Source organism: Humulus lupulus, chromosome 7, assembly GCF_963169125.1.
Source record: "Humulus lupulus chromosome 7, drHumLupu1.1, whole genome shotgun sequence".
In the NCBI taxonomy this organism is placed as follows: domain Eukaryota; kingdom Viridiplantae; phylum Streptophyta; class Magnoliopsida; order Rosales; family Cannabaceae; genus Humulus; species Humulus lupulus.
In genome coordinates this window covers 96,494,691-96,566,779 of record NC_084799.1, presented here as the reverse complement: position 1 = coordinate 96,566,779, position 72,089 = coordinate 96,494,691, and the positions used below count along the sequence as shown (strand labels likewise).

At 35.0% G+C, this 72,089-nt stretch overlaps 2 protein-coding genes across 2 annotated transcripts; one reads left to right on the top strand and one right to left on the bottom strand.

Moving 5' to 3' along the window:
• Window positions 1–39,115: 39,115 nt before the first annotated feature.
• Window positions 39,116–42,161, top strand: LOC133788478 (BTB/POZ domain-containing protein At5g60050). The gene is made up of 2 exons (XM_062225972.1): window positions 39,116–40,177; window positions 40,998–42,161. Exons 1-2 carry the CDS (start codon window positions 39,548–39,550, stop codon window positions 41,949–41,951), a joined length of 1,584 nt encoding a protein of 527 aa, XP_062081956.1. The 5' UTR covers window positions 39,116–39,547; the 3' UTR covers window positions 41,952–42,161.
• Window positions 42,162–42,524: 363 nt separating this feature from the next.
• On the bottom strand, window positions 42,525–66,975 carry LOC133788477 (DNA-directed RNA polymerase III subunit 1). Its single transcript, XM_062225971.1, has 27 exons — window positions 66,304–66,975; window positions 66,024–66,153; window positions 65,100–65,249; window positions 64,430–64,592; window positions 62,810–62,994; window positions 62,421–62,530; window positions 62,161–62,260; window positions 60,389–60,607; window positions 60,156–60,304; window positions 59,930–60,068; window positions 59,116–59,256; window positions 58,673–58,861; window positions 56,425–56,638; window positions 55,527–55,620; window positions 54,762–54,996; window positions 54,221–54,412; window positions 53,429–53,527; window positions 52,508–52,711; window positions 52,103–52,378; window positions 46,761–46,908; window positions 45,763–45,914; window positions 45,229–45,384; window positions 44,923–45,039; window positions 44,705–44,790; window positions 43,798–44,002; window positions 43,454–43,656; window positions 42,525–42,930 (listed from the first exon to the last, which is right to left on the bottom strand). Exons 1-27 carry the CDS (start codon window positions 66,381–66,383, stop codon window positions 42,873–42,875), a joined length of 4,194 nt encoding a protein of 1,397 aa, XP_062081955.1. The 5' UTR covers window positions 66,384–66,975; the 3' UTR covers window positions 42,525–42,872.
• Between the last annotated feature and the right edge of the window lie 5,114 nt (window positions 66,976–72,089).

The window sequence follows — 72,089 nt, the reverse complement described above, 5'->3', positions numbered from 1 at the left end:
ACTACAGATTTCTCAATATCCAGTCAAGGTTTATTGAGATATAAGGATCGGGTATGTGTGCCAAATGATCAAAGTATTAAGAAGACAATCCTAGAAGAAGCGCACAGTACCCCGTACTCAGTTCATCCAGGGTCTACCAAGATGACTCGTGGCATCAAGGCAGTCTATTGGTGGCCAGGGATGAAGAAGGACATAGCGGAGTATGTATCTAAGTGTCTCGTATGCCAGCAAGTGAAAGCGGAGCATCAGCGGCCTGCAGGATTATTGCAACCGCTTAGCATACCGGAATGGAAGTGAGATGATATAGCCACGGATTTTGTGACGGGGACTTCATGCACGGCAGACCAATATGCAGACATCTACATCCAAGAGATCGTACGATTGCATGGAATCCCCAAGACTATGGTGTCAGATAGAGGATCAGTATTTACATCAAGATTTTGGAGAAACTTACAGTGAGATATGGGTACTAAGTTAAGCCTTAGTACAGCTTTCCATCCTCAGATAGATGGGCAGTCTGAGCGTACGATTCAGATCTTAGAGGATATGCTACGCGCATGTGTACTTGATTTCGGAGGATCATGGAACAAGTACTTACCACTGATCGAGTTCTCATACAACAACAGCTACCAGTCGACGATCGGAATGGCTCCTTATGAGTTGCTATATGGAAGAAGGTGCCAATCACCGTTGCACTAGGACGAGGTAGGAGAAAGACAGCTTCTAGGGCCCGAAGCTATTAGACAAGCTCAAGAAGCAGTAACGCTTATTAGACAGCGTATTCTTGCTGCTCAAAGTCGTCAGAAAAGCTATGCGGATACCAAGCGACGCGATGTGGAGTTCCAAGTTGGAGATCAAGTCTTCCTGAAGATATCTCCTATGAAGGGTGTCAAGCGGTTCAGGAAGAAAGGCAAGCTTAGTCCCCGATTCATAGGTCCTTTTAGATATTGGACAAAGTGGGAACAGTTGCGTATAGACTAGCCCTACCGCCAGCACTAGCCGATAGTCACAACGTCTTCCACATCTCGATGTTACGCAAATATGTGTCAGATCCATCTCACGTCCTCAAGTACGATACGATAGCGCTCCAGAAAGACTTAAGTTACGAGGAACGACTGGTTAGCATCCTAGATAGAGGGATGAAGTAGTTACGGTTTAAGAGCTTTCCTATAGTCAAAGTCTTATGGAGTAATAGTTCTGAACGCGAGGCAACGTGGGAGTTGGAGGAGGACATGTAGAGCCGGTATCCGGAGTTATTTGATAAGTAAATTTCGAGGACGAAATTCTTTTTAGTAGGGGAGAATTGTAGAGTCCAAGAACTTTACTTAGCTAATTGTTTAGTAGTATTATAGTATGTTTAGTATCATCTTTGTTACTGTGGATTTTTGGTTCAGACCGGGAATTATTTGGACACTCATAGTAGTACTTATAGATTTTCTAAGTTTAATCTATAGTTTAAGAATATTAAGTATAACCTAAGGTTTGATTAATGTGACTGATATTAAGGATTATATTTATTATACTATAAGGTTTAGATATCAACCAATAGGATTTTAAGCACATGTTATGAATGGTAATTAAGGATTAAGTATTTTTTAGGATTAAATTTAATAAGGAGTAAAGTTTGAATGTTATAGGATCAGTCAGCAGCTTTGAATACGTTGAGGGCTTAGTCAAGGCTGTTTACCCCATTCAAACTTAGCTAAAATTGTGTAATTTCGTGTTTAAATATTCAGCGTATGCCGATATATCGCAGCTATAGGGGGCGATATATCGCAGCACGTAGATACGGAAAACACGAATCGATGCACGGTCGCCTCGGGAACAGTGGTCCAGGCGATATATCGCCTATAGGGGGCGATATATCGCCTCCTCCAGTATGTTTTCAAACGTTTTTGAATTCATTTCCTTTCATCCATTCAAACTCCTTCAACAGTCCAGCATCTTTTGAACGAGTCTTCAGCCTCTGCTGAACGATTATTCAAATGATTTTCACCTAAAAGGCCATTATTTTTATTCAAGTAAAATCAAGATACTTTCATTCCCAAACTCTATAAATAGGACCTAGTACCCAGCCATTATTCACCTTTTACTCTAAGTTCAGAAGCTGCAAGTGCTAGGAGAGTGTGAGAGTTAAACACCTGGGTTTGGGAAATCATAAGCTTAAACATCATAAGCTTATCAAACACTTTGGGAAGTGAGATTCTATAGTATTTCGGTTGTGGTATAGATTGGTCTTGCAAGTCTTTGAGGTAAACCCGAAACTCTAGTTCATTTGATTTATGTTATGTTTCCCTTCTCTTAGTCTTCTACTCAGTTTCCTAACCTCATTCTTATTTTGGTTAGGGAATCCAAGTTCTTAAGCACATAAGTTGTGGTAAGCATATTTCTCAATGGTTTAGTCTTCCTATTCATTTTCATTTCTTCTTCTTCATAAGACTCACTCTTTCTCATATGGTTTTAGGAGTGTTCCAAAAGTCCCAACTCAGTCCATCATATCCCGGTAACTTGGGTAAGGAAAATAGGATAGAATCTATATGTGTATTGCTTATGTTATCTTATGTGTTATGTTATGAAATATGATATGTTATGAATATGTTATGAATGTGTATGTTTGTAGGCTTGGGCTTATGCCCTATTTGACTAACAAGACCCCAAAAAGATTATGGGCATATGCCTACTTAGCTAGTAGGACCCCACTAATCTCATGGGCATAAGCTTGTTTAGTCTATGGGACCCCAAGTAATAATGGCCATTATAATATGTGTATTAAGTGTTATGATATGTCTTTATGTTTATTACGAAATTTATGTTTATGACTATGTGTTAGATTTTCCTTGCTGGGCATTAGGCTCATTCCTTTCTGTTTTATGTGCAGGAAAATAGCTTTAGAGGCGGTAAGATTTGTGACGCTTAGAGGATGTGTATCGATGGTGAATGGAGTCAAGGGGCCGAGCGTTATTCGATTCGAGGATGTAGTCTCATTTTACTTTTTTATGGTTTTATATGTAATTTCCGCATTTCTTATGTAATGTCTTTTTATTTTAAATCATGTTTTGTTTTTAAAGGCAATGGGATCCCATATCCTTCTTAGTATTCTATTTTGTAAGAAACTCTTATTTTTGACAAGTTACTCAATAAAATTATGGTATTTCCACAAAAATGTAAGTTTTATGTATAGTTTCGTTAATGGTCCAAATAGTCTAGATTAGTGGGTCATTACATGGCGGCTTTAGCGGGATCTTCCTTTGGCCCCTTGTCTTTCGCAGGCGACTTCCCTTCGTTGGCAATTGCATCTTCGAGCTTTATGTACCAGTCCGCTCAATCAAGGAATTCCTGGGTACTTTTTACCCTATTCTTCCTTAAATTGTTCCAGAGGGGAGAATGGTGCCTCACCCCAGCAGTAAGGGCCATCATTTTCCCTTCATCACCAACTATTTTAGCTCCAACTGTGACTCGCATAAAACACTAGACATACTCCTTTAAGGACTCTCCCTCCTTCTGGCGTATCTTGACCAGCTGGTTGGCTTCAGTCGGGTGAACACGACCAGCATAGAATTGCCCGTAGAATTCCTTCACGAACATTTCCCATGATACTATGCTAGTAGGAGGGAATTTAAAAAACCACTCCTGAGCGGTGTCAGATAGGGTGGCCGGAAATATCCTACAACGAGCATCATCCGAAACCTTCTGGATGTCCATCTGTATCTCGAACTTGTTCATGTGAGATACTAGGTCCCCATATCCATCGAAATTGGGCAGTACTGGCATCTTGAATTTGCTGAGGGTTTCCGCCATTGCTATTCTCTATATGAAAGGAGTGCCCCTTCTCTGATCATACTCGATGTGAGATGTCCGGCTCCCTACCAGCTGCTGGACAGCCTGGTTTAATGCATCAATCTGGGCCTACACGGCGTTTGGGATCGCTGGGGTGACTGGTGCTGGGGGAGCATACTCATCGTGCCTTTCGCGCCAATCATTGAACACGTCCCTCAAATCATCATCTATGCGCCTTTGCTCGCTAACGCCCAACCGATCAAAGACGTTAGGCTGCCTAGGCTGCCCCCTAGCGTTCTGGCTCGTAGGCCTATTTTCTCTTGGTGGGGGATTCATTTCCCCACCTCTTTCTCCTTGACCTTGACCAACATTCCCTCTTCCGGAATCAGCTTCATTATAATCATGACCATTCCTGAAATGCAACTAACTATGGTGCGATCGGCTGGTCGCAATGTTTCCTCCTCTAGCTGACATCTCCCGAGCGTCAGGGGGAGGCCTACGTTGGTCAGTGGGTCCCCGAGCATTATTATGTCGTGGGGGTCCCCTGACTGTAGAGCCTGACTCGACGTGTCTTATGTTAGCAGAAGGACGCTGCCCTGCTTGGGGGATTTGGTTCCTAAGCCGTTGGGCGTCTAGGGCTTCGGGGAGGCTGCCCGGCCCTATTCTGCCTTTGACGCTGGGGATTATCTTGACCAGCACGAGAAGGTAGCTGCTACTCAAGATCATGATATGGGATATCCTGTTGAGCAGCATGTGGTTGCTCTGGCCTTTGAGGGCTTACCGACTGAAGCGGAGGACTTGGGTTTGGGGCTGTTGTTGTGGTGCACTTGGTTGATGATCTGCTTGAGAAGTCAGCGCAGCTTGTCCCCGGACCAACTGAATGGCTGCTTCTAGGGCAGCAGTGGCATCTGGCTGTTGGCAGTCCATGTTCGCCTGCCGCTCATTCAATTCTTGACGTTGACACTCGATTTCCATCTACTGCAACGCCACTGTCTCAACCGCATTCTCTTGATTGGCCCTCAGATTGGCCAAATCCTCTTGCAACACACTCGATGTTGTCCTCAGGGTTCCAGAATCCATTTCCTCCTCTTCAAAATCCAACTGTGGTTCACCTTTAGCCACATTTGGTGGAGGAGGCTGAGTGGATGCCGCGCCAGAAGTCTGCTCCATCTTCCTGGAAGTTTTAGCCATTTGATTTTCTTGAAGTCTTGAGTTCGGCTCTCAATGAAAGCACCAAAATGTTGACCCTCAAATTAGTCAACGACACGGAATCAAATAAACAATATGAAATGAGATGAAATTAAGAAGAAAAATCAAATGGAAAAATAAGTAACATAAATGATTTATAGTGGTTCGGCCCCAATTGGATGGTAATGACCTACGTCCACTTAGTGTTCTTATTGATGTAGAATTCCAATACAGTGATCAATGAACTAGGTTCACAAGTTTCACCAGCCTTGGGAAGATTACAACTTCAGTGAATAATCACCCTCTATTTTTCTCCTCGAGTACAAAGACCAAAAGTTCAAAAGTCCTTTTCCTTGAGCCCTTTGATTCTTATTTATAGGCTCAAGAAAATTACATGGGCTGATGGGCCTTAATTACCATTAAGACTTGCATATCTAGGTAATAAAAGATATTACAATTAATGCATAATTATAGATTTGCATGAATAAAGGAAGTAAAAGGAAGTATGCGATCAGGCTGGTCGCATATAAATATGACGCTTGATAAATCAACAACTTTCTGGTCGAGGGCTGATTAGGATGAATCCATCTAAAGCTTCCATGTGCCTGCCACGTGTAGGTCAATCCTGCCACATCATTAGGGGTCGTTTTTGGGTAAACAATTACATATAGCATTAATCCTCTATTAATGGTTCATAATTAAAAGGGAATAAAATTATTGTTTTACCTTGTTAGCTATATCTTGTTCCTAGAGTACCATTGACTTTACTAGTGAAGGTTGTGTCACAACAAGTTTGCGACATGAGCGCTCATAAAATTTTCAGTTCCAAAAGTCAACCCAAGAGGGAACCATTATTCAATTTATAAGAAGGTATAGATTTCATAATTGTTAAAATATGTCCAACCATATACATCATTGAGTCCCCAAAATAATTGTTCTTAGCCTAATCATTCTGACAATCCTTAACGCACGAATCAAAGGATCAGATGACATATATAGGATTTCATAGCAACCTCAGGATTAAGATCATCGTGTGTATGATCATTGTTTGATGCGTTTGATTAATACTATGAAATAGTGTTTAAACAAGTATTAACAAATCACATCTAGTCCAGTTCTACATATTCTCAGCATGCAAAGTACATCCACTAAAGTGTCCTACTACACTAGCAACCCGAATCTAGGTCGCATGTATTCAAAATACTAGTGGATCGTACTAGCAGTAATTAATCTAAAGATTCCATAACTGTATTTTACAGCGAACTATTTTAAGTTTACTATCTTAATCTCGATCCTCTCATACCAATATGATATTTAAGACCACATAGATAAACTTTGGAATTTCTTATATTTACTTAATATTATCAATATAATATCGGACATAGTCTATATAAATAATAATTCAATTCAATTATTTATTTCACTTAACAAATTTTTCAATTACAATTGCTTTAAGGGCACTATTCCCAACAGACCATAGGTCAATTCAACTTAATTCTGAGTGATTAACATTATGCTAATTGTATTATTCAAGTCTTTTGATTTATTCATTACCAGGTTACCCTACGGACTAGCTCATACTTACATATTGGAGATTTGGTAGTATAATTGAGTGGGAGTATTTATCATAGACATGAAATCTATAACTTTTGTTTAAGAAGTGAAACAATGATTTCCTTATAGCTTGGTTCAAGTGTTAAATGATAGAGCACTCATTTCTGTAATTAAGTTTATAGAAATATCATTTACAAGGAACTTAGTGGGAGTTAAGGATAAAATACCAATGAGGGATAAAACGGTAATTTGCACCCGTCTCATTAGTAGATCATCTATAGAGGATTGAATGATGGTTACGGTTATAACAATGGATAACACATTTACATTTTGTGTAAAGCGTTCTATGAATTCAAGAGTGCAATTATGAGTCTATAGTGGAGTCATGAGGAATTAATAAGATAATAAGATTATTTGTTATAAAAAAACTCATGGTAACTTATTGGAGCTTGAGTTCATGGATCCATGGTCCCCATGTCATTTCTTATCAAAATGAACCTAGTAGTCTTGAATAGTTAATTTAATTATTAATTATAAAAATATCATATTGACTAGGTCAATGAAAATAAATAATGTTAAATTATTTATTAATATTTTGTGAGAAAAGAAATGGAAGAAAATTTGAGGATTTTATTGCAAAGTCTCAAAAAGAGGGTATTATAAACAATTTGGACAATTTTGTTAATATTGATAAATTTGTATTAATATTAATAAAATGAATTAAATAAAGGTCAAATATATAATTGGTTAATTTTGACAAGTATTTAATTAATTATAATTATTAAATAATTAAAATAAAATAGGTAACTAAAACCTATTTTATGTCTAAGTTAATTGCCTATATATACTAGTGTTATAGAATGCATTAGATCAGATGAATTTGACAAGGTAAAAATTCACTACTAATATTCTATACCTAGCCGCCCACTCTCTCTTAGTTTTCTCTCTAGGAAATCTCTTCTCATGCGTTGAGACTTGCCCACACAAACACTAGGTTGTTTTAGAGAAAGACTTGGAAGATTGTGGTCTTGTTTCAAAGTGGTTTGGATTCCTTGCAATGCCTAGCATTCAACAAGGACAAAAGGTTAGGGAATCCAAATGGTGTAGTCATTGTTTCGCTACGCATCTCGTAAGTATTCTAATGGTTTTATTGTAGTATTTACGAATCTCTATATGAAAATCACTTCTATGCATGTATTTATGTTTTCTATTGTATGTTATTTTGTGCAATAGGGAGCATGCATATAGACTTATATGAATGAGATCCTACAAGTGTTGGATAGATAATCGACCTACACATACAAGGTAATATTTTCTTTTGATTTCTTATGTTTGAATGATGAAAATTAGGTTTTGGGTTGGTCTAAATGGTTTGGTTATAATACAAGGGTGTTGGAGCTAGCAACCAAAAGGAGAGACCTTTAGATTTCAACACTTTGGTGTACTCAAGGTGAGGAAGGACCTTTGTAACGCTCTGGTTACCCCAGAACAGTTACAGTGAACGGTGAACTTAACTCACTACCCAAGTCCTTTGGTTAAAAACGTGCTTCTAAGGGTCATTAACAGGCTAAGGTAGAAAACCAATCAAAATGAAAGGATATATTTTATTTAAAGCATAAAACTGTTCATGGGCCCATCAAAACATTTACAAGTTATTTACAACTCAAAATGGTCATTACCGTTTCAAATTTACAAACCTGCCGACCTAAGCGGCAAAAATAGGGTAAACCCCCTAGTTCCTCTAAGAACTCCTTGGACGTGGTGGTCAAGCGGTAGCATATGTACACAACATCACCTAAGCTCTCCACTCAGGGCTGGGTGAGCTTTTCTTTCCCTTTACATGCACCACATAGCACCCATGAGCCAAAGCCCAGCAAGAAAACACAGTATTGCATATAAACATTATCAAATGATTATTATTATAATCACACAGAGCTTATAACTCCAAACAGATGAGTGAATATCACTTGAGGTTCTGGTAAACCATAATGAGTGACTGACAAGCAAGTCACTAACTTAAACAGATGAGTGACTGACAGGTAGTCACTAGCTTAAACAGATGAGTGACTGCTGGGTAAGTCACACGGGGCTCAGCACCCATAGCCATGTGACTAATAGTCACTGTGGCTCTAAGTAACTAGCCTTTGGCTAGACAAGCGCTTATAGTATTCATCGAACTTGAGGTCGGTCCGGCATTAATGCTCTTCTGAGTCATTTAATGCAGATGTCGATTAGATCTAATCTTTATTGGCTTGTGTTGAACACGCTAAGGCCGTTCCTAACTTATAAGTCAGCACTGTGTGACCAGTGCCCAGTACCACTGTCGAACTTGACTAATGAGTCGCAGCTTCACAGTTGATACTGACACCTTTGCCAATTCTGACTAATTAGTCAGTGCCATGCACAAGTGAGCAAGATTTGCTAAGCATTCAATAATCAATCCATGTCCACATTTACACATTCAACATGCCTCATAAATAACCATGCATGTCACATATGGAGTGCAGCTCTCTTACCTCTGATTCGAGCGAGAATGAATAAAAGAACGACCCTTGAGAATGATTTGACTTTTAGTCCTTTAGCGGTCACCTAGTCATAACCAAATATGGGACACCATCAATAAAATGAACATCAAAGGTTCCCAAACCAAGATCTAGCCTCCGGGACATCAATCCCCACTAATTCGGGTAGTAGGAACCATCCCAAGGCCTAAAACCAAGTTCCCGAGGTCAAAACACTCAAACGGGCTCAAAACCAACCAAGGGTTGCGGCCCTAGAACCTTGAGCCGCGACCCCCAGCCACTCTAGGAGCAAGGGCCACGGCGCCCAGCAAGGCCAAAACCTCCCCAGCTGCTTCTTCGAGCTAGGGCCGCGACGCCCAAGAACAGGGCCGCGACCCCCAACCCAGAACCAGCCAAAAACTCGGTTTCATCCCAAACACCCCAAAAACATACCTAACACTCCCAAATCCACAAATCAAAGTTCCCAAGCTTTCCAATGATCCAAAACTATCAAATCCCGAGGCTCAAACAAACCAAAAACTCAACGATTCACAAAACCCAATTCGAAGCTTAGAAACTCTAAAATCTCAAAACTTAAAACTTAGATTACCTTTGATTGGGTTGTTTCTCATCAAATCCTTCAGTCAAGAAGCTTCTAATCTTTCCTAGGATCACTATGCATCGATCCTCGCTTGATTCTGACTCCTAGAACTCGAGACTTCTTCGAAAATGCCTCGAACGGTAAAATGAACTAACGGAAAGAGAGAAAGAGAGGTTTTCTAACGTACGGTTATATCTGACAAGCTACTTCAAGCTTAAGTAACCTTAAATAAAACCTAGTGCTCGGGGTCCCGAAAACACCCCCGGGGATATTATAGTCAAAACTTCCAGAATTTCCTCCTAATCTCAAAAACTCCCAATTTATCATCAAATAACATCCTCATAACTCAATATCCCAATAAAAGACCCCGTTATGAAAAAACCGCTAATTTGAAACATAAGACCGTCTCATGCCGAATAGCTCGGATATATCTCCATAATAATGGGATCTCATCCACAAATCACAATATGCACCCAAATATACAAATATGCCCTCAACGGGCCAAATTACCGAAACACCCTAATAATCAAATGTGGACCCACATGCATGCATATAACATCATATTATAATATAATTCACATAAACATGCATATATTCATTTAATGGCATAATTAAATAGTTATGGCCCTCCTGGCCTACTAATCCAGCCATTAAACCGTATTAGGGATTTCGGGGCATTACAACCATGTTTTGGTGTTATATTTATCTTTCACCTATGTAAATGTTGTATTAGACGCGTTAGGGTTCTTGTATGATTTGAGTTTTGATTGTTTGATGTTTTCTTATGACTAGATGATGCATGTAGAGTTTTCTATTCTTTTTTTTTTGTGGATTGATGAAGTGATTTTCATTGAGCCTAATCTAGGGTTCTTATGCATAGCACAAGTATTGATTAATTGTGTGGTTATGTTTTTTTTTTTTTTGAAATAGAAGCATGATAAGTTTTGTGGTATATTTTGTTATTGGCACTATGCATGTTTCGGCCTATGCATGTTATTGGTACTAATTCTCTTGATGTATTGAATAAAGAAGCATAATGAGTTTGTATGATAAACTTTTCTATTGAACCCTACATGTGTATCTCGATCATGGCATATATTAGGCTTTAGGTTCCTTTGTTTTATTTAGATTATGAGCATGAAAATGTTGTTGTAATAAGGAGCATCTTAGAATTTCCATTGATATTATAATAAAATATATTTGAGTTTAATGTTGACTATATTGTAATGCTTTGATCTTGAATATATTAAGGTGTATGTTTGAGTTAGGAAGCATGGAAGTAATATTTTAACTTGTTTTGCATTTTCATTTATGCTTGTTAGTATGTCTCGGTCAATACATCTCTTTTTGGGGTTTATGTTTTTGAAATGATTAAATTATTTGTTGCATGCTAATTGTAATATTGAAATGCATAAAAATTATTGAGACATGCTAGGTTGAGGGGTTAAAAAGAATATAAGCATTTTTTTTTTAATTTATGCTTGTTGATTATATTTTATATTTTATGGCAATTTGCAATAAATTAAGAGAGGAAGCAAATTATGTCTCAAAATTCATATTTTAAAACTAGGACAAGTAAATAGTGAATTTCATACATGAATATTGTATTTTCCTTAATAAGATATTTGCATATTTTTAGTGTTTAAAAGTTAAGAAAAATTCTTTTTTTTTTAAAAGATGACTAGAATTTGGTTTGATAGAAAAATTGTGAATAATGGGTGTATCTTGCTTGCTGAATGTTGCTTAATAATATGGTAAATTGCTTTAATTTAAATGATAGAAAAAAATATGTTTTAAAAACTCATGCCTTAAAATTTATATGATAATATGGTTGCTGATTTTTACTTAACTGTATGGAAAATCTTTTTTAATTAAAAGATATCAAATATATGTTTTAATAATTTATGCTTTGAAGTTTATACATGAAAATTATGATTTTTTCCATACTTTGAATGTGTATTTTCTCATAAATAATTATGTAGAATTTATTTACAAAATGATTAAGTAAAATTATTTTCTAAAAGATGACCAAAGAATTATTTAGTTTGCCTTTTCCCAACTTACATGTAATTGTGACTTAATAAAAATTTCGTGACCTTGAGGTTTCACTTTTTACAAGGCTAATTTATTTCTATTTTATTTATTAACTAAGTAACTATGATAGAATGAATAAGAGTATTTTATGAAATTAATTAATTTTGTCAAAATTAATTATTTTGTGGGAAATAGAAAAATATTGTCATTTTGATTTTTATTTAAATAATAAATGAGATTTTATTATTTTGGTACTGTTGACCTAGATTTTGGTCAACTGATACGGAGTCAGAATATGCTTTATGTGAATTAATGCGTTGAAAAGAATCGAATGACAAAAAGTAATAAGAACACAATATTTTATAGTGGTTCGGCCCCAGGATCTGGTAATAACCTACGTCCACTCAGATTGTTATTGATATAAGAATCAAATGAGTGATCAAAGAACAAGGGTTCAATGAGTTTCACTAACCTCTGAAGAACAATACAATATTCCAAGGAGAATTACCCTAGTCTCAAATCATTCAAAAGCCAAAAGTCCCCTCCCTTGAGCTTTCTTTTTCTATTTATAGGCTCAAGGGGGATTACATGATTTAGTTGCCGATATTCTCTCCTAAATAATCGGATATTCAAGAGATTGTGTGAGTTAAATTCGGGATCTACAAAGATCTTTACAGTAATATTACATTGCATGCGGAACCTTTGACCAGACTGGTCGCAGGTAATACTGGGCCGCTTACTGCTTCTAATACGTCTTCTGGTCAATACACTAGCAGAGCTCTTCCAGGCGTCAGCCACGTGTCCAGGAATTACTTGCCACGTCATCAACTCCAATTTTTTGGATAACAGGTGCAAATATAACTAAATGGCTATCTAAATAAAATAAATTTTGTGAAATTAAAATCTAGAATGGAACCTTATGATCCAAAGAGGTAATATGGAAACGTTAATAAGTTGGTAAACTAATTCTTGCTGAATTTTTAAGGAAGTGACGATAAAATAAAAAGTTAGAATCTACCAACTCCAAAGCGCGTTTTAAGAACCCTCCCACGTATGCATGTTACATGGAAGCTAAGATTTACGTTCAAGTATACGTCATTTGATTAAGTGCATGGTTCTTGTTTTGTAACCATTAAGGATTGCTCAATAGAATTGAGGTTATTCTTTTAAGAATTTATGTGAAATTATTGAATGTTTATAGTGTGGTGCACCCTGTGCCACGTGTGCATGAATCATGCACACCTGGGGTATGTTTGTTGGGCATGTGTAAATCTTACTTGATATTAAGATGAACGTTTGATTGTGATTCTAGGTTCGTTGTGAAGTATCCACACTTTATCTTTGCTTGGACTTGAGGTAAGGAAGTTAGTTAGAATTTCTATGAATTTTCTTATGAAAGGTGTGAACTGAAATGATAGCATGAATATTGGTGTTATGGAATGTATGAGCTATGGTAAGCTAAATTGTTAGGAAAAGTATGAATTCTATGTTTTGATAGGAACTGTTATACATGTGCTCATATGATGTATGAAAAGCAATAGGGCAGACACGCCGAGGTTATTCGAGGACCTGACATCCTATTTATCTCATGATGTGACATGGACAATAGGGGTGTCATGATCACGTGATGTATGAGTATGATGTATGATTATGACTATGACTATGACTATGGTTATGATTATGATTTATGAGTATGAATATGATGTGTTTTTCCATGAGCTTACGATACGAATATGTTCTTCTTGTGTTTTCTTGAATATTGTTGTATTTGTTTGTACTTCCTTACTGGGCTTTTAGCTCACCCCTTACTTTCCCCCTTCCAGGTAGAATATAGGATTTCTCCTTGGTACACACAGTGATCTGGGAGGTTCCTGTTAGGGTTTTATGCAATAATTAAAACTCAATTTCTTTGCAATCTCATTTATTATCAATAAAAGAATAGAAATCATTTTTTGACTTGGTCAATCACTTTGTTCACATGTTTTATTTTCATGATTATTTATTTAATATAAACTTCTATTAAATCCCGAGCATATAGCTAATCGTATTTATAGTGACGTAATCACAGTGAAATATAAATATGATTATATGTTCAAAATAAGTTAGTCCAAAGATTAGCCAGTGCACAGGATTTACACTGACTTGCCAATCTATGATATGTTCTACTTACACATTACAGTGTTATGTTCTTTCTAGAACATTAGCAAAGTAGATAAGATCGGATGTATTTGTTACATCGGACTGAACCGATATTGACAGTAGATAGGATAAGTAAACATACCGTTATTATCTAATCTAGTCATATCATATAGTTGACCATAAGTCAATTCAATTTCAATTCTGAGTGGTTAGTATTCTTACTGATAATATTATTTGAGTTCTTTGACTTGTTTGTTACCAGCTTATCCTACGGACTAGCCCATACTTACATCTTGGGAACGCAGTAGTATAATTGAGTGGGAGTGTTAATCATAGATATAAACATCTATAGCTTCTAATGAAGAAGTGAAATAATGGTTTCCTTTTAGTTTGGTTCAAGGTGTTAAATGATAGAGATCTCATTTCAGTAATTAATATTATGAAATATCATTTATAAGGAACTAAGTGTTTTAAGGATAAAATACAATGAGGGGTAAAACGGTATTTTACTCCCATCTCATTGTAGGCCGTCTATAGGGGATTGAGTGACAATTATGATTGTAACAATAGATAATTAATAGCGTATCTATACTTGTTATAGAGGAATTCAATAGTGCAATTCCGAGTCTTTAGTGGAGTCACGAGAAATTAATAAGTTAGTAAATTTATTTGTTAGATTTATGATAACTTATTGGAGCTTGATTTCATAGGCCCATGGTCCCCATTGTACCTTGGATAAAACCATCTAGATAGTCTCAATTAATTGATTTAATTATCAATTAGAATTATCAAAGTTGATCAGATTAATTTTGGATAGTTTCACAGAGTTATGTAATTTAGAGAAGAAAAGAGAAATTATGGCAGATTTATTAATTAAGATATATTGGTATCTAAATTAATAAATAAGTTTAAATCAAGGTTCAAATTATAAATAATTAATTTGATAAATGATTTAAATAATTATTTAATTAATTAAATCAATAGAAAATAATATATGCCTTGTTTTTAAGTCCAATGGGCTTATAATCAAATGGAAATTTCACAGGCCTAAAGTCAATAATAATTTCGACCTAGGGCTAATTATTGGCTATTATTTATTGATTTTAATTAAATAAATGACCTACTTGAGTCTATAAAATGAATGTTAAGAGAGAGTTGATAACAAAAGTTGAAACACAAGTTTCTGATAGGTTTTAGATTCTCTCTAAACATAAGTCATTTTCTAAGTCTTATTGTTCTTTTCTTTTCTTCTCTTTGTATCTATCTCAAGTGTTGAGAATTGCGGACTCTAGTCTAGGTGATTCTAAGGATACTTTGGAAGGTTGTGAAGAAAATTGAAGATCGGTTCGGTTTCTTGGTAATACTCTGCGACAGAAAGGATACAAGGGTTAGAGAAATTGAAAGAATGACTCATTCATTCCGCTGTGTATAATGTAAGTATTCTTATCATTATTTCTCTTTGAATTCAATTTTAGAAATATGTTCTAGGTTATCTCATATTAATTTGTTTAATATTATATCTACATGAAAATAAATAAAGATCCAATATAAGTTTTCTAACAACTGGCCTCAGAGCCTTTGGTAATATTTATTTTCATGCATGAGCATGTTAAAAATTGAATTATTTGATGTGTTTGAATAATTGGATGGATTTTCATGTTTTTATGAAGAATATTGATTTTATGTGATTATTAGCAATTTTTAGATTATTCTGTTGTGTTTTCTATGTCATTAATTTTTTATATATGTTTTATTTTGTATAAAACATGTTAAAAATTAATTAGGAAATGGTTTTGGTTTGAAAAGTAGCATAAAAAAATTTCAGGAAAATTTTTGGCCTAGTTGCCATTACGTACGTGCACCCACGCACACACTGCGCACAACTACGGGTGCTCCTGCGCGCGTCACCCTGCAGCCGCGCGCGCCCCTACGCACACCACCAGCCACTGCGTGCACATGCGCGCGCATTGCCTGCGCACCACTTGCACGATGAACAGTACCCACGGGTACTGTTCATCCGATTTTTTTTTTTTAAATGTGAAAATTAATTATTTTTAATCGAAGCCAAAAATATCAAATTTGTTTTATCATTTAAAATAGTTTTTTAAAATAAGATATTCTTGTTGGTTGACATTTAAATAATTAGATATTTTTACAAATATTCAAATTAAAATTTAAAAATAGACTAATAACTTAATTTTAAATATTTTAATATATTAAAATATTAGAATTAAGATATCAGATATTTAAGATATTTTCTTTTAAATACTTTTTATTTTTATTAAATCTTTATTTAAAAATATAAATATATGTTTATTATATAGTTTTTAATTTTTAAATTATTTGAAATTTGAAATTTGTTAGTTATATATTTTTATAGATATTTGAATTTTTTTTTAAATGTTTTCAGATATTTTAGGGTTGTTAAAACTATTAATATTTTTTTTAAAAAAATGTTAAAATATTAGCTTATTGTTGTAACAACACAAGATATTTTTTTTTAAAAAACAGTTATGATATTTTTTCAACCAATTAATAAAATATTTTTTTTAATAAATGAGATTTAAATTAACTTTGTTAATTGTTAATGAATCCTATTTAAATTGAATTGATTTTTTTTTAAATAAACCTAAACCAAGTTGATTGTTGATAAATGAAATTTAAATTAACTATTATTAATTGTTGATAAATTTCTTTTAAATTGACTTATTTTTGTAAAAATTTAATTAATTCAAATTTTTGATAAATTCTAGATAATTAATTGTGATATTTTTGCAAATGAAATAAATTGTAGTATTTTTGCATAAATTCATAGACTTGCTCATATAGTAACATGATTAGGCTCATCCAATTATAACATATTTGTTTGCACTATATGTGGTATTTTTGCAATTGGGCTTAGATGCATATAGTGGCCCATGCTAGATATATGGATTTTTCCAAATAAAATATTCATAAAATGATAGGTTTTATTTGGGCCCATTAGAAAATGTAAAGTTTAAATTCCTCTCATGTTGGTGGTTCCACTTATGAAGACTCATTTGCTTTGTATGACTATAGAGGGCCTAATCAATTAATAACAATTAATAAAACGAAGGTTTAAATTCCTGTCTTTTGGACCTTGTATGGAAGTATGGGGTCCTTTATAGTGGGAACGACATACTTGACCCAGCCCTCCTCCATACAAGTCCAATTGCTAAGGCTTATTTACCTGAGTTGGACTTAGGTTTATACCTTTTTAGACCTTGTGTTTTGCCTCATTACCTGTTTGGACCCTGTGTTTTGACAAATTATTTTTTGGACCCTGTGTTTTGTAAAATGGTTAAAATAGGGCCCTAAACCTGATTTTGATGAACAAAAAATTGAGTATAACAACACAGTTCTTAAGCAGAATGACCGTATTTTTATTTTGAGTTGTTAGTTTGATGAATTATTTGTAATTTTAGTTCAAAAAACTTTGATCAAAATCTGGTTTAAGGGTCTGTTTGAACTATTTTAGAAAACATAGGGTCCAAACAGATAATCAGACAAAACACAGGGTCTAAAAAGGTATAAACCCTTCATTATATTAGTTAAACCTAAATAATGATTAGCAACAAATTAATTCTAAATTAATTGAATATGTTTCAATGTGACACTTTAGAATTAATAGGAAATTATAGGGCTTTGGTTTTAAAAATTCTAATTTTTTTAATTTATTGGTAAACCATATTCATTAATTTTCTAAAAATAAATAATAAAAATACTATTTTAATTTTATAATGAGCTTATTTTAATAATTATATTCGATCTCCACCGTTGGTTTAACAACGTCAATAACTTAATGGGGCCTCGAGACGCTTTGATTCGTCCCCCTACGGAAGGTGTTCATTAATTATTTTGACAATGTTAGATTTCGAAAAATAGATAATTATAGGTCAAATTCTACTAGACTCACCCCTACGATGACTACTAGGACTAAACCTATTGATTATCGAAATCGTGGGTCAAGCTCATAAAATAAGAGACTTTGTTTTCTTAATTTGATCGAATATTAGGTTGTTAATAATGGTGTCCATTATTAAATAAGTTTACAACTTTATTTAGCTAGTGGTATTTTTGACTCTCGCCAACTGGGACAAGGATATCATAGATTTATTAAAATCCTAAAGAAATAGAGATATGATTATTTTGGTATTTTTTTCTCATATCATACATATTTTTGGTATGTGTTGTGCTATTTCTTGAAATTTGTGTGAATAGGAGTTTTATTGAGCAAAAGTGATTGATTTCTATTTTATTGATAATTTGTAGTTTTAAGTATGGTTGTGTCTACTCCCATCCTTTCTCAACTTTCGATGGAGAAACTCACTGGAGAAAGCTTCCTTAAACGGAAGCAAAACATCAACATTGTGTTGATTGGTGACAACTCCCAGTTCGTCATGATTGAGGAATCCCCGGAATTTCCAGCTGAAGGAGCCACCAAGTTTATGAGGGATAAGTATGAGCGTTGGCAGACGACTAACAACAAGGCACGGTACTACATGTTGACTAGTATGGTTGACACCCTCAAGACAAAGATTTAAAATGTCGAGACGGCCTACGAAATCATAGATCAGCTCCAAGACATGTTTGGTGCCAAGTCAGCGTAGACTCGTTTTGAGGCCACCAATAAATATGCCAATGCTCGAATGGCACCTTCTTAACATGTCTATGATCATCTGATCAAAATGACAAACTACTTTTAGGAAGCTAAACTGCATGGAGCAACAATAGATGAGGAAACTCAAGTTGGCTTAATCCTCAACGATCTCTCTCCAGCTTTCCTGCCATTCACCACCAACTATGTGTTGAATAAACTCAACTATGGTCTGACGCAGCTCATGAACGAGTTTCAGACTTTTGAGTCTATCATGGGTGGACCGAGTAAGGGAGGAGAAAAGAAGACAACTACTACTACTGTTGTTGATCCAGCTAAGGCTGAAGCTAACCAAGCTTCATCTTTGAAAGCTGGAAACAAGAGGAAACGTGGACAAAACAACAACCCCAAGTCTGCAAAGGCTACAAAGATGAGTGCACCACCAAATGCACAGATGCCTAAAGGGAAGAACAAGAAAAATAAGAAAGGTAAAGGTAAGTGTTTTCACTACAATGATTATAGTTCATTTATCTTAGAAACATGTGTTTTAGAGAATGATAAATCCATTTGGATTATTGATTCTGGATTTACTAACCATGTTTGTAACTCTTTACAGCTTCTTGAATCGTGGTAGGAAGTGGACGAAGGCGGCTTAAATCTTAGAGTTGGGAATAGAGCGTTCGTTGCAGTCCAAGCTAGAGGAAGAGCTCGTCTTAAGTTCGGAAATAAATACTTAATTTTAAAAGATGTATTTTTTATTCTGGATTTTAGTAGAAATTTAATTTCAGTTTCCATGTAGCAATTAGAACAATTTTTTATGACATTCACAAGTTCTAATATATTTATTTCTTTCAATGGATCACAATTGTGTATTGCGTGTTTGGAAAATGGGCTTTATATTCTGCGACCTAACGAACCCCTTGCTCTTAACAATGATTTATTCAAAGTAGCTAAACCTTGGACCAATAAACGTCAAAAGACCCATAATGATAATATGACGTATTTATGGCACTTGAGACTAGTCATTGGCTATGATAGGATTCAAAGACTTACAAAGGATGGGCCTTTGAGGGAACTCACCTTAGGTGAATTACCTGTCTGTGAATCTTGTCTAGAAGGCAAACTGACCAAGCGTCCATTCTCTGCAAGGGGTGATAGTGCCAAAGAACCACTTGGACTTGTGCATTCAGATGATTGTGGTCCTTTGAATGTAGAAGCCATGAATGGTTTTGAGTATTTCGTCACTTTTGTTAATGATTACTCTAGATACTCATGTCTTTACCTAATGCATAGGAAATCAGAACATTTTCAAAGTTTCAGGAATTCCTAGCGATGGCTCAGAACTAATTAGGTAAAACATTAAAGTTCTTGCGATCTGATAGGGGTGGAGAATATTTGGATATGAAGTTCCAAGATCATTTAACTGAACTTGGGATTTTATCACAACTTACAGCCCTATGTACTCCGCAACAAAATGGTGTAGCGGAACGTCAGAACAGAACTTTATTGGAAATGGTTAGATGCATGCTTAGTTACTCAACTCTACCAACTTCGCTCTGGGGACATGCAATTGAAACTGCGAACGACATTCTCAATGTCGTGCCATCTGAATCAATCCCAAAACTCCTTTAGAACGTTGGAATGGTCATGAACCTAGTTTACGCCATTATAGAATCTGGGGGTTCCCGCCCACGTCCTGAGGAAAAAGGAAGGAAAGCTAGAACCGCGAACTGAAGTTTGCAAGTTTGTTGGCTATCCTAAAGGTACTCGAGGTGGACTTTTCTATATCCATTTAGAAAAGAAAGTGCTTACTTCTACGAATTCTACTTTTCTGGAAAATGACTATGTCCAAAACTTCAAACCACGCAGCAAAGTAGTTTTAGAGGAGATGGTTAAAGAATTGACTCCAATCAATATTCCATCATCATCAACAACGCGAGTTGATGATGAAATTCCCACTCTTCATGTCCAACCGACGCAAGTCAATTTAAATGAAGAAGGTACCACTGTTCCTGAGCAAACAGTCACGGAGCCTCGTCGTAGTGGGAGGGTTTCTAGGAACCTAGTTCACTATGGTTTGGATGGTGAAACCAATATGGTTGTTGGTGACACTAGTGATGATGATCTGTTGTCTTTCAAACAGGCAATGGCTAACTCTGAAAAGGAACTATGGCTCGAAGCCATGAAACAGGAAATGGAGTCCATGTACTCAAATTCTGTCTGGGATCTTGTGGAAGCACCTAGTGACTTTAGGGCCATTGGGTGCAAGTGGATCTACAAGAAGAAACGAGGTGTTGATGGAAATATCAAGACTTATAAAGCTCAATTAGTGGCAAAGGGTTATACCCAAAGAGAAGGCGTGGACTATGAGGAAACTTTTAGTCCTGTAGCCATGCTCAAGTCCATACATATCCTCCTATCCATAGCAGCCGCTCTTGACTATGAGATCTTGCAAATGGACAACAAGATAGCTTTTCTTGATGGGAAGCTTGACAAAGTCATTTATATGGATCAGCTAGAAGGTTTTAAAGTAGCTAGACAAGAAGGAAAAGTTTGCAAGTTGAATAGGTCCATTTATGGATTTAAGAAAGCTTCTCATTCCTGGAATCTTAGGTTTGATGACATAATCAAAACCTATGGCTTTGAACAAAATATTGATGAGCCTTGTGTTTACCAATTGAAGGCAAATCAAATAATGGTATTTTCTGTTCTTTATGTATATGATATCTTACTTATTGGAAACAATGTTAAGAAATTGTCAGATGTGAAGAATTGGCTGAGAACTCAATTCCAGATGTAGGATTTGGTTGAAGCAAGTTATGTTCTAGGTATCCAGATCATTAGGGATAGAAATAACACACTTTTAGCTCTATCTCAAGCAACTTACATTGATAAAGTGCTTGAACGTTTCTCAATGACAAATTCCAAGAAAGGACATTTACCGTCCCACCATGGACTTCATCTTTCAAAGAAGTAGTCTCATCCGACTCCTGAAGAGGAAGATGCAATGAGAAAGTTCCTTATGCATCTGCAGTTGGAAGTCTGATGTATGTCATGTTGTGTACTAGACCAGATATCTATTATGATGTAATGCCCCAAATTTCCTAATAAGGTTTAGGACCTTGATAAGGAGGTCGGGAGGGCCATAATTGATTTATTGTGTTATTAAATTATTATATGCTTGTTTAGGCATATTAAATATGCATGCGAACCCATTTTTGAGTAATTGGGTGATTTTCATATTTTGGTCATTTCGGGCATATTTGGCATATATGTGATGAGTGTGGTGCTTTATTATTATTTGGTTATGACAGGGTTATCCAGCACGAGATGATCCTAGGAGGTAAGCTAGTGGGAAAGTCACAACGGGATTTATTCTTGACTCGGAGTGAGTCAAGGGGTATTTAGAGCATTACCGGATTATTGGGTAATGGGAATAAGTATTTGATGATAAATTGGGAGTTAGTAAAATCAGGGGGAAATTCTTGAGGTTTTGACTATTTTGTCCCTAAGGGTGTTTTCGAGACCCCGAGCATTAGAATTTTTTTGAGGCTACTTAAGCTTGAAGTAACCTTTTAAGAAATAAAAAGAACGTTCAGAACGTTCTTTCTCCCTCAAACTTCCATTTTTGTCTCCTGATCGCATTTTCGAAGAAAACTTGAGTTCTAGGACTCAGATTCAAGTGAGGATCGAGGCATAGCGATCCTAGGAAAGATTAGAATCTTATTAGCCGGAGGATTTAGTTGGGAAACAACTCAATCGGAGGTAATTCAAGTTTTAAGTTCTAAGTTTTTAAGCTTGAATTGGACTTTGTGTTTTTATGGCTTTTTGATTGGTTTGAGACTTGCGTTTTTTATAATTTTGGATCATGGGAATGTTTGGGAACTTTGATTTTGGGATTTGGAGATCTTTGGATAGGTTTTCGGAAGGTTTTAAAAAGGAGAAAACGAGGTTTTTTGGGCTGGTTCGCAGTTGGGCCGCGGCCCTGTTCTAGGGCGCCGCGGCCCAAGCTTGAAGAAGGTGGAGATAGGCTCTGTCAGGGGGGCGAGCCGCGGCATGATCCATGGAGGGTCGCGGCCCTTAAGGGAAAAATTGCTCAGAATTGTGTTTTTGTCATGGGAACGTAACTCTGAAGGCCTGGGATCGATCCTACTATCTAGTTGAGTGGGATTCGATCTTGGGTTGGGTTTGGAAGTATTTATTTACTCATTTTGATGAGGTTTTATATTATGGTTGTGACTAGGTTTTCACTAGGGGCTTGGAATCAGGATCGTGCTTGTGGTTCATTTATTGGTAACCTGTGCTTGGACCAAAGGTAAGAAAACTGCACCCCATATGTGACACGCATGGTTATTCTTGATGCATGTTGGATGTTTAAATGTGAACATTGATAGCATATCAAATGCTTAGCAATCTTGCTCACTTGTGTATGGTTATTATTGAGTCATGTCGGGTGTTTAAATGTGATGCATGTAATGCACGAGAAACATGTGTTTAGGGCATGCCATGAATGTTGAATATGAGACTGATCAGAGCTTGAGTCTCTGTGTTTGTGCATGATCATAACTGTGCTAGCAACTGTTAAGTAAGCATGCTGAATGCCCTACATTTGGATATCTGACATATGATATATGCCTGGTAGCATTGCTTACTTGTGCATGGCACTGACTCATTAGTCAAAATTGGCAATGGTGTCAGTATCAACTGTGAAACTGTGACTCATTAGTCAAGTTCGGCAGTGGTACTGAGCACTGGTCACATCATAAGTCAAGAATGGACTTTGCGTGTTTAACGCAAGCCGATAAAAGATTAGATCTAATCGACATCTGCATTGAATGACTCAAATGAGCATTAATGCCGGACCGACCTCAAGTTCGATGAAAACTAAAAGCGCTTGTCTAGTCTAAGGGCTAGTTATTTAGAGCCAGGGCCAGAAAGGCTAAGGTGACCTACAAGTCACATGGCTAGGAGGGTATGGGACTTCTAGAGTGTGACTCATTAGTCACCTATACAGGGTATGACTCATTAGTCATCCACACAGAGATAGACTTATTAGTCATCTATACAGAGTGTGACTCATTAGTCACCTATACAGAGTGAGACTCATTAGTCTCCTATACAGAGTGTGACTCATTAGTCTTCTGTACAGAGTGTGACTCATTAGTCTTCCATACAGAGTGTGACTCATTAGTCACCTATACAAGGTATGACTCATTAGTCATCTATATAGAGTGTGACTCATTAGTCACCTATGCAGGGTGTGACTCATTAGTCACCCACTCCGAGATTGACTTACTAGTCATTTATTCAAGAAGCAGGTCCCCAGAGATTGACTCATTAGTCATCTATTCAGATGCAGGACCCCATAATCATTTAGTTGAACTTATTTGCATGCATGATGAAGGCTATTATTGCTAAGCATGCATATTATGATTTGATGACATGTTATTACTGTCCATGAGCATATTGAGTTTTCTTGCTGGGCTTCAGCTCACAGGTGCTATGCGGTGCAGGTAAAGGAAAAAGAAAGTTGGACCATCCTTGAGTTGGAGAGCTTAGGTGACGATGTGTACATGTGCGGCTGTTCGACCGCCACGGCCGAGGGTTGAAAGAGGAACTAGGGTTAAACCCTGTTTTGCCGCTTAGATCGACTGGTTGTAAATATTTTCTTGTAATAGACCTTTAAATTATATTTTTGGGATCCCAATGTATACAGTAAACGTTTTAGTGAAACGTTACATATTAACCAAAAAATTTAATCCTGAAACCGCTAATCATACTTAGTCACATGATTATGGCCAAATGACTCGATTAGCGAGTTTAAAACTGTTTAAAAGGCACACCGTAACGATCCCTGGAGTTTGGGGCGTTACATATGTAGTGGGAGTAGTGAGCAGGTATCAGTCCAACCACGGACCAGAACATTGGATAGTAGTTAAGCATATCCTGAAGTATTTAAGGCGGACTAGGGATTATATGTTAGTCTACAAGGGTGGTGTTCTGAACCTTGTAGGCTACACCAATTCAGATTTTCAGACTGGTGTCGATGACAGGAAGTCTACTTCTGGAATGGTGTTTACTCTTGAGGGTGGAGTTGTGATATGGAGAAGGGTAAAGCAGTCTGCAATCTCATATTCCACCATGGAGGCTGAGTACATAGCCGCGTCAGATGCAGCTAAGGAAATAGTCTGGCTAAAGAAATTCTATTCGGATCTTAGTGTCATTCTAGAAATGGATAAACTGCTTGTGTTGTTTTATGAAAATATAGGAGCGATAGCCAACTCGAAAGAACCTCGTAGTCACAAGAGGAGTAAGCATATAGACAGGAAGTATCACATTATTCGAGAATATGTGGCCAGGGGAGATGTGAAGGTTATGAAGATTGCATCTGAAGACAATCTTGCATATCCGTTTACAAATACACTACCAAAAGCTACATTTGATAAGCATATCAAGGAAATAGGATTAGTAGAATTAAGGCACTAGTTTCAATTCGTGCAAGTGGGAGTTTGTTAGGGTTTTATGCCCTAATTAAAACCCAATTTCTTTGTAATCTCATTTATTATCTATAAAAGAATAGAAATCATTTTTTGATTTGGTCAATCACTTTGCTCACATGTTTTATTTTCATGATTATTTTTTTAATATAAACTTCTATTAAATCCCGAGCATATAGCTAATCGTATTTATAGTGACATAATCACAATGGAATATAAATATGATTATATGTTCAAAATAAGTTAGTCCTAAGATTAGTCAGTACACAGGATTTACACTGACTTGCCAATCTATGATATGTTTTACTTACATATTACAATGTTATGTTCTTTCCAGAATATTAGCAAAGTAGATAAGATTAGATGCATTTGTTACATCAGACTAGACTGATATTGAAAGTAGATAGGATAAGTAAACATATCGTTATCATCTATTCTAGTCATATCATATAGTTGACCATAGGTCAATTCAATCTCAATTCTTAGTGGTTAGTATTCTAACTGATAGTATTATTTGAGTTCTTTGACTTGTTTGTTACTAGCTTACCCTACGGACTAGCCCATACTTACATCTTGGGAACGCGGTAGTATAATTGAGTGGGAGTGTTAATCATAGATATAAACATCTATAGCTTCTAATGAAGAAGTGAAATGATGGTTTCCTTTTAGTTTGGTTCAAGGTGTTAAATGATAGAGATCTCATTTCAGTAATTAATATTAGTTTACTGAAATATCATTTACAAGGAACTAAGTATTTTAAGGATAAAATACAATGAAGGGTAAAACAGTATTTTAGTCTCATCTCATTGTAGACCGTCTATAGAGGATTGAGTGACAATTATGGTTGTGACAATGGATAATTAATAGCGTATCTATATTTATTATAGAGTGTTCTATGAATTCAAGAGTGCAATTCCAAGTCTTTAGTGGAGTCACGAGGAATTAATAAGTTAGTAACTTTATTTGTTAGATTTATGATAACTTATTGGAGCTTGATTTCATAGGCCCATAGTCCCCACTGTACCTTGGATAAAATCATCTAGAGTCTCAATTAATTGATTTAATTATCAATTAGAATTATCAAAGTTGATCCAGTCAATTTTGGATAGTTTCACAGAGTTATGTAATTTAGAGAAGAAAAGAGAAATTATGACAGATTTCTTAATTAAGATAAATTGGTATCTAAATTAATACATAAGTTTAAATCAATGTTCAAATTATAAATAATTAATTTGATAAAGGATTTAATTAATTAAATCAATAGAAAATAATACAGGCCTTGTTTTTAAGTACAATAGGCTTATAATCAAATGGGAAATTTCACGGGCCTAAAGTCCATGATAATTTCGACATAGGGCTGTTAATTGGCTATTATTTTATTGATTTTTTAATTAAATAGATGACCTAATTGAGTCTATAAAATGAATGTTAAGAGAGAGTTGATAACAAAAGTTGAAACACAAGTTTCTGATAGGTTTTAGATTCTCTCTAAACATAAGTCATTTTCTAAGCCTTATTGGTCTTTTCTTTTCTTCTCTTTGTATCTACCTCATGTGTTGAGAATTGTCCACTCTAGTCTAGGTAATTCTAAGGGTACTTTGGAAGGTTGTGAAGAAAATTGAAGATCGGTTCAGTTTCTTGGTAATACTTTACGACAAAATGGATACAAGGGTTGGAGAAACTGAAGGAAGGACTCATTCATTCCGTTGCGTATAATGTAAGTATTCTTATTATTATTTCTCTTTGAATTCAATTTTAGAAACATGTTCTAGGTTATATCATATTAATTTGTTAAATATTAGATCTACATTAAAATAAATAAAAATCATGTCTAAGTTTTCTGACAGTTCCGACGTCTAGGCATGTATGACGCAGGGTGTCCTATGAACAAATAACGATCAAGATGAGTGCCAAGAATAATCAAGAACTTATGTTATGATTTATGTTTCAAATTACGTCAGTGGGACTTACTACTTTATTTTATTTCCAAATGCTACATAAAGACACATTATTTTTATTTTAAACTATTGGGCCCAAATTGCATGTTTTATCAAGGCCCCACTGAATATTTTCTCATAAATGGTATTATTCTAACAAATATGAGTTGAGCGAAATTTTTATAAAGTAGCAGATTATGGCGTTCTTACCAATATCATGATATATGTACATTATTTTTGTTTAATTAGTTGTTATTTTAAAGTTATATTGTTTTTTTCTTATGGGTTGTTGCTATATCATTTTCCAACTAGTGTATATCTTTTTTGTAGGATGGTATATCAAAGTTGTATGGTTAATATTATATTAAGATTACATTTTTTTAATTATTGTTAACACGGTATGTGTATTCTTTATACTATAGTATATCAAATTTTGTTATTGATATTTCATATCAATTGTTTTTGTTTTTTATTTTAAATTATAGATTATAAGTTTACTAGCATGGTATATTAATTTAATATATTATAGTACAACAAATAGATATATCATGCTATTAAACATATATAACATACGCACCATAGTATTTTATATACAATAACACAAAAAATCAATATGCCATGATAATAAAATTATATACCATACAAAATTTTTAACGAAAATAAAAGGAAGTGCTGAACCTCTATTTGAGCTGCGGAGCTTGTAGGGGCGCGCCGCGGTGCGTGTGGTCCAGAGGAGAACTCTTGGGCTCTCTAACTTGAGGCAGGTCGCGGCTCTTGGGCCTTGGGCCACAGCGCTTGAAGGGCTTTTGAGCCCCGTGAATGTTTGGAGTGCAAGAACTCAAACCTAAGGGCTCATGATCGATTCTACTACCCGGTTTAGTAGAATTCGACGTCCCGGAGGCTAGGACTTGATACGGAAGCCTTTATTCGCTCGTTATTGACGGGATTCTATATTATAGTTGTGACTAGGTTATCGCTAAGGGCTCGAAACTGAGATCGTGCTTGAGGGTTGTTCTTATTATACATTGCCCTCGGACCTGAGGTAAGAAAACTGCACCCAATATGTGATATATGTGATTAAGGCTTGGCCTAGTTGTTAAATGTAATTATGAATAGGGCTTGGGCTTTGAGAATGAACGTGATTAAGGTTATGTTTGTGCTCATTGATTAAGTATGCTTGAATACTCTGTTTTTGGAGAATTGTTTAGTGATATATGATTGGTTACATTATCTGCCTAATTAGGGTTCAACCCCGTTAAGGAACATGATTATTACTGTGTTTGTATTTAATTGCCTAAGATATATGATTAATATGTATGCATACTTGTATTTTCTGAGGTATGCTTATCTGAGTTTGGTTATCTGTTTATCTGGTTGTCTGCATATCTGGTTAAGGCCTTGACTTAGTAGTCAATGGCGGCAATAGCGCGCTGTGCGCTGGTCGAGAGGCTTAGGCCTAATCAGGGACGTACTATTACATTGGCCGACCCTATGGTTGTCTGGAAATAAACAAAGCACTTGGCTAGCTCTATGGCTCGTTACTCAGAGCTAAGGGCAAAGAGCCCCGGGTGACTCTATGGTTACATAGCTAGAGCATAGGGCCCCGGGTTGACTCTATGGCCACCTATTCAGGGCAACGGGCCCCAGAATGATCCTATGATTATTTATTTGTAATTTTATGCATGCATGAGTAGGTTATTACTATCGGTCATGCTAGATATGCATTTGAAATATGTATTTAATGTTCATGCACTTGTTTATAGTTTTCTTGTTGAGTCTTGGTTGACGGGTGCTATGTGGTGCAGGTAGGGGGAAAGGGAAGCTGGACCAGCCATGAGTTGGAGAGCTTCGGTGGCGGCGTGTACATATGTGGCTGCTCAACCACCATAGTCGGGGTTACTTGGAGGAACTAGGGTATCCCTTATTTTTCTGCTTAGGTCGGTTCGTTGTAACTTTTGAGATGTATTAGCCTTTTAAACGTCATTTTGGGATCTCATGTATGATTTAAATATTTTAATGGAACGGTTACTCCTTTTTAACCAAAATTTTTAACCCTAACCCTTGTCATTAACCTTAGTTACACATTTATAACCAAGGGACTTGATTAGCAAGTCTGACACTATTTAAAGTACACAGTGTAACAGTCCTGGATTAGGAGGACGTTACATTAACAAAATTATATACCACCATTAAAATGTATATAGCATGCTAACAAAACTATCACCATTACATATAACAAGATAGAACTTAAATATTATCTAAAAAAAATATACCATACCACAAAATACATATACTGAGTTGAAAAATAATATACCTACAACATTTACAAAATTATTACTAAAAATGTATATATTATGCTAACAAAATTATATACTACCATTAAATTTTATATACCATGATATAAAATTATATACTACCATTATGTATAACAAGATAAAAATTAAATATCATGACAAAAAAAATGATATACAGTATCATAAAAAATATATACACTAGTTGGAAAATAATATACCAACGACCAATAAAATATGAAAAAAATCAATATAACTTTAAAATAAAAACTAATTGAACAAAATTAATATACATATACTATGATATTAAAGTCATGTGCTTCTAAATAAAAAAATAAAAAGAGTAAATTGGAAAAATAAAAATATAATAAAATTAAAAGTTTGAAAAAATGCTATTTTTTCTAACTAAAAAATAAATGACATTTATTAATTATCATCCTAAAAAAAGAGGTCTTGCGTTATATGTATCACTTTGATGATATGCAAATAAGAGAGTTACATAGCAAGGACAATTTCGGTAATCAACAATGCAAAATAGTTATTTTTCTACAATTTTAAAAAAAAAAAAGGACATTGAACTTCTTGATGCTATTGTTTTGGGCCATTTACTATAATTTATCTTTTTTTTATTATTTAATTTCATTTCTTAGTTATTAAAATCAATTAATTAATAGAAATAGAGGGCCTTATTATCATATTTGAAAGAATAAATAAGATTTTTTCCCTTGAACTATTACCACTGCAATTTGTGCCCCCGAATTTTTCACGTTGTTAAAAATTCCCCTCGAATTATGCACTATTACCGAATATGGGACTTTCGTTACTTTCTGTGTGACATGGCTGATTGAAGGCTGATTTCGCAGTTTGGGCACTGACGTGTTAGTGCCACATGTATAATTAATTAACAAATAATTAATATATATTTAGTCTTTTTTTCCTTTTTTTTATAAAATTTTTTTAACTTCTTTTTATTTAAATATTAAAAAAGCATATACAATAGTAACTTTAATATTATTTTATTTGTACTATTTGCTTTAGTTGTACTTGCATGTACAATAAATTTATTGTTTGATTAATTATGCTTCAACTTTTTTCCTCGAAGATAGCTTGTAAGATAGCTTTTCAGCGTTTCATTTGGTTGTTGCCAGACGTTGGTCAGGGTCGATGCCTCGGGCCTTATCCCGATCATGGCTCTAAATTGCTTCTTGAAATCCCTTGACAGCTGATCCCAAGAAGTGATTGAATGCCTCTTATATTTTTCGAACTAGCTTTTTGCTGGTCCTGTAAGCGATACTGGGAACAACATGCATCTGAGCTCGTAACCCACATTACTTGCCCTCATAATAGTGTTGAATGTAATTAAGTGAGTGTATGGGTCGGATTTCCCTTCAAAAGATGGGACATGAGGAATCTGAAACCCCTGAGGAAACGGAGTGTTGGAAATGTGGGGAGCGAATGGTTCGAGATCCTCATCAGAATCTTCGTCCCGATTCCGGCCTCGCTCATTCTGTAAGAGCCTAAATGTTATTTCCAGTTGATCAATTCTTTCCTGAACTGGATCCACAGGGGGTCTCGCCTGAAATTGGTTATCGTTGATCACAATTCCAGGCTCGCGCCTTCGCATGGGATCCTTGCGTCCATTTAGGCGATCTCTTAGGTCTGGGTTCAAAGGATTACCACTACCCCGATTTTGATTCAGGTGTTCCCGCAGGTCAGGGTGGTTCCTTTGGTTCCCAGTATTTCTACGTCCTTGATCATACATACTGACTGATCTGGTGTCCTGAGTCATCGCTGGCGAGGCTCGTTGCATAATTATTTCGAGATGGATTCCTTTCAGCCTGCCTCGTCTCTGCAGTGCGAGACCGAGACATTTGGCTTCTCGTAGGCTGGGTGCCTCTCCGTTCTCTAGTAGTTTCTCCATTCCCCTCTTCCGTCCAGCTCGCCTTTCCCTATCACCCTGAGTCAGTTGTGTGTTTCTCCGAGGCGGTGAGGGATATCTTATTGGCGATGGAGGGAACCGTATGGGTGATGGTGGTTGCCACCCATTTCGGGGTCTGGATGGTCCCGAGTTCGCCTGTGCCAACTCGGTAACATTCTGTGTGTTACCAGGATTCCGAGTCCGAGCCTCTGCAGGGGCTCGGTTATTCCCAGTTTCAGCTGGTAACTCTACAGTTGAGTTAACCGGAGCTCTAGTCCGGGTGTTTCTTCGGGGCCTCGAAGGGGCAGGTTGTTCTGACAGTGGCAGAGGTTGCTCCGTTCTTCTTGTGGCGGCATTTTTGCAAGGTCGCCCACGAGGAGGAACATGAACGTCCCGTGGAGGAGGGACCTGGGCCTCAGACGGAGGTTGAGGCTGAGCCGCCTGTGCCTCCGCAGCCAATCTAGCTAATTCTTCATTACGCTTCTTGGCCTCAGCCAACTGTTTTCTTAACTGACGATTTTCGAGTTCCACAATGGGAACATATCGCTCAGGATTATAGTACATTTCCTTGTCGTCCCTGGGGGCCGGTGGTGCCGGAGGTCCTCGAGAATTGGAGGACTCACTTCTCTCTTCTGGTTCTGGATTTGTCATCAGCTGTTTCCTAGGGCGTCGTGGATAGTTTTCTTCAGGAATATTCAGATCATTTGCGGCCATAGCTAATCAGGGATTGTACTGCTTAAGTCTCTCAATGAAAGCACCAAACTGTTGACACCGTTTTTCGTCAACTTAAAATGTCGAGCAATTAAACAATAAGAACTATGGTGCAAATGAATAGTATGGTGGAACAACAAGGGTTTTACGTGGTTTAGCAGTTAAATATGTCTAGTCCACGAGTCTATTTTATTAGAACTTGGAGTTTTCTCTCTAGATAGCAAAAGATTCGTCCCCTTTTAAGTGTTCATGACCTCTCTATTTATAGAGAGTTTTCAGGTTCATTCCCACATATTTCAGGAAGATACTCCTGCTTATTAATTGAAATAATGATATTAAATGTTGTAACTCCTATATACAAGGAAACGTCCCCTAAAGACCAGGAAAACGGATAACAGACTTGTTAATAACCCTTTAATGTCGGGACGTTACAACAATAAATATCTTTAAATGTACAAAACGTGTTACATCAGATGATTCATCAAATCTCCGAGATCAGCAATCAACATTGCATCAGTCAAGGTTTACAGACAGGTTACGAATTGATCGTCTTACTCCAAGACCTGCTCGGGGCAGATAAATACCGTCGAGGCTGTCACATTTCGAGCTTGCACTCTTTAAGCTCGGGCTACTCGATCCGAAGACACTCGATAACGGATGTATCCCGATGCTATGTTCTTTCAAGCTCAGAAAGAATCCCGAGGCTACATGTCTTCGAGGTTGCCGTCTTGCTTCGAGGGTTTTACAGGTCTACCATGAACAAGCGTTTTTATATATCTCGAGCTCACACTCGACGAGTCCAGCCTTCGAGGTCATAATTTCTTGTCTCGAAATCTGGGTGTAACAACACCCATCTTATGTAACAAATCAATTAACAAATGAATACAAAAGCATACAATTGAAAATAATTTTAATAAAAAAATCAATATTACCAAAATATTCTTAATGTAATTACATAATATTTAATATTCTTTAAAAAAAATTAAATTTTAATCACATAAAACAATTATTTATTTTTTATTTTTAAACTTAGATTTTAAATTTTAGTATTATTATTAATTTTTTTAATATGTTAGATATTTCACGTAACTAAATAATAGGGATACTTCAGTAATAATGAACATAAATTTAATTAAATTTGTACGCCCTGATTTTCCCACGAGTTGATTAGCGAGCTGAGCTGCGGCACAATCATGATTATCTCGTGAACATCCCCAAAACCGGAGCTGCCGTCATAATATCATACCTCCTTAGCTCGAGGTAACCTAAGGGTTCGCCTCTGGTAACTTAAGGACAGAGTCCGGGCTCTGAAGGCCGAAGGTCGAGTTTAGTATCCAGCCCGTAGTACGAGCTAGAGTTGGAGGCTATGACCCTTTATAAAGTCAGCCACGCAAGGTAAACATGCATATATCAGACATCACGTGTTTGATATATCCCTGACTTCTCGGACACGCAGCAGGAACGTGCGTATTCAGACACCCACGACTGGGTTGGGCCGTGCAGCCCATTATCTCCTTACCTATTGATTTGACCACACTTATGTGTCAGGTTTAGGAATTAATCATGAATGTCACAGAGTTGACGTGATAGGTAAGAAGGTCACGGGATGACCTTCTTACCAACTCACAGGTGCCTTCTCCTATAAATATGGAGACCTTGGGAGTTAATAGGGGTTGGATTCTTTATTGTAAGAGAGACCCTGTAATCAAATATCCAGTATATAGCAATAATACTGACTAGTGGAGTAGAAGGATTTTAACCTTTGAACCACTCAAAAAATGCATTATTGTGTCACCAACTCATTTCTAAGATCATTCATCTATTTCGGTTCAACATAAGCACTAATCTCTTTCTCTTCTTTTCTTAATTTCCTGTTGGCGAAGAACCGCGTCAACAAAATTTATGATCAATGTATGTTTTTGTACTAATTTGTCAAGTAAAGAATAGTATTTTTGTATTTATTAAACGAAAAGAATGTAAATTGGAACAAAAATATATAATAATCCCTATGCATATAATATTTACAACATGAGGAGGCATATAATATTAACAACATGAGGAGTAAAATTATATAATAATCCCTATGCATATAATATTTACAACATGAGGAGTGATAAGTGAATTATCTATTGTACTTTCTTTTACACTCTCCTTTATTCATGCATAATATGTAAATATTATTCAATTTTTTTATATTTTAATATTTTTTAAATTATTAGTGGAATTCACATGTCATTTATTGATTTAAGATAGCATAAAAGAGAATATAATATAGAGTATATTTAGCATTTATCATTTATATATATAAAAACTTATTAAATTTCACGTAACTAAATAATAGAGATAATTCAGTAATATTGAGCATAAATTTAATTAAAATTTTAAATTATTAAACTTATTAAATTTCATGTTAGATATTTCACGTAACTAAATACTTTAGTAATAAAAACTTATTAAATTTAAAAAAATTATATACTTTAGTAATAAAAATTATATATTATTCACAAAAAATAAATTGAAGAATTTTCAGAAAATTGAAAAAACTATTAAGAACAAATTTAATATCATTTTTATATTCGTGGGGTGTAAATATCATCATCCAAAATTTAAGGGTAATTTTGTTATAACACGTGTATTTAAAAAAAAATTTAATCTCATTTAAATTTTTAAAAATATAATTAAGATTTAAAAAAATTAAATGAGAATTGTTTTTAAAATAAATGTGTTATTTTTTTTAGTCTTAATTATATTTTAAAAGAATTAAATCCTAATTAAAAAAAAATTTTAAAAATAAAAAATGGACGGAAGGTCTTTTTTAGTAAAATATATTGGATTAAGGTCTTTTTGATGATAATAATACATTAAAAAGGTCTTTTTGCTGCAAATAATAGAAGATTTTTAATGAAATTGATGGAATGTACATTTACCGTAAAAAAAAGTAGACGGAAAGTACTTTCACCGCCAAAATTTGAAATAAGATCTTTTTGCCACAAATTTCTCAACATATTTTTTTTAGAAAAACATTTTTATATAAATAATTAAGTATTTAACACTTGGCCTAATAGAATGTTGCCACATAACGGATCTAGCTGGCACTTAATAGCCAAAAGAGCTCATTTGCAACAAAAATGTAACAGTTTGGGGTATTGCCGTCAAAATTTTTAATTGGGGTTATAGGTGCGTCAATCCAAAAAGATTAGGGGGTTTTGAGGCAAATATCCCTAAAAAAATATGTTTTCTTTATAAATATAAATAATAATTTTCTTTATAAAAGATAAGATTATGTATTATATATTATTATAATAATAATTTTTTTATAATATATGAATTTAAATTAATATAATTAGTAAATATCTATTTTTAATCACTTTTAAATATTTTGTCAAGAATAATGATATATGCACTAAAATATTACATCAACTAACGTGACACTATTTTTTAAAATAGTGGGTCCCGCTTGAAATAAATTTGATTGGTTAAATGAAATTGTCACGTCAGTTAGTGTAATGTTTTGGTACACATATCATTACTCATTCTGTTAAATATTGTAATATTCTGTTAAAATTAACAAAACAAAAAACTGTTGAAACCAAAAATTTATGTTATCAACACTTTTTATATAGAAAAGATATGCCAAATTACGAAGTCAAATGCTAAAAAAATCATTTATAATTATTTCATTAAAGATACTCTAGCAACCACTTATACGTAGAAATTAAATGTTGTGTAGTATTTACCCATTTCCTTTTTCTATGTGTTCTCATAAAGAGAAATGGGAGCACTATCCAAGGAAAATGCATCCTTATTGATTTATAGATGGGCAATTTGAGATTTTATGCATAACGACGGGCTTAAATCTAAAGCACTCTCAATTTTGGTATCATGTAAAATTGATACTAAACTTTGCCCAATCATCAAAAATATCCCTATAAGATTTTCTAACTCTCATCTCATTTCACGAATCTCTATTCTCTCTCTCTTTCTCTCAATCTCGAACACTTCCATAGCACAATCACACCACATCCACCTCTAATTATTTCAAATTTGAAGACAATACATCGACCCACGAACACCATGGAAGCTCTCTTACCATCTTTTTGCTCTTTGTTTTTTTTTTCTTTCTAATTTCATTTGTCTTTAATGATTCGAAGCATAAACTAAGTAAAAAGTTTAGTTAAAACACTAATATATGCATTTCGAACAAGTTTGTGTTTGATTTTGTTGTTTTTTTTTGTAATTTTTTAGATCTGAAACGTAAAAATTTGCAAAAAAACTCGATATATTTCGATGTCCAACTCGATGGGCCCTTAAAAATTATGTTTTTCATGAAAAAAGTCATATGTCTCGACAGACCTCGATAGAACTCGATGGAACTCGATGCAATTCATAGAAAGTGCTTAATTTATTACTTGGGTGTCCGTTTTGGGTGATTTTTGTTTAGATCAACACGTCTATGATGTGTACACACATATTTGAGAAGTTCAAAGATTGAAAACACCCCAAAGTTAAAAACAATGCCCCTATATTTTCAAAGTTTGGTATGTTTTTAATCTTTGAACTTCCCAAATGTGTGTGTACACATTATAGACATGCAAATCTCACAAAAATACCCAAATTAAAAAAAAATCACCCAAAACGAACACCCGAGTGAAAAGTTATGCACTTTCTATGAATTGTATCGAGTTCTATCGATGCCTGTCGAGGTGGTATCGATTTTCATCGAGGTTTGTCAAGACAAATGATTTTTTTTATGAAAATCATGATTTTCATGATATGCCTCGATAACCTCGATGGGCCCTCAAAATCATGTTTTTCATGAAAAAAGTCATATGCCTCGATGAAAATCGATGCCACATCGACAGACCTTGATGGAACTCGATGCAATTCATAGAAAATGCATAACTTTTCACTTGGGTATCTGTTTTTTGTGATTTTTTTTTTGAATTTGGGTATTTTTTTGAGATCTACACGTCTATGATGTGTACACACATTTGGGAAGTTCAAAGATTGAAAATACCCCAAAGTTAAAAACAATGCCCCTATATTGTCAAAGTTGGGTATGTTTTTAATATTTGAACTTCACAAATGTGTGTGTACACATCATAGACGTGTAGATCTAAAAAAAATAGCCAATTTCAAAAAAAAAAACCACCCAAAACGGATACCCGAGTGAAAAGTTGTGCACTTTCTATGAATAGCATCGAGCTCCATCGAGTTCTATCGAGGCCTATTGAGGTGGCATCGAATTTCATCGAGGTCTATCGAGGCAAATGATTTTTTTTTTCATGAAAATCATGATATGCCTCAATATACATCGATGGACCCTCAAAAATCATGTTTTTCATGAAAAAAGTCATCTGCCTCGACATACCTCGATAGAACTCGATGCAATTCATAGAAAGTGCATAACTTTTCACTCGGGTGCCCGTTTTGGGTGATTTTTTTTGTAATTTTGGTATGTTTTTTTAAATCTACACGTCTATGATATGTACACACACATTTTGGGAGTTCAAAGATTGAAAACACCACAAAGTTAAAAATAATGCCCCTATATTTTCAAAGTTGGGTATGTTTTTAATCTTTGAACTTCCAAAATGTGTGTGCACATCATAGACGTTTAGATCTAAAAAAAATACCCAAAATAAAAAAATAAATCACCTAAAATGGACACCCGAGTGAAAAGTTATGCATTTTTTATGAATTGTATCGAGTTCCATCGAGTTCTATCAAGGCCTGTCGATGCAGATGACTTTTTTCATGAAAAACATGATTTTTAAGGGTCCATCGAGCTGGACATCGAGGTACATTGAGATATATCGAGTTTTCTGCAAATTTTTACGTTTCAGTTCTAAAAATTTGTAAAAAAATTGCAAAAAAAAAACAACAAAATCAAACACAGATTTGTTCGAAATGCATATATTAGTGTTTTAACTAAATTTTTTACTTAGTTTAATCATTTAAGACAAATGAAATTAGGAAGAAAAAAAAAACAAAGAGCAAAAAGATGATAAGAGAACTTCTATGTTATTCGTGGGTCATTGTATGATCTTCAAATCTAAAAGAAATAGATGTGGTGTGGTGTGATTGTGCTATGGAAAGAGAGGGAATAAAACTTCTTGAGGTGAAAAGAGAGTTAAAAATTCTGATTGGGGTATTTTTAATAATTTATGCATAAAATCTCAAATCTCAAATCAAAAGAAGGTGATCGATGAAGCAATTGGTTCTACTTTCTATATTCATAGGCTTCTTCTACGTATACATGCATTTACATAATTCCGTCGGTGACATGCAAGTATTTAACATCAGCCTCACTTTTGCCGAATGGCAGAGGCATGCTGACATGGCCGGTGTCATAGCATATAGGGTATGGTATAGTCTCTAGTCTAGTATAGGTTTGGCCCTAGATCTAAGAGAAGAGAAGAGAGAGAGAAAGAGAATGTGGAGCTAATTCCAATGAGAGTCACATCTGCACAAACTTCAGTCAGTCTGAAAAGATTGGAAGGCACAATCATTATTACCCTTTTTGTTACTATCAGAAGAAGCTTAACCACAACCAAGAGTTTGCTTTGACATTTGCCTAATTTCGGACTTTGAGGAGCAATATCAACCCTTGAAATTGAAGCACTGCTTAGGTTAGTCCATCTAATTGCTCATTCATAAGACAATAAGACATACATCCCCACATGCCAGTGAGTGTCTTCCCCATCACCACCATCTACTCTCCCAACTACCCATTTCTTTCTTCTTACTTACTTAGCTGCCACTCCACTCTACTCTCTCTCTCTCTCTCTCTCTCTCCTGGAGTAAAATAAAGTAAACAAATAAATCATTACTGTATTATTGTTTTAAGGACAGTTTTTTTGGATCTGTTATATTAAACCTCATTGATTTGCTCACTCTTGGCCTTTTCCAACCTAGTGGAGAGGATCTTTATTCTCCTAATTAAAATTAAATGACTCTTAGCTGGATTAAAACCTATAATACGAAACTAAAACCCAAAACCCTCAAAGATAACATTTTTCTTTTCAAAGATGAAAATAGGTCCAAAATTTGACAAACATGGTGGTAGACTGCCAAAAGTTTTCAAAAAAGAGATAAAGCAATGTTTATGTGTCATGATTTTGTAGAGACAGACAGAAGTAGCAATAATATAAGTGATGGTAAAAAAAGAAAGAAAAAAAAAAGGAAGACAAGGTATAGCCATAATTCACAAATTGGGTCCCACGGTAGATAATTTACAAGAGTCACTCAGTGCTTTGCATGTGTATAGCCATAATTCTTTCCTCAATTTTTCTTTGTTTTCCTCTTTTCTCTCTTTTTTTCCCGAAAGAAACCGTTTATTTAGGTTTCTAATCATTGTCAATGTTTACTAAACCAAGGCTCTAAACAGTCCAAATTTCCAGTCTTTGTTTCCTTCCTTGGATTCCCACTTTCTTTCTTCTACTTGGGGGAAGGAAAATACTCATTTTCTTGGTTTCTCTCACTCTCTCTCTACTTTCCTTATCAATTCATATATCTTTCTTTGATTTTCCCTGTTGAATCTTAAGATAATTCTTTTGTTGCCCTTACACTAACACTAGTTAATTTCACACTTGAGTCTTCCTAATTGAGCCAAAAAAAAAAAAAGAGAGACGGAGACAGAGAGACCTTTTAAAGTTTTCTTGATTCTAGTAAGTTTTTTCCTGAGAAAATTTTGAGACGTACTGAGTTCTTGCTATTGTTCTTACCAAAATAAATTATTAAAACACATTACCCTCTTTCCTCTTCTCAAAGAGCTTTCAATGGCGGCCGAAAACTCGCTGAAATCAAGGGAAGTCTCGGCGATGTTAAAGCAGGGCTTCATTTCGGACTCAACGCTCTCATTCTCCCCATCAAGATCCATATCCAGATTGTACTCGCCTTCGTCTTCGCCGTCATCCAAAACCCTCTGTTCTCCTCCTCCGCCGCCATTCTCAGCACCATCACCGAACTCGCTGAGTCAGACTCAGATGACTCGCCCCGCATCTCAGAACCAAACCCTTTACGACATGATGAACGATGAGCAACACCGCGAGTCGAAGCTCTCAGATGACAAGCGCCGGAAATTGCAGGAACGGGTGGCGAAGCTCCTCGAACACGCGCCGTTTCGAAATCCCAATTGGGGGGGATTGGTGTCCGGCGATGTGAGGCTCACGGTGGTCGCTAGGGACGGATTCAAGGTATCCATGGACGTGCACAAGAGCGTCCTCGCCTCCAAGAGCCGGTTCTTCGCCGAGAAGCTCCGCCGTGACCGGGGGGTCTCGCACTCGGTGGAGATCAGTGACTGTGATGACGTGGATGTTTATGTTGAAGCGGTGGTTTTGATGTATTATGAGGATTTGAAAAAGAGGTTGATGGGGGAGGAGGTGTCCAAGGTTTTGGGCTTGCTCAAGGTTTGTGTTTTGTCATGTTTTCATTTTTTTGTTTGGTTGCTGAGAAAGTTTGATTTTTTCTTTAGGAATTTTGGGGAAAAAAAATTCAATTGGGTTCTTATCAGATTTGTGAATAGAGTTGTAGTTTTTCTGATAATGGGGGAGAGTGTGATAGGAGTTCAGTTTGGATAGTTGTGTTTTTTAGTAGTGAAGGTGTCATGTTTTTATTTGTTTGGATATATTTTTGGTTGTTTCTTTGTCCTTGTTTTGGTTTATGACTTTAAAATACTGGGTCATACGACTTTAAGTTCATATTAGATTTGGTTTTAAAGAACAAAACAAGTCCAAGTACGAAGTTTGATTATATTGAGGGAAGCTTTTTGGGGACCCAAATAACTTATTTATCTTTAGTATAGAAAATTCATCTGAATTTGACTCTAGAAAATATTAGTACAGCTCTTAATTTGTTCTGAAACAGAAAGCTCATAGCAGTTTGGATTTTTATTGTTCCGACTCTTTTAATGTTAAGTCACTTGGAAGGTGTAATAGTAGAACTACGATATAATGAAAGCTAAGTCAAAGTACAATAAGAGGTCTTATCATAATGCCTTCAACCTCGCATTCATTTATTTTTTTTAAACATTGTGAATCTAAGAATCCTCCAGATTAGGCAAAACCACTGGTTATAGCTCAACAAAACAGTGTGTTGCATAAATTTACAATCAAAAAGCAAGAAAGAAGATGGTGGTTTTTCTTCTTTTTTTACAGTGCTTTTATCTCTATGTAAGAATAATTCATGCTTGCTGATTTGAAATATGTAACCAGTATTCTTCTGTGGTAGGTTTGTTCGGCTATCATGTTTGATATGGGGATCGCTACATGCTTAGAGTACTTGGAAGCTGTTCCATGGTCTGAGGATGAAGAAGAGAAAGTCATTTCTAATCTCAGCCTACTTCATCTTGATGAGACAGCAAGTGAAGTTTTGGTCAGAGTGTCATCTGAACCATCCACTTCGACACAAACTGATGACATCCTCATGCAATTGTTGACTGGTGTTCTTCAAGCTAAAGATGATAAAGCTCGCCGAGAAATGAAAGTTGTCATTTCTCGTCTGCTCAGAGAAGACGCACCCAACAACTGTAGCAGGCTTGACATTTCCAAAGACACGCTTTATCATCTTTGTCATAAATGTATCAGTTCTCTTGTTCTATGCTTATCAGAAGCTACAAGCCTGGATGAGACTCGCCGGGATCGAGGGGTTGTAATGAGTGAAATAGCTAGAGAGGCTGGCAATATTCAATGGATTGTTGAAATTCTAGTGGACAAGAAGATGGCCGATGAATTTGTGAAATTGTGGGCAGATCAGAAGGAGCTTGCACTCCTGCATTCCAAGATTCCCACCATGTACCGTCACGAAATCAGCCGAATAACTGCTCAACTCTGTGTTGCAATAGGCAGAGGACATATCTTGGTACCTAAAGATACCCGATCTTCCCTACTTTCGACATGGCTGGAAGCACTGTACGAGGACTTTGGATGGATGAGAAGAGCTTGTAGATCTGTTGATAAGAAGTTGGTTGAAGATGGACTCGGCCAGACGATTCTTACACTACCATTGCCGCAGCAACAAGCCATTTTGCTTAATTGGTTTGATCGGTTTCTTAACAAGGGAGACGACTGTCCCAACATGCAAAAGGCATTCGAGATTTGGTGGAGAAGAGCTTTCATAAGAGAATGTGCGCCCGACCAGAATAATTCTCAGTTGCAAATAACCGTCTGTGATTATCCAAGCTGAAAGGTGGTATCTTATCTTGACCATTTTATAAAAGGGATTGGAGATAGCTACCCAAATTAAGTGTACATAACAAGGAACAATTCTTTTTGTTCAGCATTTCTACGATTTTGCTATGCTAAAATTCAGTTGGCGTTTTTGTTATTGAGAAATTTAACCACGTATGGATAAAGACCATTTAAAGATTTAATGAGAAACAATCTACTTAAATTCCGCAATTTTCACTTAAATTCTGTTTTAACTGTTCTAAGCAAACCTATTTTCTACATACTAGTTGGCTTTGGGTTTGGGTACTCAGCAAATTCTTTAGTGTAGAAGTAGAACCATAACAACAGTCGTATCATATCGTAAAGAGATGCAGACCAGAGTAGTTTTGCTATTACATACCTTTCAAAGCAATAGCTTAAAACAATTGTAGAGATACTTGTGAAAGTGCAGTACTTACAGAAATAGTTTAGTTCTCTTCAGAATTACTCTTTCCACGAGTAGGATACAGTAGAAAATGAGAATTCATGGATTATATAAGAGCTAACGAAAATGGGATATAACTGCCGCATAACAAAGCTTTACAGCCAATTCATGTCAAAAGAGAGCTATTCATATTAGGCAAAATTGCTTGTATTACAGTCGCGTGGCAAGACCTATTAGCTGCCACGAATAATTAATTGGTGATTCACTTTTATGTTTGACAAAAGATGTATTTTCCAGTGATACAAGGGATACGACTTTACCAGCAGACAACCCATGTTTACATGGAATTGAAATACTAACAAATGGAAGCTTAACTAAACAAAAATTAATTATATATACATTATCCAGGAATGACCAAAGAATTAGAAGAAAAAAACACTTTAATCTGCATTTACTCCCAATATTATTGTCCAGTAGCATTCTAATATTGTACCGTGAGCAGGGGTGAACTCATTAATTTTCACATAACATCGGAGTTGGCCCATATGATAGAATTGGTGGCACGTCAACCCTGCGGCAGGAAAATTAATTAGTAACTTCAAAAGGTCTGGCGGGAAGAGATAAAAAAGCAAAAGGCGCAATAAAGAATGTGCAATTTTATCAAAAACATGGGCACAGAGACTGCATGTGCTTGAGAATAATGCTATAGCATTTTGACACGCCTGGAGTTAAGAAGAAAAGCCCAACAAAGCACACAATCTATCATGTCGCACTATTAGCAGAGTTAATTTTGTATCTGTCACCTTCATTTTCTAATGTCTATACATGTATGCACTTCAACTTTTAAAAAGGTGAACTTGTAGCTATAGTCAACTTCAAAATTACACTATTTCTGTTATTGTGGCCTTACCAGCTGAAGATTTTATTCTAGAGACAGAGGCCTTAGAACTATTCATTTAATTCTAAGATGTAAGAGTCTATACTTGTTTCATTAAAATGTATGAGAAACATTTTGAAGGACAGCAGTGGCAAATTTACTTTCTAAACAAACACAACTTGCAATGAAACAGATACCCTTGTAAATTCCTTCTTACCTTTGTCTAACTTTGATCATTCCAGTGCCAATCTGCATTGGTATACCCATGATTATGCATTCACTTACTCCTTCGATCATGTCCTCTCTTCCATTTACAGAAGCATTGAATAGGTGATCTGCCGTCTTCTCAAATGAAGCAAGCATTAATACACTCTTGCCCATTTTTTGAATGCCAAATCTAGTAATTCCAAGGACTTCACCCTGTTTCGAGTCATTAACCAAATAACATACATTGTTAGTTCCCAAATTTGTATGTCCAACCACATAGCAATATCCAAATTACTTTATTTAACGAAATAGATAGAACAAGATGAACAATAATAAATATCTCAAAACACTTGCCCTGGAGGTCATCACATCTGCTAAAAGCATCATATGCCGATTATCTATGCTCATTCCATGACTTTTCATCGTATACTCAATCTCATCAATGATACAGGTTCTTGCCGCTTCTATTCCAAGGGTCTGCTGCACTTCAATGATGTGATTACTTTTGGTATTACACCCATCTACTCCTTCAGTACCCATAACTTCTAAAAGACCGGTTCTAAACAATGCAAAGCAGATATAGGCAAATGTCACCAAATCAGTATAATCAATAAATTTTCTATCTCATGTCATGCACAAATCAGTTTTACTGCGACATCTTTAAGAAACATGCCAAACCTCTCAGATTTTTTAGCTAGCTATAATAGCAGTGATATTTACTTTTCACTCAACAAGCCATAAAAAAAGCAAGCATATGTCCTTCTACGCCTGTACCATCATTGTTTAAGGTTTGATTATTCTGTCTTTTTGTTTGACCTCTTGTTTTCATCATTACGAGACCTATTATCTGAGACAAATCCCAACCAACAAAAAGTCTATAACGCATTTAAATTTTGAAGCACAGGTCCTAATTTTACAATTACCCTGTCCCACTTTTCTTTTCTATAAAGAATAAAAAGATTGCAGAGAAGGATACAGGATGACACTGATTTTTTTTTCCTTTTTTCCATTCATTGTTTTTAGGGGTTGACACTTAAACATCATTTAGGCATTTAGGGTAAACTTTTGGTTGACAAACATATTTCAATATTGGAATTGAATACTTTTAGTCAGCATCAATAAATTGGCTATTTCACTGTGAAATACTGTTAAGAAAAGTTTTGAAGCACAATAATATACTACTTAAGACTTTTGATGAAGAAGCATAACATTCATCCCAAATTGTTTATAGCACTTATAGTATACTTAATAACAAACTCACCCCTCTACCAACAATTTGTATTTGCTCGTCTGTGTTCTTTTATCATCTTCTTTGCTAATGACAGCACGTTCTACAGTTTTTATTCCCTGTGATTAAAATATAAAACTCAGTTAAAATATCCCTAAGCGTTTCAACAAAACAGAAGTAGAAAGAAACTGATGAAGACTTGTAAAAACTACAGTTTAAAAGACGTTTAGAAAGACTTTTAGAAGCCACACCTTTATTATAATATTTGGAAGCATCGTCTTAAGATGGTGGAGATGAAAATGAAGTTTGCTTCTATCTGACTCATAAGGAGTGATTTCTAATTTCCTAGGATCCGGAACCCTAATATGCTGCAAAATATAAGTCAGTTAGAGATATATAATAATAATAATAATAATAATAAATAAATACGGATAAATAATACACAAAATAAATGTGTACTTAAAATTTATAAGAAACAAAACAATAACTGAAATACAAATAAGAAGATTTTCAAACTGGACAACAAGCAACAAAAATATTATTGAATGATTTTTTACCTCTTGCTTCAGTTTGATTCTTGGAGTTCGTAATATTGAATCTTGAACTAAGTAAGCATCTATAGACAACATTGCATCCTTAATTGTCTCCATGTCAAGCGTGACGGCTACAGATGCTGATCTAGAAGTTATCACAACCTTTATACTCTTTGCAATCTGCAGATTAATAGAAAAATAATTTAAACATCCTTCTGTAGAATATATTTGAATAATAAATGTTAAGAAGTTAGAAATCTCTGCCTTTTTAAAGAATCAAAACATCCAGAAGTAGAATAATAATTTCAAAAATATATCCAGATCACAATTCTGGAGTTTTGGTTAAATAGTTACTGGTGCAAGCAAGCCTATTGACAGCTGATGGTATTTATCTGATAACTTCTCAGATTTCTACCCACGGAAAGAAATAATAATAGTTCTACCAATTTAAGAACATAAATTTGTGGAACCGGAAGCTATGATAAATGTCAAATAGCAAAATAGCGATGTCATAATTTTGTTAATACAATTGAAAATTATTTAGGACATATTACATACCTGGCCCAAACTTATTTTCTCCATCCGACCCCTTACTATCCTTGCAGCATTTACATTATCGTCACACTCTAGTGCTGCAGTGATAATGGGCGTACTAATCCTTTTGGCTCCATTAATTATTTCTTTGATACGAGGAACTCCAAGTGTAACATCTAAACAAAGAGTTAAAGAATACATGCTTAAACAACCAAGTTAAAAAGCAGAATGTCCTATCAAATGATCAATGCTGTTCATTGTTTTTCTAGAACTTGCAGGCTGACTTATTGTTCAAAATAAGTTAAAAATTAGGAAAAACTTGTAACATCTTTGGTCGAACACCACTATTGCCCACTAATTAAACCAAAACAAATTACACTTTTATTATATAAGCACATATATTTAAACGTAAATTGAAACTTATAACTAAAATAAAAAATTAATAACAAATATTAAAAATTTAAAACAAAAAATACAAGCTTTGAATTTTCTGTATTTATTAATTTATATTTCATTTTGAATTACTTTATAAATACATATATTTAAACTTTAAAAGGGTGCAAATTTAGTGATCAAAAGTGGTGTTTCATCGTGATCATAGGCATGTAGCCTGGTGGTACTAGATCTCTCCTCACAAACAGGAGGCCCCAACTTCGAATCCCCTCTCTATTAATATCAAAAACAAAAACACAAAAGGTAGTGTTTGACCCCAAGAAGGTATAAATTATCCAAAATTCTAAATCTGGAGGATAATAATGTTGATTACAGCTAAAAATATAAAAAGTATAAGTTGAATTATAAGCCAGACTACATGTTAGAATGTATTTAATGCCAAGGAATAATAAATCCTTGATCATTTTAAGCCACTGAGGCTAACTCAGTGGTGAGGGAAGGATAGTGGCATATGGGTAAAGGTCCCAAGTTCAACCTCCTTGTTATTTCTTTGTAATAATAGGAACCGAGGTGTTAACCATATAAAAAAGAAATTAAAAAAAAGAAGGTTAAAAAACTCAAAAGGATACTCATGCTTGCAACCCCAGCAAAGTGAAAAGTTTTAAGTGTCATCTGAGTCCCAGGTTCTCCAATACTTTGAGCTCCAATTGCTCCAATTGCAGTTCCAGCTTCAATTTTTTTGGAATGATAACGAGAGATACAAGTATCCAAAAAAACCTGAGTGCATATGAATATATTCATTTATTATTTTCCTGGTAGAACAAACTCTCAAAAGGAAAAACAAATGTAAGGTTCGAATACTAATATAGTTACACAAGTACAGCTACAAAGACAGTGCAAACAACATTGGCACTTGTACGTGTATATCTTCAAATAGCATGTTAAGCAATTCCCCTATTCATTAATTTAACTAACGTAGGGTCCAAGTTACAAATTCTACAAAAAAAAGATTCTAAATTATAAATAGAGTAGCTGATAATTTCTAGTAATTTTATTATAAATATTGAAAATAAGTAAAAAAATTAAAAAAGAAAAGGAGCATAAAATAAAGAATAAAATGACAGAAGATGTGAAACTATATTCGATCAATACTAGGTGCCCTTTTATATGGACTGTATAGAACAATCACAATAAATGCCAGAGAATAAAAATCCTATAAATAAAGAAACTTATACACAATAAAAGACTGCAGCTATCACATCTAATACTACAGCTATTTTGCATATCTTTGTGATTTTATTTCCTGACTGTCAACACTCCCCCCTCAAGCTTGACTGTAAATGTTAATAAATCCAAACTTGTTTGTAAGGAAATTAAATACTCGTTCAGATAGTCCCTTGGTTAGAATATCCACCAGTTGTTGATCAGTGTGCACATGTTTAACGCTGATTATCCCTCCAATTTTTTCTTTGATAAAGTATCGATCCACTTCTACATGCTTGGTTTTGTCAAGATGTACATGATTATGTGCTATACTGATAGTGGACTTGTCATCGCAGAATAATTGGATAGGAGCTTCGTATTCTTTCTTTAATTCTTCAAGCAATCATTTTAGCCATATAACTTCACATACCCCGTGAGCCATAGCCCTAAATTTCGCTTTTGCACTGCTTCTTGCAACAACGGTTTGCTTTTTACTTCTCCAAGTAACTAGATTACCCCATAGTACGATACAATAACCGGATGTGGATTTCCTGTCATCAATTGATCTAGCCCAATCAGCATCTGTAAAGACTTCAACCTTTTTTTCATTTGTCTTCTTGAAGAATAGTCCCTTTCCTAGTGCTTGTTTTAGATATCTCAAGATTCTATACACAGCATTGAGATGGTCTTGACACAGATCGTGCATATACTAACTTGCTAGACTTACAGTGAAGGTAATGTCTAGTCTAGTGTGAGATAGATAGATAAGTTTCCCTACTAGCTGTTGATATCTTCCTTTGTCAACTAGATCTCCTTCAAACATTTTAGTCTTGTCTCTAAGTTCAATTGGAGTTCTGCTAGGCTTGCTACCGAGCATCCCGGTTTCCTTTAGGAGATCAAGAGTATATTTTCGTTGCAATATAGAAATGCCTTTTTTGCTTCTGGCAATTTCCATACCTAGAAAATATTTCAATGCTCTGAGATCTTTGACTTCAAACTCCTTTGCCATCATCTCTTTGATTAGACTTGTCTCCTCAGTATTACTTCCAGTGACAATTATATCATCGACATATACTATCGAGATAGTAATTTTCCCTTTTCCTGATTGCTTAATGAATAGTGTATGATCGGTTTGACCTTGTGTGTACCCAAAACTTTTGACTACTTTCAAGAACCGATCGAACCAAGCTCGAGGAGAATGTTTTAGGCCATATAATGACTTGTTAAGCTTGCAGACAACCTTTGCATCATGAGTTTCTTCAAAGCCTAGTGGTTGGCTTATGTAAACTTCCTCTACAAGTTCGTCATTTAGAAAAGCATTTTTTTGTGGGAAAATCATACTGTTTTTAGGAACATTCCTAACTTAGAATGATTCTTGTACGGCTATCAAATATTCAAAGATTTGACAGCTATTCTTATTCTAGGAAACTTATTAATTTGCTAATTTATTTTCTGTATATTTGTGATTTGGTTCACACCTATCATATACTTGTATAATATATGTTCACTGAATATAAATAATATATCAAATTTTTCCCCTAATATTTGTGACTTTTTTACATCTAGTTGACATAATTCCCACTCTAGATTCGCTGCAAGTGAGAGTAGGACCTTGATAGTATTGAGCTTTGGCAATCGGAGCAACAGTCTCAGTGTAGTCAATCCCATAGGTCTGTGTGAATCCCTTTGCTACCAACCGTGCTTTGTACCGTTCAATAGTCATTAGCATTATGCTTGACCGTGAACACCCATTTTCACCCCACAACACTTTTATCAGGAGGTAATTCCACTAATCTCCAAGTATCATTCTGTTTGATTGCTTTCATTTCTTCTAGTATAGTTGATTTCCACTTAGGAATTTTAAGAGCTTCTTTAATATTCCTAGGAGTAAAAACATCTGAAAAACTAGAAGTGAAAGCTTTAAATGACGATGACAAATTTGAATAAGAGATGAATTCGGAGGTGAGATGTTGAGTGCAAGACCTAGTTCCTTTTCTCAAGGCTATAGGAATGTCTAGATTGGTGCTTTAGTGATTATTACCTGACTCGTTTGGAGGAAGAGGATCTACCACCAGGTTGGCTTCTTGACTGTGCCGAGGATTCATGATTTGGTTATTTCTTTGTCGTCTAGAACAAACCCGCAACTCTTGTTGTTGGTTTGGAGGATGTGTATCCGTTTCTATTAACCCGGAAGATGAGGCAATATCTTTTAAATTTGAATCTGTTGGAGGGTAAGTCGATTTTGGAAGAGATGAGTCTGTGGGATATGATGGAATTATGGATTGACTCAGAGGTAGTTTTAATCCCCATGACCACTGAGCTTCGTTCTCTTGATAAGTATTGGCCTCCCCCTAAAGCGAGGCGGGAGAGAAGTATGGAGTGTTTTAAAAAAAAACTGACATCTCTGGAGACGAAGATTTTTTTGGTAAGAGGGCAGCAGCACTGATAGCCTTTTTGAGTAGGAGAGTAACCAATGAAGACAATTTTAATGGCCCTAGGGTCAAGTTTGGTGCGATCCTTAGGATGAATATGGGCAAAGGCACACCCAAAGGTTTTGACAGGAATAAGGTTTGAAGATAGATGAGGATATGAAGTCTAAAGAAGAGAATATGGTGTTTGAAAACCAATTGGACGACTAGGGAGACGATTGATGAGATAGGCTGTGGTAAGGACGACATCTCCCCAAAGGTACTTGGGAATGTGCATAGTAAAAAGTAGAGCTCGGACAACTTCTAAGAGATGACGATTCTTACGTTCAGCAATGTCATTTTGTTGAGGAGTATCGATACATGAACTTTGATGAATAATGCCTTTTTTTGGAAAGGTAGAGTCCTAAGATAAAATTGAAATATTCTGTGCCATTATCCGTTCGTAATATACGAATAGATGTCTAAAAATATGTTTGAATCATGTTATGGAAATTTTGAAACACACGAAACGTATTAGACTTGTGTTTGAGGAGATACACCCACGTAAGACATGTGTGGACATCAATAAATGTGATACACCATCGATGACCATGGGAAGTAGTGACTTTTGAAGGTCCCCACAGATCACTATGAATTAAAGAGAAGGGGCTGGTTGGAGTATAATGTTTTTGACGAAAAATAGCACGTGTGCTTGGCCAATTGACAAATATCACATTGCAACAAAGCATAATTATTATTGGAAAATTATGATGGAAACAAATATTTTAAATATGAACAACTTGGGTGACCGAGTCGATAATGCCACAACATAATTTTACTCGAGTTTGAAACAAAAACAAACTTTATTGTAGAGATAGAATTAGAAACCAAACTAGAAGAACATGGTTGTTGTATTATTGGTTGACGATTTTCAAAGAAATAAAGTCCACCATGAATCCTAGCACTGCCAATCGTCCTTCCCGAAGATAATTCCTGAAATTGACAAGAATTTGAAAGAAATTTAGCAAGGCAACGATTGTCAACAATCAACTTACTGACATAAATTAAATTGCATGTTAAAGAAGGAACATGAAGGACTGATTTGAGGATTAATTTAGTCGAGAATTTAATGGTACCAATTCCTGCAATAGGAGAGAGTGTCATCTGCTATTCTGACACTAGAAGGATTAGAACATGGAGTATAGGATTCAGACAAAGAATATAAACTGGTCAAATGATCAGAGGCGCCAAAATTAATTATCCATGGTGTTTGAGAGTAAGTAAGAGTAGAGGAGAAATTACCAGAGTGGGCAATAGAGCTAGACCTAATATGAGATCCAGAACCTGGAACCCATTGTAAATAATTTTTGCCCTCAAATTTATGGGTTGTGATATGAAGAGAGTTGTTGTTAGGGCTATAAAGAGCGCCCATGGAGCCACTAGATTGGTTTTGGGTCTGAGTTTGGGGATGAAGTTGGGTGGGCCCACTAGTTTGAGAAAAAACCACTTCACTAGTTGATATCCTCAAAGGAAAAGAAGACAAAACCGACTATTAAGTTGGCTGGTCTTATTGAGTGGGAGACCGTGCGACTGGGACGCGAGACCAAAGGGAAGTGAGATGTGCGACTGCCGTGAGTGGCTGAGATCCACCGAGAAGCTGCGAGGAAGACGAAGGGAGGCCATGAGAGCTTGTGCGACTTGGAGAGGAAGCGTGCGACTGGACTAGGTCGACTGTGAAGATGCTGCCTGACATGACATGCTGGACAGGGAGGAGGCGACGATGGAGGGCTTGTCGGAGACAATGACAGGGCCATGCAACTTCTCTGGACTTCCGATGATGCGACTAGGCTTCTGGAGTGTGCGTCTGTGTGAACTGAAAGTGGATAGATGCTGCCGGAGCCGGAGAAGACAACCGGAGCTTGGAAAAACACAAAAAAATTATGAGAGAAACGAGCCTATTGCTCAAATACCATAAAGAATAAAATGAGAGAAACTGTGAAACTATTTTTTCTTGTATATTCGATCAATACTAGGTGCCCTTTTATAGGGACTGTATAGAACAATCACAATAAATGTCAGAGAATAAAAATCCTATAAATAAGGAAACTTATACACAATAAAAGACTACAGCTATCACATCTAATACTACAGCTATTTTGCATATCTTTGTGATTTTATTTCCTGACTGTCAACCTAAAACAATCCAGAAGAATCATTAATCTGTAAGGAAAGGATCCAAAATTTATTATTAAGTAAACCAAAAGCATTGAGGCAGCACTAACCCACTACAAGAAAGGGATGAAGGAGGGGTAAAAGGGGAGAAATCTCTAGTAAAACATTCAGAAAATAAGATTCAATACCTCTAATTGTTTACCCGTAACTCCAGATATAAGCTTGACAAGATTTTCTGCGGTTGTGGAATTTTCCTTCCCAAAATGATCTTCAATCAATTCAAAATTTTCCTGTGTTCTCTTCAATGCTTTTACATATTCATCTAGAAAAGACTGCAGAGAAGTTTTGAAGGCGGCAGAGCAACCTCCCTCAGGTGTCATGTCATGTTTTGAAAGCCTAGTTTCTACTATTTCAGAAACTTTTTCAGGAGACAGCTTTTCATTTCCTCCAGCAGGACAAGTGGCCTATGTAAACCACATTATATTAGATATCCAGATAATAATGTCAAATAGGAATGTATATATATAAATATACATATATATATCACAAAAACTAATAAAACGGGAATAAGAAACAATTACAACATTTCAAACCTTGGCTTTGAAAAACAAACGTTCAAAATTTAAAGGAGCTCCATTTTTTCCTTCCATGTGTGCAGGATCCATGCCATCGTCCCCATAACAGAACTGAACTATACCTCCACTTGCATTTCGTACAGTGTCATCATAATGGACAAATAAGTCCTCCAAAGCTTTTATCAATCTCCGAGACATGTACCCAGTGTCAGCTGTTTTGACCTGCACAACAATTAAAAATTAAAAACAAAAGGTCAGGTACAAATGTTGGTTGAAGAAACTAATTACATGACTAAATTAAAACAAAAATTTCTTTATTGAGATAAACTGGAACAAATGTAACTTATATAACAATTAAAATTGCGAAAAGCAAATCCAATGTTGGAGTAGAAATTGTAAGACGCCCTGAACCTGCAAATGTATTTCTAAAATCCTGATAGGCAAAGGCCTATGAGAAAGAACACAATTTGAAAAAGATTAATGAGGTATCCACAACTTATGTGAATCTGTGAACCAAATCCTTTCCTAGTAGAAATGCTGTCTATAATGCCACAACCATCCTTGAAATATCCAAAGTAACTATTAAGCAACTCTGCGGGACGATCCCTCATGGACCAACTCGTCCCTCTCTTTCATGGTAAGGTGCGTGATCAACTGAGCTAACCATGGGGGTTCCTAACCTAGGTAGCAGTAATTACTGCATTTTCAAAAGTAATGACCTCTCTACCAACAAATTTACACGTTATCAGTTCTACCAATGTCTTACCAGATGGCAGATCCTCATACTGGCAGTCATAGTTTAATCAGCAACTATTAATTAGTATATTTTGGCAATTAAAAGTGGCAGTAGTAAAATGTGTTTCCAAGCATTAAGAAATGCAGATAAATTTGAATTGAAATAAAGGAGGGTCAAAATATGTAAGCCTATAGATTACATACTGCTGTATCAACAAGACCTTCTCGCCCTCCCATAGTGTGGAAAAAAAACTCAGTAGCTGATAAGCCATCATAGAAGGAATGGCCAACAAAGCCTTTAGCCTGCATTGAAGTTAGCAAAATAAGTCAATAATAAAAATAGAATGAAACAAAATTAAAACCATACCTTATGTATTGTAGTTCATTTAGAACAGACTATTCCAAAAATAAATACCTATTTTTTTTTACTTTGCTTTCATAATAAAATTGAGTCAGTGGGTTCAGGAATATTAAGGAGAATGTTTCTCCAATCACTTAAGCATACACTTCATTAAACCACAATTAACAAGGAAAAAGTGAGAATGCAATAAGATATATTTTAGAAAGCATAGTTTGAATGAAGTGGGAAAGAATGGGTCTTGATTAAATAGCAAAGGCTATTCCATTCCATATACAAAGTGAACATGCAACGTAATCTTAAATAGACAAAAGCCCACAACTTTCAGGCCATCGAAGAATGCAGAACAAAATGATAATGAGCTATTCCAGAGAAAGGTTTCCTGTTAAATTGTATTCAAGACAATTTTAGCATTATATAGGATTCCAAGGCCTAGGCAATATCAGCGGCCTTTTGAGCTTCTACAATAGATTCATCTGATCCAAAAAAGTTTCATTGCTAATAAACACTAGCAGGCTCCAACCATAGATGATTTAAACACATTTCTTACGGGAAAAAAAGAATAAAATTGTAGAAAGTAGAGCGTACAAGACCCTCCATGAAAGATGTACATAACCAAAAATAGAAGTAAAACTTACGGCAGGGGTTTTATCTTTTCTCGGAAAGTGAGGTAGACTTCGATCTATGAATCCATTGGGTGCACGACGACCACCAACCGATTGCTGACCCACACAAGCAACCATCTGACTGATATTAATAGGAGATCCTTTGGAACCACACTGAGACATGATCAAAGGACTATTTCTCCAATGAAGCTCTTGCATGCACAACTATTCAGAAAAGGGGGAAAAAATCAATTCTACTAAAGAGCTTTAATAAAAATCACTCCTCGTCACAAATAGAAAGTAGAACAAAGAGTATAGAACCATTTGAGCTGGAGCAGGTAAGCTAAAACTTGAATAAATGTTAATGTAAATGAAATGATAATCAAATAACAATTTGACGAATTATATTCTTCTCAAGAAACTGTAAGTCTCACTTTTATGAACAAATATTTCTAACTAAATTAAGATCAGGCATTCCCACTTGATAAAACAAAAAATTCACACAAGAATAAAAAAAAAACAATAGCATGCATATAAAGGGCATAGTTATATTTTGAGAAAGACAGATTTCTACCTTCCCAGTTGCATCTCGAATACCATTTAATATCTGAGTTATCCTCGCCTCCAGTGATTGAGCAGCATCACAACCGGGTTCAGGTGGTAAATTCCCTTCATTATACAACTTTATTTTCTCATCACATGTGTTAGCGCCTTCATTGATTATCTGTTCTTTCTGATCATGCAATTTTTTACTCGGTTGGACATCATCAATCCCAATTGAAAATCCATGATTACCAATCCATCGAGCACTGCATGGTATATTAAGATGCACACATTATAATTTAATCTTGCTAACCATTGTATCATAGATAAAAGGGTTCTGCAAATAAACACAAGTGACTGATTGAATCAGCCACCTATGCAAAACACATTCTGGACTAGTGTTGGTAGGTTGTTCCTTGACTTGTTTCCTAATATTGTAACATGAAATTATAAACATACTAACTGGTATGAAGGGAAAATTAGCATCATATGCAAGAAATGGAAAAGGAAATATAGGAATACATAGAGCACAAGTACTCCCACCAGTCAACCATTATTCTGAAAGCAAAATGTCTAACATTAGTGTGGCAATGGAAACAGGGCAACTGGGCAACTAACAACATATTGATTAGTATGATAAGTGTCGGTGCACAAAAAATCAAGATGGGTAAGAATGCCACCTTCTCACTATGGACACTCGAAAGTGGTTAAGCCACCATTTGCTAAACCACAGGTTTTGTTATCTTGCAAAGAGTGAGTAAGAATAAGAAGTTAAACAAACTGGGTAGGAACATGCCTCAATTTAGCTAGACGATTCATGCAAGCAGCAGCAGCATGAGCTTTGTAGTCTCTCAGAAGAACAGAGTAAAGTCCATCCTTGTTGCCATTTCCTGGAGTGACATCATAAATACAAGATATAACTTTATTGAGAACAGAGATATCTAAATGAAACAAATTAAAAACAAAAGTGGAAAGTAGAAAAGAACTGTTGCAAGAAATGGCAATTAAACTGAAAATTTAAACATCAGAAAGACGCCATTAATATCAGAACAAAGTCATTTTTCCCTTTCTCGAAGGTAAAAAAATTGATTAACTAGGAATTTTTTTTTAAAATGTGATTAACTAGGAAACTTTGCACGTGAAATAAAATCTTAACTCTTGAGTTATAAATATAATTTCCTTTTCTATGCATGCTTCTAGCACTTAAAAAATCCACTGAATTTATTCACTAAAACCATTAACCTGCATAAAATAAGTAAAAATATGGGAACAATATATATATAAGTATTATTATATATGTATAAAAGTTTTTCTTCCTAGAAGAATGACCCTTTTGCTGTTTCTAAATTGAGAAATAAACTGTTTTTTAAGGGATATGCTAAAACCCTTTAATTTCTTAGAACACAAAAATGTCAATATTGTAGTACATCCCAACTACGTCAAGTAGTAGATGGCAATTACATCATACAGCCCATGACAAAACTATATGCTAAAGTTACATCAGCTAATATTTTATACATAGGACATGACGATATCAGTACTTTTGTACAGGAAAAACTTAGAGCTAGAGGTGTAGTTTTTCATTAAAAAGAGATTAATCCTCCAGTTCAAAAGGGCTTTATTTTCCCCAAGAAATCACAAAGACAAACACGTATCAAGAAGTAAAAACTAAAAAGGAATTATAAAAGACTTGCCCAAAGTTGCCTTCCCAAGTTGCCCAGATATCAGTTCACTATTATAGAAACAGACAAACCCATCACTTGGACACATTGCTTCAATTTCTCTTCCATTTACTTGTAGTTTGGTGTAGTTTTTCTCTCGAACAGTAAGATTTAAATAAACTCTCACATTTGCATTGGGTCGCACTAGGACACTGAATAATTGCTTTCCAGTCCAAAGCTCTACTGGCTGTAAAAACAGATAAATTTATTCTACATTAATAATAAATATCTCATACTGAATATTAAACAGAAGCTTTAATAATAAATAATTTACAAACTGCATCATGTCCCCCATTTGTTTCCAAAGTAACCATGTTAGATAAACATACTCTCAGGTCACATTTGGATTGTGGGATTTCATAGGATTGAATCGGATTAAAAAATATTAGAGAAAAAATATAAATATGGAAGAATAAATGAGTTGATCATTTGCCAACAACAAATTAGAAGAAAACAAGTTGGATACAAATGGAATTCTTTTTTCTTATAATAGAAATACATGGAGATGGAGATTGGGTAATAAGATAAAATGATCTTAAGTTTTTCAATGGTATTCAGTTATCCAAAACTAGGGGGATTATTTAGATTGATGGATTAATTTTTTCAATAGCCACTCTAATTTCATGACAAAATTACATAATAAAAATTACCCAATCCAATCTCACCCTCCATACGCGACTTCAACAAAATAACAATGAATAACTTCCAAAAAAAATCCAGGGATTATGAAAATCTTTCAAGTTGTATTTGAAGGTACACCTTTAGAAGACAGCATTAATCAAATGGTCAAATAACTTATATAAATCAGCATAGACACCATAACATCTCATTAAAATGTGTGAAATACAAATAAAATCAAATATTAGAGTTACACGACCATTAGAGCATCTCCAATGGAGTATCAAATTGGTGATTCATTACTAAAATATAGCTCATTTTACAAAAAACTTGCTCCAATGGTGTGCCAAAAGTTGTGTCAAATTGGACACATGATAAAAGTTGGGCCAAATTTGGCACACAATATAGCATGGTACATATTTTTCATCACCATAAATGCTACATCTTTTTATTTACTTTTATGTCATTTTTATTATTTTTTATCTATTTGCATTAAATGTTATACTTTTTGCCTTATTATTTTATAATATCAACAATAAAATATAAAGAAAAATGATTACCTTTTGTATATTTTCAATAAATATCAAATTAGCATTAATAAAATATTAAATTTTACAACAATTTTTACAATTGTGCATTGGAGCATAATGCTAAAAACTGTACTAAATATGTAATATATTGACTTTTGTGTCAAATATGTCTTAGGATTTAAAGTAGTAGTAGTACTGTCAAAGATGTAAGCCACTACTGATAAAATCAAACACAAATAAGTGCACAAAACCAATACATGCTCACTTTAAAATATTTTTGTACAGCTTTGGTGCCAAGTGTTATGCTCAAATAGTATTATATTGTTCAAGCCTGTTGGGTAGGGATGCACATTTTCCCCATGGGGACGAGGTCCCGCGGGGACCCGCCCCATTAGGGGCGGGGAATTCCTGTCTAAATGGGGAACGAGGCGGGGACGGGGATAACTTTCAATCCTCGAATGTTAAATGGAGCGGGGACGAGGATAGCACTCCCCGCCCCGACGGGGCTCCGTTTAAATTTTATATATTTTTGTAATATTTTATATGTATTTTATATATTTCTTTATGTGTTTTTGTAGTATAGTAGTAAATTTTTTTATATTTGAAATTTTATTTAGGATAGTGTTTAATATTTTAAATAATAAATATTGTGCAATATTTTAATTTACATATAATTTACAATTTTTATTTTAACATTTTAATTAAAAATTTATTTTTTAAATAAATGGGTTCCCCGTGGGGATTCCCCGCCCAAATAGGAGATTGCCCACCCCGTCCCCAACGGGGAATAAGCGAGAATGGGGCGGGGACGGGGATTAGAAATATAAACAAGGACGGGGACGGGGGGAGCACTCCCCGCCAATTCCTTGCCCCGTGTGCATCACTACTGTTGGGAGAACCTTATTAAATAATTATTAATTAATGCAACAAGTGATTTTATAATTATGATATTAAAGCCAGTATTAAGTATCCTTAGATGACAAAATGTTTACCATTTAGAATGAACAAGAAAAAAATGTCAAACAAGATAGAATAATTCAGAACATAATTGGAAGGTTGATCACACATCCCACCTTAATCACAGCAGGCGTTGGCAAATCAATATGTTCCATGCCGTCCCCCATGTATGAACACATCAAACAAAAAGCTGCACGGTCATAAAATGTATCCTTTCGAGTAACCAAAAAGGAAGTTGTTAGAAAATCTTGGGTGGATGCAACCAAAATTTCTCCATTTTTTGGTGTACATAGATTGTTCTGCACCTGTGAGGTTAATAGAATCTTAGAATCAAGAGGCATGAAGCATGAGAAACTTATACAAGAAAGGAAGAAAGAAAGAAAGATTTGACAATACAATCATGAAAAAGGTGCCACCTTTGCAATTTTATAATTAATAGCATACATATAAAAGAACAAATACTATAACATATAATATGTAAACATATTATAAAACTTCGATATAAAATATAGCACGATACAGGCACAACATAATAAAATTGTGACTGAAAACAAATTACCCCCATCAACAAAATTGCCTCTGTTCGAGCTTCCTCTGTTTGTGGGACATGCATATTCATTTCATCACCATCAAAATCAGCATTGTATGGATTGCAAACAGACTCATTAAACCTCAATGTTCTCCAAGGCATAATCCTTGCCTGCATGCACAAATGAACTCACTAACTCCAGTGTTTGCAAAGTGGCACTCAGATTGATAGGTATAAATAAATGCAGTTCTGTTCTTTAAGAGCATTAGATTTCCCAGCATCATGTTCAGGTTGTAAGAGGCCTTAAATAAAACAAATAAATAAAACTAGTTCCCATATTCTAATCAATGTTACTTAAGCTCACACATGAATAAAGAGTATTGGTGTGTGCTACATGTTCAATTCAACATACTTGCATCGGCGAATGAATTTTCACCCATGGTACAGTACTTAACATAGCTAGTGTGTGCTAGATTTAATAAATATAGTTGGTTGATGCCTCTTACTTAAGATTTTCAAATATCGGTATCTTCAAATGGCAGAAAATCTTGATTGTCTAAGTGGTTAGGTGATAAAATCTTATTGATCTCAGTCCAGGAATAATCTCACTAGCATGAGCAAGGATTTTAAGTGCTCCAAGTTACTTGCTAAGCTCATATTTGAAAATAAATTTTCCATGGGCTATATTCAGCTCAATTCACTGTGTTTGATCATTTGTATCAACATAGTTGTTCTGAAAAAATCAGAAGCCAAGTTTTTTACAGATTAAAATAATAGACTAAGAGTTTAAATTTACTAGATATAAAAAGCATGCCATATAAAGTCAATTCAAATGTGTAATTACCCTATGACACATGATTGACATCCGATGCAAACTAGGTTGTCTGTTGAACAGGACAATGTCCCCATCCTCCAAGTGGCGCTCAACTATATCACCATACTTCAATTCATCTGCCAAGCGCTTTCTGGAAACCTTGATAGACCTACAGTACAAACAATAAACCAAACCACAAAATAAATAATTAATTTATATGTGCTAGCACATTTTGTAACTATATATGAGCCCTTGCCATGTAGAACCATCAGCACGTCTGAGCATCCTTGCACCAGGATATTTATCAGGGCCATTACTGACACATTGCCTCAACTTCTCTATGTTGTGATGGGAAACACGTTCAGGGTAAGTCAAAATCCGAGCCATTCGTATAGGAATTGCAACCTGAATACATATGCAAATTAGAACAAACAAATCAAAAGCAGACGCAAAAACTGCACAAAATTAAGTTTGTGTACAACACCTAACCTCAGTAATTTTCAGATTAGGATCAGGAGATATAACAGTTCTACCAGTATATTCAACACGTTTTCCAGATAAATTCCCGCGAAAGCGCCCCTGCTTCCCCTTGAGACGCTGGATAAAACCACCCAGTGACTTTTGATTTTGATACATGGCAGCAGGACCACCACGAACATCACTATTTATATACTGTGCAACCTCAACTTGAAGAATCTCCCAATTTTCCTAAACCAACAATCTTTGCATAAGTAAGATGAAATCACATTCCAGTACTGCAATAACTATTATACATCTAACTTTGTCAAAACACACGGTTATAGTTATAGCTAAGAAATTAGGGTGATGTATTATAGGTTAAAAACAACATCAGTTGAAAATACTGGTAACTATAAAAATGATTCCAGGTGTTGAAATGGCCAAGTGATTTCCAAATAAGTAGGATGGAAAAAAATAACCAAAACATCCTATAAATAAGTCTATAGAAATTATTCCAGGTGATGAAATGACCAAAAGGCCTTTGTAAAGCAGTGTACACCCTCTTCCCATAGCAATATATTGACGTAGATAATTAACTATCAAGTATATATAGGGCATCTTAGAGATTCTATTTGTTTCAAAGCATAGATTTCTTCTGGAATGTGAAGCTAATGTGATGTGTATATACATAAGCATTAAATTAAAGTGAAGCTAAATTACCCATAATGCTCTCATTTTTGTTACCCATCCAAGTTGATTTGAACAATCATCTTTAATCAGGAAGCTTCCCTCTGATTATGAATAGATCAATTGATGGGTATTATTAACATTCTTTTGTAAATTTGTGCGAGGCATGAAGCAAAACTATAGTTACAAATTTGAAAGGTTTTTGTGGAAAAGCTAAGAGCAAAAACAATAAATAAGTGAATCTGGGATATTTTTGGATTATAAAATAAAATTACATAAAAACGACTGCCTATTCTGGAATCTTGATGTGCCACAATTTTTTTATTTTTTTGCAAAACGTAGCTAGGTGAAGATGGAACATTTAGTTTCAGAGTATCCACCTTTCCTTGTGTACTCTTTTTACATTAATACTAGGTTCTCATTTCTTTTGAAAAATAAAAGTATCCACCTCTTGTGTAGATTTCAGCCACTTTGGCCAGCAACCCCATGTTTTTTCCGAAACATGCCCACACAAGAAGGTACCATCCCCTTACAAGTGCTTACAATTTTTTCCACCCAAGGTGACATGGGACTCTAGAGTCAATGTATAGTAAAGAGCTAAAAATATTCAGCAATTTAATAATTCATAATTTATTTCATTCTAATAATTATGTCTAATATAAAATATATACACACACACACACAAACATATAACAAGGGAATAGAATAATAGATCGCTGAATTTAAATAAGTATAGCAATAGTAAACAGCAATAAAAGACTGGATCAGATCGCACAAATAACTAAAAAAAAATTTGAAGAAATGAGCAAAATAATTGACAATCATAACAGTAGAAGTATATCAATAGCCCATGGCAAATACCTGCCAGGCAAGGAAAAAGAAAATAGCTAGATACAGCTAAAATGTAGCACATACAAATGAGAGCAAACATGAATCACACCATGCTAGAGATCAATATTCATCATTCCAGATATGTTCAGACGAATGAGAAAATTGCAGCTGCTAAAGAAGAAAACCCTATGACTCCCAAAATAGTTGACATAATCAAAGCATTTGAACACCTTCACGCTAAATCTTACAGGAGGAATTTAAAATTTTGAACTGCTATCACACACCAGATATTTAGGTATGGCACTTGGTTCTGATGTTTCCCTTCGAATAATAGCACTGACTTGAATAATTCGCTTCAACCTCTCAGTTAGGTCATTTTCATTGCTGAAACAAAAGGAGTATAAAATATATATACAATAAACAAATATATCTATCAACAACTGCATCATCATAAAGAATAAAACAAAACAGAATAATAACAACAATAACCCAATAAAGATGAGAGAAATAGCTTGATAATTCAGCAAATGAAAGCAAAGATAACCTCTGTGAGCCATCCATAATAACAGATGGACGAATAGCTATAGGCGGCACTGCAATGTTTGTCAAGATAAGATTCTCGGGTCTACCAGAAAGATAAAGCAACTCACAGTCCTGAAATATTTTAAAAGTGTTTGCATGTAAATTCTACTGATAGTAAAAGTTAAGCAAGGAAATGCATGATACACATTTTCTTGTTTATTGTCTTCATTTCAATAAATCATAGGCAACTTTAAAATAAATAATTAAAGATGCAATTTGCAGTCTTGCATCAATTTAAGTAAACATTTTCCTAATTTGTTATGTGTTCTCATACAATAAATCTCCATAATTTGGGCAACTTTACACTTCAAAACATTTATCATCTTCATCTATGTGGACGTAAAAGTATACCTCGTCAAGCATCCTTTTAAAAAGGAATAGAACTGTAGCTGGATTAAGAATATGACTTTGCATATTAATCGATGCCTTGGACTCTTTTGTGTGTGAAATTGCAGATCTGCACTCTTCTAAACCGTCATTTAGTTTTGAACGATCATGAAGAAGGCCCAGTGTAGACACAACTTTCTTCACTGATCCTGCAATGCATGGCATATTTCAGTAACCACTACTACATAGCATTTTCTATAAAAATCATAAATCCTACAGGTGGGAAAAACAATTGAAAACCTTTAACTTCCGCTGAATCAAATATTTATTACATATCTGAAAGGCTAAAGTGAAAAAAAGAAATAAAGAATCCTCAGTAATAAGAAACACAAAAGGAGATGGTGATGAAGTTTAGAATGCACCTCTTCAACATAAAATGACAAATAATGTATTGTCTTTGATTGCATTAGAAGTAGAAAACAGTTAGACCCCAGGTCAGATTCACTTACTTTAGGCGTCAAAGACAATAGGCTGCTGATGTGTAACAATTAGTGGAATTCCCTGGCTGAAGTAATTTTCTTTTATTGAGCTGTCTTTTCTCTTGTATCCTATTGGAGGGTTAGTTAGTCTTGGATGTTAGTCTAACCTATAAATAGTATCTTTAGTATTAGGAGAAGACTATTCAGATTGTTTTTGTATTCTTTTAGAGAAACGTTCTTCTCTGGAGAGTTTCCAAGCTTTCTCGAAAAACTTGGGCTGTAATTGTTCTATTTTTCTCTACAGATAAATAAAGTTCCATTCATTTTTTCTTTATTCTTTCTGAGTTGTGTATTAGATTCTACCAAAAACTCAAAAAGAGGCCAGAAATTTTCACTCTTGCCCAAAAGGAAACCATGTCAAGTGACCTATCCTTTTAAAACCTGTTATTCATTTCTGGTCACACAACTGAAGAAGTGTTATGATGTGGGTTCCTTCTAAAGGATCGGGTTTCTATCTAAAAGGTTAACCTATTGAGTGGAGCAATATTATGTCTTGCCAATTTGGGATTTTTCTAAGAACTGTTCTTTTACTCCAATAACAAAATTGCCAACAGAAAAATGTAAACCAACCCACTGGCCACTAAGCTTTTCGGAAAGAAAAATGTCACATTTCTTTCTTTCTTTTTTTCCAAAGTTATGAGTGCCATTCTTTCTAGCTTCAATTTCCTTACTCAAAATATTGAGTTCCAAACGAATCAACAAATGCACCAATAAACTCCTTTTCGTGAACATACAGTACGTAAGGTCTATTTCACCAGCAGACTGCTAGAACTAAAATTTCCATGAAAGAACAAAGAGAAGCACTTCTTTTACAGTCACATAAGGGATGAAAACCAAAAGGCTATAAATTTTTAAATGAACATTAAGAATTTATGGTTTGATTATTTACATCTAAATTCAGGAATGAGGTGGAAAATTGACTCAGGGTCTGCACAGAAATCCATAAAATGTTATGTATGGTACTTAGTAGAAAATTTATCAAGGAGAAATTTAAGCTTTGACATAAAAGAAAATGGATCACCCAAGTCAATATAGAGCAAGAAGCAAGTGTATTTATTTAATTTATTTGCAAAGGAGCATCAAGAGAGAAAGAGAGAATCCAAACCATTAAGATTTCCACATTTGGAGCACTTCGCTGCTCTACTATTACACTTCTTCACTATCTTTTTCATTAACTCAGTCTTCTTCAATGGCTCTATCTTAGGACTTCTCATCTTCTTCAAAAAGTCTATGCGTAATTTCTCATCCAGAAGAATACGAGAACAAGACTGAAAGATTCAAAGCGTTCATAAACAATACAAATGGCATAACAAGCCAAAAATCAAGTTTAGACTATTGACAAAAATTTAAATATATTTAAATAAAAAATGGCACTCTTAAAACTAAAAATCATGGGGCTCTAGTAAAAAAGTAAAGGGAAACTAACCTCATGACTAGTTCATTACAATGAAATCATGCGTTAACTTTCACTTAAACAATTATAAGTTTTAGCATGTAGAGCAGACATTCTAAATTAGTGTTTGTAACATTCATATAAATAAAATACAAGCTAGTATTTAAGACAAAAATATTCTGAATCATATTGCACAAGATGAAATAAAATATTTCCGATAAGGGATATGAAAATATTCCAGGAGATAAAATTAACAAGTTTGCCTAAAGATATCTCTAAGTATTCAAAAGACAAGGTCCAAGTTCTTGGACTTGGACAACCAGTAGACATCAAGCAATACAAAGAACAACAGAGGGACCAAGGGGGAGCTAGCTTTTGGTACCTTGCAAATGCACTTCAAAATGTCCAATATGGTGCTTAAATATCCAACATTGTATACAGGGAGAGGAAGCTTGAAGTATCCATAGTGCCCAGGACAATCTGAAAAGCGCCCATGGCATGTTGCACATTCAGAAAACTTATTTGCAGGGCCCTAAAGGACAAACAAACAAACAAAGCATTTACTTACAATCATTAACACTTCACCATACAATATAATTTCATCTAAAATGAAAGGAAAATAAAGGGTATATTTTGAGAGCGAGAAATAATCAATCTGTAACAAATATTTTTTAAGTGAAAATAAAAAGTGCAAGACAAGAACAACTGATGATGAAAATAAGAAAAATAAATCTAGAACCCAAATAAAACAAGCAGAGGTTCCATCCACAAGATCAACATGCTGAAAAAGTCAGCTGTATGAAAGTTGAGTTTCCCGTCAGAGTTTCAACTGCTTCACAGCATTCAAATATCACGAATCAAACACAAGGAGAAGATCTCTCCACTGAAATTCGTTATTGAAGAAACAACAATCTGTCTGATGAAATTCTGTAAAAACTAGAATGGTATACACTTAATAAGTATCTAAAACAACAAATTCATATTCTCCTATTGATTTGTCTCCAATTCTTCTAAATAGTACTCTGTTCTTACAAATAAAAATAATGATGATGATGAAAAGGTATACAATTCTGTCAAAAGCACTAATCAAAATGTATTCATTCTGCTACAAAATAAATTCAAGTCTAAGCAAAATTTGGTAAACCATGGACGCTATAGTCGCTAACAATGACAAAGAACTGCAAGTTAATAGAACAAACGCCTATTTAAATGGATTAAAAATGGTTCCCACAAAAACCCAACCACAATTAGGAAAAGCCCGAATCACAAACTATAGTAAATAAATAAGAAGAAAAGTGAACATTACCATGCGAGGATCCAATAAGCCGTCTGGAACAGGTTTCCGACTGGGGTCATAATACTGACCTTTCCACACTTGAACCTCAGCCATTTTGCCAATCTCCGCAGCCGATTGCACGGTGAACTGCATGCCTTTTCTGCAAAGTAGATTCAAAATTAAATAAACGAATTAAATACTCAAAAATCCACATGTAAAAATACCAAAATCAATTGTTCTCTGACAAACATTGTGAAATAAAATGGAATTTATATAATCTCATATATATGTATAAACATATTATTCTCACATTCTACGTGGGCCAACATCTTCGATGAAGGGTTGTTTAGTGAAGGCTATGTTCTGAGCTTGGTCTTTACTCGTCGCCATGACTAGCAGAGAAGGGAGCTCAGTTGTAAGGGTTTTGGCAGGGCTTTTCTATTGATTTGAGGAAAAAGGCGGGAGCTTCCCTTTGCTCCTGAATACAATGAATGATTTGCTAACACTTATTAACAACGCAACATACATTGGATAGCATGTTCATCCTTCAAAACCTATTACATTAATTTCTCATCCATTCCTCTTCCTCTCTTTCATTCCCTAGCTTTTTCTCTGAAATATTTGCGCCAAACACAGAAGCATACAACAGATTACTTATCAGAATCAATGTGTTTATATCCAATGGGAATGATGAATTTCTCAACCAAAATTGACAACAAATGAAAGCTTCCACCATAGAAGGGCTCAAAGAGCTCCGAAAAAAAGCTTGGACTCTCACAGATTTTTCCTGCACAGAGATTGGAGGGAAGAGAGGGTGATGGGGGATAAAGTTAACAGAGAAAGAGAGTGGCGGGGAGGAGAGTGCCGCCGTGCGACCGTGGTGCTTTCAGAGCACTGCCCTGCAATTTTATTTTATTTTATTTTTTCCTTTTTCCGAGTGCTGCGTGTGAGTATGAATGAGAGAGGAGGGGAGGTTGTACTGCAAACATGATGAAACCAAGGTTTCACTATTGAGCCTATAGACTGGGCTTGTCTTTGGGCCGAGTACAAAACTTTTATTAGGAATTAGATGATATACCCATATTAAGTTTCCTCTCTCATTTCTCTCTACTTTTTAAAACTATTACTATTATACCCGGTTTTTATTTAGTTTTCCCATTATACCCTTAACAGATATCAAACACACCCATGACTCCTTGTGCCCTCAAACACACCCACAATGTGGTATGAGCTCTAAACTCACGAATGATTGTTCACCACTCCTGCTACGCGATCATCTTCAACTCTTTGACGCACTTGAACACACGCACAGCACAGCCAGGCACAGGCGGAACACGACCGTAACTCATCATCTTCTTCACCATGAGTTAACCGATCGCACGCCATTACTTCATCCTTCGACGCCGCGAGCCACCATCTGTGCTGCTACTAACGTTGAGCTACTTCCAGCTCCATTATATTTTGAATAAGATAAAGCTTGGTTGTAGTTAGGTATGTAAACGAGTTTTGAATAGATCTTGCAATCCATTGATTTGATAAAAGTCCTCAACTAAATTGCATGTGTTTGATGATTAACTTGTCTTAGATCTGTGGTGTTTTTATTGTTTGTATTTAGTTAATAATATATGTCTTTTGTCATTACTTTATTTTCTTCGTTGTTTGTGATGTTTGTTCTTCTTCCTTCAATTTAATGTTTTGTTTTCTTTTGGGTTTTCTGGCTCTGTGAATATGATCTGAGTAGTATGGCTCCACTACTATTAAGATAGGTATGACTTAGTTTTCTTTTCTGGGCTAAGTTTGTTAATGTTGTCCACCTTGTATGTATGTATATATAATAATGATATTGATCATTAGTTTGGTGATTCACATTCTACAAATTATTGTGGTGTTTTGTGTTTTGATCACAAGAGAATTTGAAGGGATTGCAATATGTTGATTATTATGTTTGATGTGATGCTTAGCTCGTTTGAAACTTAATTTGTTATAAATTTAGGTGTGTTCGTAGAAAGATTGGGTGTGAGTTATAGTATATATATGCTTGATGAAATTATGTTGGAGTGCTCATGGTACTGTTATGGCATTCAAGTTTTATACATAGTGCTCTATTTTTAGGAATAGCTACCATCTATTTGATAAAACTCTTCAATGAAATCTTTAGATCCTTTTAGTATGTATTATGTATTAATTGAAGCTTAAAAGTTATAATTGTTGTTAGGCCAATTTTTTTTTTATTTATTAGATGAAATCTTTGTCAACTGTTTCTGAATTGATATCAATTTTATGGTTTTCATTTTCTGTCATTAGTTTAAGATATTCAATTCATTCATAACCTCCTGATCAACTATGTTGTTTGTTACTAGTTTCATTCTATGGCATTAAAATTGCTTAACCATGTGAGAGGTTGCTTTTTTCAATAAGAAAGAAGCATTGTCACACCCAACACTAAAAAATCAGAAGGGAAGCTGTGACAGTCAGAATCTCGTGATCTACATGTGGAAAGACTGGATAAAGCTGTGCAATCTCACATCGCCTAGGGAAGGTCAAGTATGATGATTCTAAGACTATGTAGGTATGGGACTACACAATTGAAGAGGGCTTAAATTGGTTGATGGGTACTACCTATGCCAACAAGATGCATTTTCTTTTTGGTAGCCCATCACTTGAGAACTCCGAAGTTAAGTGTGTTTGACTTGGAGTAATCTCATGATGGGTGACCTCCTCGGAAGTTTTCCTAGGAAGCGTGTGAGTGAGGACAAAGCACGCTGGAATGACTCGTGTTGGTCTGTAGGGCTAGTCGTCATTTCAGGAAGCAACCATAGTGATGTGGGGCATTACAGAAGCAACGCAAGACTTTTTGGTTTTAGGTAATAGTTGCTTTCAGGACCTTTGTTCATTCAAAAATGGCTCATGTGAGATGAGGAGCCCAAGTAACGAACAAGAAGAAGAGTTTGAATTGTGGATTTCAGTTAGTATGGAGAAGAAGCAATATTTGCATTTTTGTAATTACATCACGATAATATATGCATATGATTAAGAATGACAGGCATCTTTCTTTTTTTTCTCTTCCTCATTTTGGTTTATTTAGAACATTAGGAACTTATTGTGTAATGAAATTCCGTTTTTTAAGATTACCAACTTAATTATTCAAATTAAATAATTAATTGTTGAACTGTTACAGAAATGTTTAAACAAACACAATGACTGTTTGAACAGAAACCAGATATGTTTAAACAGTTTGCGACCAGAAGATAAAAACGAACATAAAGTAAAGAACACACGAATTTTTACGTGGTATCAGCAATCTTTGCAGATTGCTACTAGTCCACGAGGCCACGCCCAGAGAATGAAATTTATTAGAAGAATATCTAAACAATTACAAAACCAAATTGACTTATACAAATAAAGACTTCCTCTTGAATTTGTCGCAACTGTTGTAATCTAAACTCCTAATCAAATTTCTGAAGTGCTAAGATCTTGAACTCCCTTCAAATCATAACACTTGCACTTTTCCTCCCGAAAAGTGACTCACGAACAAGACTTCTCCCGAAGCTTGATGACCAATGTCCAAGTGTGTTCAACCTACACAATTAACACAAAGAAAAACAATACAGAAGTACACTGTAATGAACCACTAAGAACTTGCTGGACTCAAGTTCTTCACATAATAAAAAATATCTCTCTAAAACTTGAAAAATATTTGGAAAATAATACACCAAGAGAGTTGATCAAAAACCAGCGACCTAAGGATGATTATATACATTTTAGAATCCCTTTAGGTCGAGGAAAACAAATCAGAAATCAAACAGCCAATAAATGGAAAATCTTTCAAAACAGGAAAGTCAGAATCTGTTCAAACAGACTGGCAATCTGTTCAAACAGATTCATTGAACCTGGTCAGTTTTTCAACCCAATTTACTTAAATAAATAAGGAAACAATATATCATTTATTACTGCAAGCTGTACACGATTTCTGGGCAACCAAATCAGATAAATGAAAATAAATACTAATAATTTCCATATAAACCAATTTCAAGAAAAGATATTCTTTTATAGGAAATTATATATTTATTTTATAATCATATATAGAATAATCTGATTATAGAAAACATATCACACAAAACAGGAAACTAATCATTTTCGAAATGTACCAAAATATTACAAAACAGGAAACTACTAATTTCAAAAATACCATTTTAATTAATTTTGTCATTAATGTCAAATATGCCAATAAAAGATTTTACATGTAACTTATGTTTATTAGCTTAGGTTGATCTTTAGACTTTGTCCAATTGTTATTTTTCTCCAGTGTTTTGTTTAAGCTTAAACTAATTAACCAACTGAAGTATCATTTTCAAATTATTGTAATCTTTGTCTAATATACTATTTGTATCAAAACTATATATATTTATATATCTTATATAGGGAGTGACTACAATGCATCAACTTTTTTTACAACACTGGTGCATCATTTTTTTATTTTCAGCTTAAAATTTAAACCATAAGACTTAAAATTTAAATTACGACTCTTTAAAACTTAAACTACAAATCTTAAAATTTAAACAACAAGTTTTAAAATTTAAACCATTGAGCTTAAAATTTAAACAACAAGGTTAAATGGTTTAAAATTTAAACCACTAATTTTAAAATTTAAACAATTAGGCTTAAAATTTAAATTACAAGTTTAAACCACTAGGCTTTAATGTCTTAAAATTTATACCACTAGGTATAAAAGTTAAATCACTAGCCTTAAAATTTAAATCACTATGTTTAAAATTTAAACCACAACTCTTAAATGACTTAAAATTAAAACTACTACGCTTAAATGACTTAAAATTTAAACAACTAGACTTAAAATATAAACAAAGTGTTTTTAAACTATAAATTTAAATTAAATATTATAACATCTAAAATCTAAACCAAAATTCATAAGTATTTAAACCACAATGCTTAAAATTTAAACTACTAGACTTGAAATTTAAACTACTAGGCTTTAATCTCTTGAAATTTAAACCACTAGGTTTAAAAGTTAAACTACTAGCCTTAAAAAAATTTAAATTGTAACCCTTAAATGGCTTAAAATTAAAACTGCTATGATTCAATGACTTATAATTTAAACCACTAGGCTTAAAATCTAAACAAAATATTTTTAAACTATATATCATACCATCTAAAATCTAAACCAAAATTCTTAAAAATTTAAAACAAAATGATTAAAATTTAAACCATTAAGCTTAAAATTTATTCCGCAATGCTTATATGACTTAAAATTTAATCCATTAAGGTTAAATGTCTTAAAATATAAACTACTAGGCTTAAAAGGTGTACGCCCTGATTTTCTCACGGGCTGATTAGCGAGCTGAGCTGCGGCTTAATCATGGTTATCTCGTGGACATCCCCAAAACCGGAGCTGCCATCATAAGATCATACCTCCTTAGCTCGAGGTAACCCAAGGGTTCGCTAAGATTTCCTAAGAACTAAGTTCGGACTCTGAAGGCCAAAGGTCGAGTTAAGTATCCAGCTCATGGTGCGAGCTAGAGTTGGAGGCTATGACCCTTTGTGAAGTCAACACACGCAAGGTAAACGTGCCTATATCAGACATCACGTGTCTGATATGCCCCTGACTTCTCGGACACGCAGCAGGAACGTGCGTATTCAGACACCCACGACTGGGTTGGGCCGTGCGGCCCATTATCTCCTTACCTACTGATTTGACCACACTTATGTGTCAGGTTTAGGAATTAATCATGAATGTCACAGAGTTGATACGATAGGTAAGAAGGTCACGGGATGACCTTCTTACCAACTCCCAGGTGCCTTCTCCTATAAATATGGAGACCCTGGGAGTAAATAGGGGTTGGATTCTCTCTTGTAAGAAATACCCTGTAATCGTATACCCAGAACATAGCAATAATATTGACTAGTGGAGTAGAAGGATTTTAACCTTTGAACCACTTAAAAACGTGTCTTGAGTCACCATTTCATTTCCTGAGATCATATATCTGTTTCGGTTCAACATTAGCACTAATCCCTTTCTCTTTTTTTCTTAATTACCTGTTGGCGAAGAACCGCGTCAATAGTTTGGTGCTTTCATTGAGA

Bases quoted from the DNA above. Each gene is read 5' to 3' on its own strand.
- LOC133788478 (XM_062225972.1), top strand. From the start codon at position 39,548: ATGGCGGCCGAAAACTCGCTGAAATCAAGGGAAGTCTCGGCGATGTTA. The intron at 40,178-40,997 runs GTTTGTGTTTTG...CTTCTGTGGTAG, and splicing joins AGGTTTTGGGCTTGCTCAAG to GTTTGTTCGGCTATCATGTT.
- LOC133788477 (XM_062225971.1), bottom strand. From the start codon at position 66,383: ATGGCGACGAGTAAAGACCAAGCTCAGAACATAGCCTTCACTAAACAA. The intron at 52,379-52,507 runs GTTTGAAATGTT...TGGTTTACATAG, and splicing joins GTTTGTTTTTCAAAGCCAAG to GCCACTTGTCCTGCTGGAGG. The intron at 44,791-44,922 runs GTGTGGCTTCTA...TTTTAATCACAG, and splicing joins TTCCAAATATTATAATAAAG to GGAATAAAAACTGTAGAACG.